We start from the raw sequence: 61,163 nt of genomic DNA, 5'->3' as shown, positions 1-61,163 counted from the left end.
ATAAGGTTCTGGCGTTTACTGTAATAAATCATTTGTGAAAATTTCGTGAACTTAGCTCAAGTAGTTTTTGAGTTATCGCTGAGACGGACGGGCAGACGGACGGACAAACAGACAAAGCTAAATCGACTCGGAATGCTACGCTGACCAAAAGCATAGCGAAAAGCGGTAAGCCAAATTTAGTACAGCCTTCGAACATACTTTATCGTACGGGTATAAAAATACTTTATTCTTACAAAATAACCGAAACTCAAACTTTTTTCGTTTGATGGTATAAGAGAAGTCATATTATCAGTTTTGGATGAACTTCTTTATTCTCAAAATAGATTTGCTTTTGCGTTAAGCAGCTTTTGAATAATATTAAAACACTTTCATTTTCATTTTATTCAAAATTTATTTCATATAATCATGAGAATTATAATTATTTACCAAAACGAAATTTAATATCATCGAGGCCATGAACATGTTTTTGTAAACTTTTATTGTCAGCCCATTTTGAATTCAAATAACTGTCATCCTCATCTAATTCCAATTTTTTTAATTGTTCTTGACGTCTAAAAGACTCAGCCATTAACATCTTTTTTGTTTCTTCGCTCATAAATGGTTCACGTCCTGGTGGACCATCACCTTTTTGATTTATTTTCATAATAATTTTCGATTTTTCATTTTTTCCACAATAATCTGAAAGTTGTTTCTCTTCCAGTACTTGTTTACCAGCAAACCAAAGTTGAGCTTTTGAAATATCAATAATTTCTTTAGATGCATATGTTCCTTCAAGATCTTCAGTATTTGTGAATTCAGCTCTTACTGGTTCATGTGGTGGTAATCCCATTGGATAAACTATAGTCATACAACCTTTTAAAATACTTTTTGCTTCTTCAATAATTTTTAAATTAAGTACTTTATCTGATCGTATCAATTTTTTACTGATTAATTGTTTTGCTTCATTAATTGTATTCTTTATAATTTTTTGCATATGTTCTTTTGGACGACGTCCATTTCGACGGCCTATCTTATCTGGATTAATGTCATAACCACCAGATGGAATATGTTTATCAGCCCATGGATCAGTTAATTTCAATTCTTTTACTTGTTCATCAGTTAAACCAATCATTTCTGGTGGTAATATAAGCCCGTGTTCTGCAATATCTTCCATTTCAGCACAAATCCGATATATTTTAAGGCGTCCATTATAAATTGCACAAATATTTTTAATTATATTTTCAATTTTTTCAGATCCAGATGCTTCATATAAAAACTGATCTTCATCTCCATGTTTAATCTGAATTCGTACCATATTTTTCAGAATTGTTTTAAATATTAAAATATTTAATATACAAAATTTTTCAATTTTTTTACTTCAATACTTTCAAAATGAAGCGAAGTTTACATAACTATATTGTACTTGTATATATGACAAAAATAAACAAAGGACTAGATTTTTCGATTTGTCTGTTACTAAGCAATCTAAATTTTGTTTATTTAAATAAATAAATTTTGTTTTGTTAAATTGTGATACAAAATTATTTTCAAAATTATTTTCCTAGAATGAAATTTCAATTATTTTTATTAAATTTTATTAAATTTCAGTTAGGCTACTTACTATAGAAAATATTTTTGTTATAAGAGCCTGCGAAATGCATACATACATACACAATACAACAGGCTCTTCAACATTAACCAAATGAAAAAGGGCTACTAAAATTGCTATTCAAAGTTTTCCTGAAGATAATAATACATACATACATACATACATTATTTTATTGATTCCTGTATGATTAACATACATATGTATATATGTATATATGTATGTACGCATAATCATATATTATGTAGATTTATGTATGTAATTATAATAAACACAAACGCCTGTGAGACGTTTTGATTATCTTTATTTTACATGTAACTTCAATAGATAAGTCAGTTTATCACAAAACCCCGGTTTTAGTGGATGCATAATGAGGAAATTTTTTACAACGGCTTTGTTTGAACCGACACACGAAATTTTTGCCGTCGAATAATGTAGGATTTAATGTAATTTTGCTCAGATTTCAAAGATTACATATTTATTCATTCTACAACTACGACAACTTCTAAATCAGAGCTTTTTCAGGATTCGTTAACAACAATGTAAAAAAGATTTTTATTGATGCTTATTAATACATACATAAATACAGATTTAGAAAAAATTAGTTCTTTACATTTAAGTTCTTAGTATAATTTTACATAACCTATTCATAAGTCCCAATATTTTACATTTTATCATTGTTATTATAGATTGTGGTAACTAAGTTTACATTATTCAACTTTTTCCAAACTAATGCAATAAATTTAAAACTGTTTAAATAAAGTTATGTAAGTATTCAACATAAAGTTTCTTTAATGTTGTGTCAAAAGCCCCATGATCATATTATAAAAATAAATGAATAAAATTTAAAAACGAAAAAACAAAAAATCAATATTGCAATTTCTGATTTTGAACTTTTTTCATTTTTTGATAAAAGAATTTATTAAAAACTTGCATCTGAACATTTTTTATAAATATAGATACTGTCGCTTTCATAAAGGATACATTTATAATATTGAGAAATTATAAATATTAAGCAAATAGTCGAAATAAAATTATTTTGATGAAATTGCATTAGAATCAGATGTGCTTAAGAAAGTTCCCTATACTCCTAAATTGAATTCAAATTTAAATTATAAATACGAGTACGTTCGTACGGGTATTACAATTAATATTGTTACAATAAATTCTAAACTTCACCATAAAAAATGTTCTATAGAAAAATTACTCTACAATCTATAAGAACTTAGGAGTTTAGAAATTAATTATTAATTAAGAAGTTATCGGAAATAATAATCGGAAAAGTTTGTTATTTCGTAAACTGTAGTACAGTGTGTTGAAAACTTTGTTGAATCATCCTCAGTTAAATTGAACGTACAAAAATATTGTAATAAAAACATATGTATTTTATTCGCATTTCCTTTTGCTTTGTATAACTTTGTGTTGAGATTTGGAACCTGATTGGAGCAAAGAAATTAAGAATTCTCTCAAATAGTCCCAGAGTTTCTTACAAGGGAAAACATATAGTTCTACTCTGTAAGTTTCGGAAAATGTTTCACAAAAAGGATATCGATTTTACGCTTATTGTTTCGTTATGAATGGCCTCCAATTTAATTTTGTGAACCTTTTTGCAATTTTTGATATTCGAAAAGAATTGTTTTGCTAATGTAGCCACAAAAAGACCGCCAAATAAAAATGAGCGTCAAAATTTTGCTTTTGTTTTCTTTAGTTTTTATTAATGTTTATGGATTTTACTGCTACAAATCTTATATTCTACGAGTAACTAGGTATGAAATCGTTTTTAACAGTTCTTTTTAAAGTTTTCTATTTTCGTGAAAAATTCTAATTATTAGGCGATGTAGCAATCTCATTTGTTCAGTTTTAAACTCTAGTACTCAGTTATATTGCCTAAAAGTCTCATTTGCTTTTAAAAATATTTTTTCCTTAAATATTTAATTGGATATTTTCTGAGTTAGTACAAAATAAACTATGATATTGCTGAATGCTTCAGTAGATGAATTATTATAGCATTTTCATTATACCTATGTACTATCTATATATATGTATTTTATTCGGAAACAAGTGTACAAAACCATAAGAAAAAAATATCATTTAAAATTATCTAAATATTAAAAAATTAGAAGGTCCTGCATATTTCTGTACAATCTACCTATACGAGTACAATGTTGATTTTAATAAAATCTTTTTCTATTAATATTTTTTGTTTGTACTTTATCAAATATTTTTAAATATGCAAGGATATTTTTGTTTTCTCTAAATTTGTTGAAAAAAAACTGATAAAATATTTTCTTAAAGAATTTTTCGTTTTGTCCAATTTTCCTTTTTTTTTATACAATTTGTAAATAATTTCTCTTTGAAATGAAAGAAGAGAAAATAATCTGAAAATAATGTTTTTTAAAGGTCATCATGGATTTAAGATAGTACGGCTTGTTTTTTTCTTGTATTTAATTTTGTTGTGGTCTTTATGAATTCTTATGAAGTATTATAAATTTTTCAATGGAATTATGTAATTGGATGTGTAATTAGGTATAATATCTACGAGTACATCAATATATATAAAATTATAGAATAATAACATTTACATAGATACACTTGTATTATGTGTATAAGGCCATACAACACGAACTTCCATTGCTGCTAACTTGAGCACTAAAATTTTTAGATTTAAAAAATTAAAATGAAATAGACAGTTAGTTACAATTATAGCCGCTCTAATTTGAAATTTTTTTTGTATCGAACTTTTGTTACCCTAGTTCAGTTGAATAATTAAATTTTACTAACGTTTGATCATATTGATCTCTGTAATTTGAACTGATTTTTTTTAATTGCATTCCACTTGTATATAGTACTCCACTAGCATATTTAGCACTCTAGGTCTGAAATCTTTTCACGAGAGACTTCAACTCGAGAAGTACTTAAGCACATTTATTTCAGTAAATTATTTTATATATTTATATTATCAAAACAAAGTCAATTAATTTCAATTTTGAAATATTTAGATGCTGTTAACATGATGGTTAAACCGATTATCGATATGAAAAATGGCTTTATAACAAAATTTTAAACTTTGATCTGTTACTAAAAGAAATTCAATTTACTATAGATTCAATATCTTTTTCAGATACACCTAAATACATATGCATCTACATAATGCAATTTTTTTGGGGTTCACTTAGACTCATTTGATTTTTCAATATATTCAATCAGCTATACTTCTTCAAAATTGAATATATATATATTAATTTCTATTCCTTTCATTACTAGAATTAAAATGATTGCTAAACAAATCAGACTTCCAAAAGAATTTCAAATTTCACCCAGAATTGTTTTTTACCACTTAACAAATATTATACGAACTATGCAATGGGTCTGCCATAAAATTTACACGTATTATGTAAAATGGATCGCGTTCAACTATTTGAAAACCACTGCAATTACATAAATTTTCTGAAAAATTTTATTATGTAAATATATTTCATAATTGATTTTTATAATAGTTATGCGGACAAAAAGTACAATAAAAATTTTTCTTTTAATAAAAGTAAAAATAAGATTTAATTTAATTTAAAAAAAAATTTAAAAAGTTTTAGAAATATTGAATAAAAACTAAAAATTTTGCTTTTCTACCTATTATGTATGGATGTAATTTGCTTGGAATTCGAAAAGACTATGTTGATTATAAAATAAAATTTCGGTTTATGAAACGTCTATACTATATATTTAAAAATTTTGAGGGGTCCATTCGAGGGGCTCTCTTCATTTGAAATCTCACTAATTAAAGGTTCAATTGGTTATTTTTCAAAACAGAAATAAATACCGGATCGGATCATCGATACAACCAGAAAATTCCACGCATATAAATAAAGTTCCACCCAGAAAGTTCCACGTATACCCACAAATAAAATATAGTCTAGAAGTTTAAAATCTCATGGTGTTGACCATACTAAATATTTCACGGATCCAAAACTTAATATTAATTGCTTGCTGCATGTTTTATTATTATTGTAAAATATTGGTGATTATGGGTTTTGTCCAGTATCTTCTTCCCTATGGTGACATTCATACTTTACTTCCGATAAAAACATATGAATCAAAATTTTCAATTCAAATACGTCCTTAGAGTTGTTCACTTGGCTATTTTAATAATATTCGGAATAAAAAATTTAGTTTGTTTTAAATTCAAGTTGAAAATGCTAGTGAAATTCATTGTTAATTCAATAATTTTTTTTTTGTTTGAATAACAGTAAAAGATCAATATTGTTCATTGAAATTATATGAATTCAAAAAGTACTGACGGTATATGGCGGACTATTTTTTCAATAGTGTACAGTATCATATATTGGAATCTCGTTCACTATATGTATATTGTATTGTATAGCATTTAAATAAAAGGATATTTTCATTTCAAAAGTTTAACTTTTTTACCATAAATTGAATGAATCATGAATTATTCCATTACATAAAATGTGTACATAAATGGTGATTGTTGTAACCTGAATGTAGGTTGTTCATAGTAATAGGTCCTTTATTTTAAATAAACTTTTATTTGTATTTTAGAATTTTTTCCCTATATTGAACAATATAAAATCAAATTAAAAATATAAATATGTATGTATGTATGTGAGCTACAAAATTCATACATTTATATGAAGTTTTATTTCAATTAAATTAAAATCAATACTAACAGGGTAAAAGTACATATATACATAAGTACATATGTATGTACACTTATACGATGATGACATATTATTTAAATCACACAATATTTTTAAAATATCTTTAAGATTTTCGAGTTCTGGTAAATTTAAAAATAAATTGTTGCTTTAAACAAGAATTATGTAAGTCTTCTTGTCCTCTTGCAATTTTGTGATCAGCTAAAATCCTGGAGGTGACACTGTGCAGCTTATATATATACATATATAGCAAAATTGTGACTTGTATTTTTGACTAAGGCTTGTATTTCAAATTAGCTTCTTTTCCTTGTGATCACAGTACATTGTCTATAGAACTAAAATAATTAAAATTGCCCTCTATAAAGTTTATTTATAATGTTTTATTAAATCTATCAGGCCACAATTCACCAAGCCGACATCATTTTCCGAATTATTGCAAAGTATAAAATTTTCAAAAACAATGCTTAATATTTTCTGTTCCAATGTACTCCGATTGAAATAATTTTGTTTAATTTCTTAGTAATCTCATTTTATTTAGTACATACATATGTATGTGTTTTTTATTTGACACAATTGATTGAAGTTGCTTTGGCTTTTTTTTCTAAATTTTCAACAAAAAATTTATTTCTGTAATTCGGTATACATACTTCTATTTGGAAGATAGGAAATTTTGGATGCAGTTAAAATTTTAGCGCAATTACAATCCACAAACCGATTCTTTTAAAATTCGAACGTCAAATATTTGAAAAATATGTAGAAATATTAGACAATTTCTTTCATACAAATAATTTCCAACACCTCTTTCCAATTTTTATAAAATTCGCATAAATAAAGCTCTTTTGAGTATATGTTATTGTATTATAAGTAAAGTACTGAAGAAAGAATCGTAAGTTCATGTTATTTTTAAGCGGAGTTTGCTCTGGTATAAGCTTAATCGGCCGACCCTTATATCTTAAATAATTTTAAAAATTCAAAATTTTTAAGATAAAACTGTTACATTCCTTTGCGCATGATTGAAATTTATTAAAAATATTGGTAATGCCTAGGCAACATTTTGTTGTGGTTCAGTTGTTTCTAACATTCCTATGTCAAGTTAGAATTTTATACAGCTTATTCAGTCTTTAATGACAATTTCAATAACACAACTGGAATATAAAATGTTTGAAATTTCAAGAAAAGGTGGAATCACAAAAACTATTTATTCATTGGCAAGCTTAGCTTCTTCTTCAAATATAGTTATTTAGTTTAAAAAATTATTTATGGTTTTTTAGATAAAAGAGAAACGATTTGAAGATGTAGTTGAAATTTTATCAAATTTTAAAGATATTCAAACATCAAGAGCTGGATTATCGATTTTAGCCCATTCCTATTATAATTTACAAAAATTTATTGATGCTGCCAATTGTTATGAGATACTTTGTGATTTAGCTCCCAAAGAAGAAAAATATAAGTAAGTAAAAATAAATTACAATTTTTAGCTTTAAAATTATTCTATTATTAAGTTAAATTTCTCTTAAAAGGTTCTATTATGCTCAATCATTATATCAGGCTGGAATTTTCGAAGAATCATTGAAAATATTAAAACAAATAACATCCGATGAATTAAAGCAACAAGTGCTACAATTACAAAGTACAATACAATATTCAGAAGAAGAATATTCAATGTGTCAGGCAACACTGGGCCAAAGACCACAAGATAGTTCTGATACAGCTAATGATGAGGGTTGCCTATTATATCAGGTATAAAATATAATTGGAGTTTTAAATTTAAGATTTAATAACCAAATCCCAGAGTTCGATCGTTGTGCACCTAAAACTTTATGGTCTTATTAGTTACCCAGAAATATAATTGCGCTAATTATTTGCAATGACTTTTTATTTATTCTATAGGCTGAAATATACGATGGTGCGTTAAAAAAATTTCATTCTGCTTTGCAAATGGGCGGTTTTAATCCCTTAATTGCTTATAATATTGCGCTATGTCACTACAGAATGAAACAGAAGGCCCAGTCAATGAATTATATTAGTAAGTAGAAATAACCTTTCCTTAACAATAATTAATATCCAATCGTCATGATTTGTATAAAATTTTAGGTGACATAATGGAAAGAGCTATAAGAAATTATCCGGAGCTTGGAATTGGATCGCAACATGTCTTAGAAACCAATGATACACGAGGAAATATTAATTTGACAACACTTTCATTATCTGCTCTAACACAAGCCCTAAATTTGAAAGCAGCCATTGAATATCAAGATGAGAATGGTTTGTAATAAAATAAAATAATTAAATTTTTTCGAATCTTCATCATTCTTCCTCATCAATCTTCATGTTTTCCTCTATATACTTATTTAGTTGAAGGTGCTAGAGAAGCACTTTTAGATATGCCACCTAGAATGGAAAGTGAACTTGATCCTATCACATTACATAATATGGCTTTAACTGATCCAGAAGGACCAGGAGCTGGATTAAAAAGATTAGCATTTCTATTAGAATTGGGACCATCGGTTTGCCCAAAAGAAGCTTTAGGAAATATTCTTTTATTATGTTGTAAACATGAAATGTATGATACAGCTGCTGATATTTTAGCTGAAAATGCTCATTTAACTTATAAATTTTTATCTCAAGTATATGAAAGTTTTCACAAAATTTTTCGAGAACAATTTTTAACTTGGAAATTATTCAATTTTATTTTAGTATTTATATGATTTGTTGGATGCATTAATAACAGCTCAAACATCAACAGAAAATGCTGAAAAGAAATTGGGAACGTTAGCATCAGGTTTAGCTGCTAAATTACGTACTCTGGCAGCACAAGTTCAAGAAGCACGCGGTAATACAGATCAAAATGTTTTAAGAAATGCATTAAAAGAATATGAAGAGATTTTAGAGAGAAAGTAAATGTTTTTTGAAATTTTGGAAAAAAAAGAATTCCTCCGTAAAAAATATTTGTCTCTTTTAAAGTTACTTACCTGTAGTATTGGCAAGAGCTTGGTTATATTGGCGTGAAGATGATTTTATTGGAGCTGAAAAAGAATTTAGAACTAGTGCTGAATTTTGTTCAGAAAATCAAATATGGAGATTACATGCTGCTCATGTATTATTTATGCAAGGTGATAAATACAAAGAGGCAGCAGCTTTTTATGAACCAATTGTTAGACAATATTCACACGAGGTAAGGAACAAAAACCAATATTTATTTGAAAATTTTCAAGATTTTTAAGTTAATGTTTAACATTCATCAGTTAACTTATTCCACCTATATAATTTTAGATTATTAATGTTTCTGCAGCAGTTTTAGCAAATTTATGTGTGTCGTATATTATGACATTTCAAAATGAAGAAGCTGAAGAATTAATGAGAAAAGTTGAAAAAGCTGAAGAAGCCAAGGGGAATGCAGAAAAACAATTATTACATCTTTGTATTGTAAATTTGGTTGTTGGGTAAAGGACAAATATACATAAAATCAATTTATATTTGGCTCTTTTTATTTAATTACAATTGATTTACTTTTAGTACTTTATATTGCTCAAAATCGAATTTTGAATTTGGTTTATCAAGAATTGCACATGCATTAGAAGGTGGTTCTGGACCAAGATTATGTGCTGATACATGGATACATGTAAAACGTTGTGTTTTGGGTTTATTAACAGGTATGGCAAAACAAATTATTGTTTTACCATATCCAGCAATACAAGAAATTTTAACATTCCTTCATTCATGTGAAAGTACATACAAAATTTTGTTTTATTTATATTGGGTTTGAAATAATGTTGGAAAAATTTGTTTTAGTTCAAGGATTGTTAACACCATCAAGTATTCCAATAATACCACATGATTTTGATAATGAAATACCAACAATTGGTATGGAAGCAAGAAAACTCCGTGTGATTTTAAAAAAGCTGGTAGAATATGAAAAATAATAATTTGGCTAAATGAAAATTTTGGAAAAAAGTTACTATTCAGATTTGTACCCTAATTTTATTAATATTTGAATTAAATTTAATTTGAAAGAATCTATGATTTTCATACTCACTAACAACCATTAGGTTCCTATGAATTCCGTTATATAAATATCCTCAATGAATAAGCTAATTATTCTGTATTGATATTACGGCATGTTCGAAAAAACTATACTACAACAGAACAAATTTGAAAAAGTAAACTAGTTATCTCGTGTAGATTTGCAATGATACCAAAAACGATTTTTATCATTTAAGTTAGAACTTTAATTTCATATCTGAATTACCGGCAATCCCAAATGTAATGCTGAACAAATATTTATTCAGAGAAAATCAATGACTACGTTTAATAGCGCTTTCGTGTATACAGAGTTTCGGTTTCTTAAAATATTCAATTTTATAAAATGAAGCAAAACGAATATTTCAAATTTAATTAAGAAAAATTACTTGAATATGATTAAAATTTGAGTAAGTGTCTACATATGAATCTATATAAGACTTCAGTAAGTATGCTCTAATAGAATCTCAGCAATTTTGTGTACTTTATGCATATTTGATGTTGCATTTTAGGTTATATTCTCATAGTATTCTATATACTATGCTATAAGTACAAGTATCTTACAACTTAATGTTTCTATTCGCAATGTTAATGTTTCTATTTTGTTGTAGATTAAAATTTCACATAGACACTATACAAATGTTGATATTTTGATAAAAGTAAACATATAATGTTATATATTTAAAAGTAATGATTGTCTATGTAGCGGATTAATGTGTGAAAATGTTGGATGATTACTTCGCAAATAATGAAAACCAAATTTACTTTTTCTGTAGAAAGTGAGAATTGAGTATCGTTGTAAATAAAAATTATTATATATTTCTGGCAATTCAAAAATCAGAAATGGTTCGTAAAATGGCACATGTTAAAATAACAATTTAAACTTATGATAAACCATTGCATTTGTTGAGATTCATAACAATCTTGAATACAAATAATTTTTATGAAATTATAGCAGACCACATTGCATATTATTAGGGAGGTATTTTTTTTATCCAAAAATTCCAGTGCCGGGTTTTTATCAGGAATACGTTTTTCATTTTTGCAAATACATGCACATACCATATACCATTAAGTAAAGAGGCTGTTAATTACTCTAAAATTTGTAAGTCGTTTCATACTTTCGTCCAACACTTCAATTAACCCAATGAGAAAAGATGTTCTGCTGCATACACAACACCCTCTATTTGTATAATTCCTTTTTGGCTCATTTGGAAATTGTCAACTGCTCAATTTGAATTTTAATGGAATCTTGATTTTACATATACATACCTAATATGTATATATAATTAGACAAACTTGTTTTTAATTCTATCATAAGCGCTAATTATTAAATTTCAATTAATAAAGTTTGTGTAGACAATTTATAAGTTCTGTAATAAGAAAAATCTTTAAAAAAAGTCTTACGATGTATACTAGACAACCTATATTAAATACACAAAATGCATGAATTTTTAAATTAATTTATGACTATTAGACACTGATTTATTTTAATTTTAAACTATTAGACAAATAGCAAAAGTAAGAGAACAAAATAGCAATATTGAGTGGAACGAATGGAGAATGTACAGACGACAGAATGGAATAAAGAAATGAATATGTACATACGAGTACAATTAAATTTTTTGTAAACCTGCCAAAATTTTTCGCATTGATACTACCTATAACCTCTAAATATAAAATTTGAGAAATTAAGTATCGAGCAAGTTAAAGTGGGATATTGTAATAAAAATTCGAAAACATTTTGGTATATACGTATAGCTTTTGTTGAACCATGACCGATTCAACTGCGAGAAATTTTTATATTTTTGGACTTTTATTAAATGCATGGATCCGTATGGATTTTATTATATATTGCAACCTTGAACGTTTTAAAATTAACATAGTAAAAATTGCAAAAATATAAACAGTTGAATCTTGATAAGTGGTACTTGATTAACAGGAAAGTTAATTGTTTAATATGTTTTCGAAATCTCTTGAAATTTTTAATGAAAATCCACAATTTTTTTGAATCTCGTATTACTTTCATGCCTGTCACTTTCAGTTAATCAGAGCATACGTCAGTTTTCTTTTGCTATAAGAAATACAGGATATTGGTAAAATGACAATTGAAGCAGATTAACGTTTGCCACGTAAACTAATATTGAAAAGCTTCTATAACTGAAACAATTATATTTGTCGCTTAAAATTTCCTTATTATGCAAGTTAAACTGTATTTGAGTGATATTTGCGTGAAATACACATATTTACATCTAATAGATATGAACATATGTGTATTTGAATTATAAAATTTACAAAGTTGTAGCGGAAATTCAATAAAGCCTTTTGTAATTACAAGTAAAGTGGATCTTTCAGTGTAAAGTTTTTTGTTTTATTTATTTTGGTCTCAAAAAACTGAAACAGTAATTTAGTAATAAAATTAATATTTCTTTCGGATATTGAATTTTTAATATACATCAATGAATAAAGAGCTTTAAGCATATTTTTACAAATTTATTTCAATGTTATGTGCTACTTTTTAAACAAGAAAATAGATACAGCGAACAAAAAAATAAGAATAATTTTTATGCTATCTAGAAGTAAACCATTGGATGGAAAAGGATGAAAAGATAGCACAAATAGAGGTCCAGGTGTAGTAGTTCTTAGAATTGTACTAGTTTCCTTTAAAAATATTCATTTTTTTTAAAGAAATAAGTTTTTTATTAAGAGATGTATGTATGTTAAACTTAAAAAACTTAAATTTTGTACTTGGTGTTACACAAGTATATTATAAGCTTTGTATATCGAATCTTACATCGATAAAACCGTATCAGATGGAGTTATAATTTGCATAATTCATGTGTTTCTTTGTGAAAAGAGAGTGTAACGCAAAACCTATTTTTGTGCAGGAAAAAGAGTCAACATTTTAATTAAAATTTATTAAATTTTTCATATCCAAAATGTATTCTCTCAAATAATGAGTAGAATAGCATGCTGTTGCTAAATGAATGTGAATTATTTTAAATACAAAGTATTTATGTATATTTACAAAAATAATCTGGCTTGAATTCTATTAAAAAAGTGTGGTAAAATTTAATATATACACTATAAGTTCAGTATTGGGAACACAAGGGTACCAGTACAGGAACTCTGTTCCACTGTTCCGTATTACTCGCTTACACAAAAAATATCATGCGACAAGTTGGTATGATTGTAGCAATAATTTTCTCTTATTTTCATAATATAAACAAAGCAGCACTTCAATGATTCTTATCGTATTTGATGGTATGACGTGCGTATCAAAAAAGTGGGAGAGATTTTTATATCATGTATATAATAAATAACAAAATGTTTTGTTGAAGAAAAATACACCCTTATTAATTAAAATACGTTTATTATTTTGGACTCTGACAAACTTACAATACATAAATGCCTATATTTCTTTATCGTATATTATATTGTTGATTTTATTTGGAAAATCTTCAATTTTTATATGTAAATTCGACATAAATACTTACATATTTTGAATTTGCTTTAATTTACTTAATTTGCTTACTTCGTGTTGAATTTGTAATAAAACCAATAACTTACACAGCAATCGATATTATTCTCTGATGAGCTTTTTCTTTTTATTTTCATTGATTATTTTTGTAAAAAGTCTATAAAAATTCTGTTTAAAAATTTTATTTTATTTTATATTGTAGAATATAATATCATTGAACTCAATTAAGATATTATGTATAAATAGTACAAAATTTTATTATATTATATATACATATATGTAAAATAATTATGTATGTACATATATACATATTTATATGTATTTGCCTACATAATAAGACGTTTATAGGCGACTGTATATAATTCTGAAGATCAAAATTCATGCGCAGTTTAATAAAAGCTTTAGATGATAATATACAGCTATCACTAGCAATAGTGTAGTGCAATGTCTTCTTTGAATAAAAATTTAAAATAGAAAACTAATAAATTATTTTATAAAATGTACTGTATACATACATATAGTATGTATGTATGTTTGTATGCATGTTTGTATGTTTGTATTTGTGTACAATGAAGATCCAATTCCCTGGATAATTAAAAATTTTATTAAATTAAAATATTATATGTAGTATGAAGAACAACTAACATTTATGTAAATATTATTTTATTTAATCTATATGTAAATAATAAAATAAGTAAATAATTGATGTCAAAATAATCATTACAGCGAAAACAAAAATACATTTGTAGGTACATACATACAAACATAATATGAACTGAAATAAAATGGCAAAAAACGTATGTATGAAAGAAAATTAATCTATCAATAACAAAATTTATATCTGCCCCTCATAATTTTTTTAGTAAATAAAAATTTTTTTAAAAAAATTATGAACTATATTTTAATTAAACATAAATTTATAGTTTTTACATAATCAATTACAATGTCCGATTTTGTATTATATGAGGTTTTTTATATATGTATTTTTCTTTTGAAATAAGGCAAGAAAAATTTAAATAAAGATCTACATTTTACACTATATACAAATAGTTTACAATAAATTATAGTGAAGGTTGGTTCATGGTTTTAGCTTAATTTATTATACATGTTACAAATTCAGAATATTTTGTTAAACAAATAGACTAATTAAAAAAAAACTTATCTTTTAGTAGAAGTAAATATTGATGGAGAAAATTCTTTATCTAACATAAGAAATTTATGGAAAAAATCTATACCAAATTCATATTGTTAGTATAATTGCACTGTTATATTTTGGTAAATTAAGTACTTTTCTTTTAACATACAGTCTACATATTTGTATTAAATAGAAATAAAATAGTATTTGGAGATTTTTGCAAAATAATTTCAAAATTTGGTCACTTAACGCTCAATGAATCGAAGCTCAAATGATATAATTTGTTCTAATAATTTTGTAACCTTTTTGTGTTTGAAATAACGTTTTAATTTAGCGAAACTCCCTATATGAACCCTATGCTATTGTTACCGCAAAAAAAAAATTGCTTACTCATTTAAACTCTTTTCATGTTAATAATACAAAAAAAAACAAAACTTTCTAGTAATAACAAATTTTTCCTTAAAAAAATTTCTATTAGATTTTGGGTAATTCCGGCATTCAAAAAGAATTAAAATTTTAAATAACCTTCTCATTGCGCTCAACGACTGTAAACAACGACGATTTCTCATTAGAAGGTTGCTTATAATTGAAAATTTTCTCTGTTTCTTTGTTAATCAAATTATTCAATTTAATTTCTCGAATATAAACATTTTAATATTTAAAAGCTCTATTTTCTAGAAGTTTGTCACATCATCAGTTATTATAATTAATTCTAATAATATTAAAGCGTCAAAAGACGTACTCAGTACGTCATAATAATAATCTTTTTGAATAAATTTTAATAAATACTATTATACTTACTTTTAATTTTATTTACTTAATTAATTATGTACAAAGTATTAACAAAATCTTTTTTTTTCTCTTTTGTTATCTCTTACTGTTGTATGGCATCCCAAAAAATTAAATTTAAGCATTGTATTAGTAAAAAATATATATGAAGTATGATAATTAAAATAAATAAACAGATAAAATAAAAATATTTACTAGAATTACATTTAAAATAATAAAAATAAATTTTTTTGTTTTAAATAACAAAGCATTAATGTTGTAGCTTTCATATTATGTACTTTTTGATCTTTTAAATTAATCAAGTCGAAAGTAAAATATTTATTAAATAATTAAAAGATTCATTTAAATGGAACGCATAAATTTCAAACTTTATACATGCATACAGATATCAAATAAAACAAATCAGGGAAAGAAACTATAAGTGTCTATATAACAAAATTTAAAATATTGTAGACTTTATCAAAATTTTATATTTACATTTGATTACAATTTTTATTATTTTCTTATCGATGTTGTTATAAAATGTATCAAATGCATATCAAAGAATTCCAAAATTTATGTGAAAGCAAAAATTAATAGCTGAAAAATATTTCAATATAATATTTAATATCCATTAATATATAATAATTATTTTAGTAACTATAAAATCTTTATTGAATTTTTTACTTAAATAATATTTTACTTATTTGAAATTTAATATATGCATATGGGTTTTATATTATGTAACCAAATTGAATAAAAAGTAACCTTCAATAAAAAATTAGGTGAGCTTTAAAGCATTCATACATACTTCAGATTTTTTAACATTAACTAGTAAGAAAAAATATTATCTACAATAGTTTTAGATAAGTACTATAGGTATTTAGAAAATTAATAGCAAAAATAATCTGATTAAATATTGCTTAACAACATTTTTTACTTGCTAGGTAGTATTCTCAATGTATAACAATATTATAATAGGAATTCAGCAAACACGTGTATACTATGCACGGATAACTTTTCAGTTTATTACAAAAAAGAAACATTCGAGAATGTATTTATATACATTTACATAAATTACATACATAGATATGTTAATATTAAAAATATAGCCCCTAAAACTTGGATAGCTTATTATAATATTCAATATTTTTAATATTATTTTAAAACTGTTTTAAATTTAACTTTTCAACTATTCATAATTCAATTAACACGCATGATTGTGATAAATTTTATCAAGTTGATAATTATTTCAAAAAAAATATAAGTAAATTTAACAAATTTTTTTCTAAAGTAGTTGTACGTTCTTAGGCCGTAATATATTTAAATTTTAATTTGAGACTATAAAAGTAACGTCAGACTGACGCAATGAAAATCTTTTCATTAAAATTTACTTATTATATTATTCTTTAAATAAAATATTGTTTACTTAATTATACATGCAAAATATCATTTCATGATAGAATTCTACACTTTGAATAGAAAGAAAGAAAAAAAAGAACCCAAAAACTATCGAGCAAAAATTATTTTAAGATTAGGAAGAACCTCAGTCCGAACACACGTAAAAAAGATTTTTCGAATTTTTTGAAATTACTTAATACACTGTCTAATAAATTAAAAAAAAAAACTATTTTAAATTGTTTAGTTTATTTTAAAGTATGTATGTAAATTCCATATTACATATATCGTGAGGTCATTTGTCTATTTAGAAATTGTAAATTAAATATTTGAATGAAAAACTATAATACATTATGTATTTACGTATATAAAATAATTAAACGATAAAAATATGTATGTTCTTTTCCAGAAAAAAGAGCTTTGGGCCTGGGTTTTTTAATATACACATATACCTATGTATGTATGTACATGCATAAGTCATAATGTTTGGAAAGAAAAATTCAATAAACATCTTTGTGTTTATTATAAAAATTAAACATTCATATAAATTTAGGTACATATATATGTACACATATATAATCTATAAAAATAAAATAATGTAAGATTCTTATTTCTAAATATTTTCCAATCATTTACTTTCATCCGAAGATGTGTTGTTTATTTAAAAAATAAATATTAAGTTATAAATATACAATGGACGTAAAAAATGTTAATAATCTCAATTATTAATTTTCAAATAGAAATTATTTTATGATTTTTACGAATGTTAGTCTTTATTACTTTTGCGAACAAAGAAACAGATGTTTATACTTGGACCTGTGATTTCATTGACAAATAAATTACATTCTAGGATGACTAACTTCATTGCCTTTGTATAGAATTTTCTATAATTTTTAAGATATCTAACATAGTAATAATATAAGCTAGTTATATTTTGGAATTCATCAAAATACAAAAAAAAAATTTTCTAAAATATTTATGTAAATAATGCATATTTGTAGTTTCTTTTAATATACATTTTAAATTTATTTAAAACATTTTCGAAATTCAAAACCCTTGGATAAAAATTTTGTCATATGTTTCTATATAGATCCTGTAATAACTTTTATAAATGTGTATTTGTAAGTACGTACAATTTAAGATAATCAATAATATATGAAGGAAAATAAAGAAAATCTTTACTTTGATATAAAAAACACATGCTTGCCTCTCTTTATTCATATTACAGGTGTTCACGGATTTTAACTCTGAAAAGTAAAAAATCTAAATATAGAAAAATCAGTTTTCATAAAATGTTATTCGTATACAATAAAAAAATAGAACAATGAATTATATTTATGAGAATTACATATCGTATGTATGGATATATATAATTAAATAAGCAATACTTATATTTCTTTTGTTTTAAATATTTTTGATTAAAAAGTTAAAATAATGAAATAGCAAAATATTGATGATTGACCAAAATATGATTTAAAAGTATATTCCCATAATTCAAAGAAAAAAGCAACAAAAAATAATCGCAATATTAATCAATTGTAGATTTTTAATAGGAAAATGTATAAAAAATTGGAATTATGAATGAATTTTCATTGTAGATTATAGTTAAACCAGGTTAAACTACCTATTTTTATTAAATTAGTTTAAATTAAATATAGCCTTATGATACTTATATATTATTTCATAAAATTAGGTATCAATTTCCCAATTTTAGTTTTGAAACAAAATTAAGAAACGTTTTTCCCTTGAAAAAAATTACCTGTTTTGATAATTTACGTTTTTAACTTATTTTCATGAGCAACAACTTGCAAATATGAAATTTAATATTCTATCATCTACCTAATATATTGTGTAAATTATATTATATGTATTTATAAAAGCGCTAATTAAGCATTTCTATAAAAATTTACTTTAACATGCGGTTTATTTTAGTAAAGAATAAGCTTTATTTGAAAATAAAATTAAAGTATACAAAATATTTTTACATTACAATATATGTAGGTTTGTGTTAGCTACAGAAAAAAAATTGAAATTAATGCAAAACAGAAAATACTATAATTAAATGATTTGATTTTTTTTTTGTTGAAAGTTTTATTAAATTTTTAATGAGTTGTTTTCAATTTGAACAAAATATGTCAACATATTATAAATACTTAAGTTGTAAAATAAACTTATAGCAAAGATATAGTTATTCTAAAAATGTTAAGTTTCCTTATTTTTTTACACTTTTATTTTTCAATTTTAATTCACTTTTTTTGGTATCTCGTTTTTAATATTTTATTGCTTTACAAAAAACGTTTACCTAAACAAAATTTAGGTATTTGGTTTCAACATGTTAAATTTATTCTCATAAAACTATTTCTTTTGAAATTTTTCAAATGAAAAAAAGACTGTGCTTATTAAAATGAAAAATAAAATTAGTATATACAAATATGCATATTATATATGCATATGTATAAATAACCAAAAAGTAAAATAAAAACAAAAAATACAAAGGTATATAAATTTTTAGTTTTACTTATCGACTTTCTACTTAAGTTGTGTATCTTGCTGCTTAAGCAGCAAACGTTCTATTTAGTTTGTTTTTCTTCCTTGTTTTTTTTTTAGATTTTTGTAAAGTTGTTTAAATTTTAATCGTAATTTCTTCTTTTCTTTTTGGGGTCATTATTATCGGTATCTGATTCTTCAAGTTCAGTTTTGTTACGTCGTTTTTCATATATTAAGATAATTGCACAAAGAACAAAAACTTCTGCACAAATACCCAAAAATGGCCATAATGCTGCTAATTTTCCTTTTACTCGTACCATTGATGTGTCAGTTGCTTCTCGTTTAATACCAGATTCTGTTGCAGCATTTTTAGCAATACATTTATATTCACCAGCATCTTCTAAACTAACGTTATCGATCATAAGTATAGCATTTTCTACGCCAGTTTCATCATCTTGTACAATGAATTTGTCTGTTGTATTTGTAATTGTTGAATTTCCATTTTGCCATACAATTTTAGCGTCGGTACCAACTGCTGTACAATGTATTGTTAATTTTTCACCTTCAACGACATTAACATTTGATGGAACACGTACAACAACATTAGCTACAACCGTTATATTTTTTCTTTCACCGTTTGCTGAACATGTGTATGTACCATTATCATTTTCATTTGTTCTTTCTATAATAAATTTATTTTCGGCTGCAATAATTCTAAAACGATCTTTTATACTATCAACTTTTGATACTTCAATACCATCTTTTTCCCATGTGAGGTCACTTGAATCACCATTTGTATTATTACAACTAAGAACGAGAGGAGATTTAATGTCATATACTTTCAGTTCTCTTTCCACATTATCGTAGTTTGGAACTAGTTCAGCATTAACAGTTACTATAAATAACAAAATTAATGAAATAAAATTTTCCTTCAAGGCCATTTTTGGTTGATTTTACGGAATCCTTAAACAAATAAAAAGAAATAATTGTATTTTAATCAGTATATGTATATTTAAATAAACATTTAAGTATTCGGGTTTATGTTAAAAAGCGCTACACTATTAAGTAGGTACATGTTGGTAGGTATATCCACAAAATCTGTTAGGTAGGTAAGTATACCTACATAACTAACAACTTACCTTCCAAAAGCAATTACGTTAGAAGGTGTTTCTATCCATATGTTTCAAAATTAAAAAGAGAAACACGTTTTGTATAAAAAGGCAATGCTAAACATGTGTGTAATTCGCGAAATCATAGCGGTAACATAATGTATGTATTGTTTGTTAATACTTTTTATTAATTTCCTTATCCTTACCTACCTATTTATATTTTTACACTATAAGTTAGTACACTAACTTTAATCAGTAAGTATAATGAAAATAAATATTAATGTTCTGGTTAAACTAAAAATTGAAGATTAATTGTTTAATGATTATTTAAAATTATTACAGGAAATCTGACCTCTGAATAAACGTTATTGTAACTTCTTTACTGCGCTATAAAATAGATTTTTCAGCATATTTTTTCATTTATTAATCTTATACTTATTATCACAAGATAACTAATACTAAAGGACATTTTTGATTATAAATTATGTCAAATAGTATAAATACTGCAGATATTTTTTTTTAGATAAGGCGTTGTTTCTATAATAGATAAGTAAATTTTATTATGTACAAGTAAAGATATAGAAATACCAACATCTTCAATGCGCGCTCATTTTAAAATATTTTTTAGCATGTGATTATAATTTTATAAATTAATATTATAGTCATTCACTAAATTTATAGCTTTTCCTTATGGTAAACATTGAATACAATAGCAGAAAGAAAACACAAAAACTAAAAGGCAATATCAGTTAATGAATTTTATATGACTCATCGCACAGTACATCTAAAAATATTTTTCATCGAAATCCACTAATATTAGCTTTGCAAGTTTTATTTTCCACCTTGTTTTTGCAAATAGTTTTTACAAAAATAACTAAAATTTGCTTCCAAATTTATAGGCGAGGGCGGTCTTTGTGACATTTGATTAATATTTGTAGTGCGCCCTTGATGTTTAATTTACTTATTTTAGGCAAAAAAAAAAAAATTAAAATATAAATTTTTTTACCTTTCTTGATGTATGCCTTCAACTAATTTTTTTTTCTGCACGATCCCGAAATTTTTGAAATTAAAAAAAAAACAAATGGCTATCTTTTGTGAATTATATCGTTCTATAAAACTATCATAATAATACTAGAATAACAATAACAATTTTGTTACTACAAAAATTATTTAATTCTAAAAGCAGATTATGCAAATTGCTAAGTATTTTTATATTTCACGAAATTTTCTCTACATAACGAAAAAGTCTGACATCAGTGTCAGGTGATTTGACAATGGAAGTCAAAAAATTAAAATTATTTTCGAGTATTGTGTTGCCATTGTGTAATTTTATTAAGAAAATTGAAATGAAGCTAGCTACGTATTAGACGTTAAATATAAACCTAGTGGTAGTTTTCCGAATTTACGTGAAATAAACAGATAGACTTTTGATACATTTCAAGACATAACTTTTTTTTTATTACATTGCAATAAATTTTGCTAATTTAATTTATTTTTAGATATAATCTGGAAGTTATGCATGTAAATTCGTGCATGTATTATTGCTTATTAAAGCATGTAATTCGAAATGTTTTCCTTTGAAAGAAATGTGTATATAGTGAATTATGTAGAAATTTTGACATTAAAATGTATATGAATTTTAATTATAATTTATGTTATTAGAAATTAGCTTGAAAGTCAATAGATGTCGGTTCGTGTCACTGAAAAATTGCTTATATTATTTATTTGTACAGGGTGATTTAGCCATTTTAACATGCTTTACGGAATTTTAGGCAGCTGCATAAGCTTTAATTTAAGTCATTAAACGTTAAAAAATATTTTATGGTATTTTCATTATTTTTAATTAATTGTTACTAATTTAGTAGTGGTAATAAAAAGTGAATATGGGAAGTGAAAGTTTCTTCGTTTTACCAAAATGTTAGAATACATCTTATATATGTCTATAGTGAGCATTGCGTAAAGGTACTTCTTTGCTTTTCTGTTCTTGTAATAGTAATGTCTTTTAATTTAATTTAACAAGAATTCAAAATTTCCCGCTACAAAAGTAGTTCTTTTTATTTGTTTTTTACCCTAATTTTTATAGCTAAATAACGAACGTTGTGGAAACACAATGTGACAAGCACAGTTTTTGAAAGGAGTTTATAAAGACGAAAATTAAAATTACATTTTACAAAAAATTTTAAAATTCCAAACGCTTGTAGTTTGAATCTCAAATCATCCGTGACTGCCGCGCACTACTGCTAAGTACATAATAATGACGTCATGTATGGAAATATTTTTTGTTCTTAAAAAGAAGTGTCTAAGAAGTGTTAGTGTTTGCACAATACATAAATTCTTAACCTCTGAGATTAAGATACTTATATTTTGACTTTTGAGATTTGATATTTTTTTAAATTCTACATACATACATATGTATGTATATACATACAATAAATACGATGAGAATAAGTTAATGGTACATTCAAGTTTTGAGAATGCGGTGCTTAAGATGTAAATAAAAAAAGCTGTACTATGTTAAGAAAAGGCTAGAATATATTTTTATACTCAAGCTCGTCTTTATATAAACTCATGTCCTACTGTCGCAAGAACCCATTTATTCAATGTAACTCGAATTCGAACAGTTGAAATGCAGTTTTCCTGCAATGTGAATAGTAGTTTTCTTTCTTAAATTACTATTTAGTTTTACGCAAAATTTTCTGTTCTAAACTTACTAATTAAACAGCGACTGTGAAATATTTCCTTAGCTGCACAATATATGTACTTGTAACAAAAAAAAACCCTGCAGTCTAAACATATACATATGTATAATCGAACAAGTAAAGAATTTTACATGGTAGTCGAACTTAAATATGTTATTCGTTGACAGTAAACTAGTCTGTTTCGTTGACGTATTTTTACCTGTAATAATTTTTCAAAATATTAAATTTTTGTGGAGAAATCATTTTTTTATACGAATTTTTTAATTTATAAACAAAAAAAAAATTTTTATACATACATAGTTAACTCCATTTTTTAAAGTAAACATTTTTAGGTGACCGAATTAATAGGACGCTGGATCGTACTTACTATGCGCATAGGCCTTTATATGCTTTATATATGGAGGTTTTTGTGATAGATTTTGTCTATTCGGATGCGTACTTTTGATTTTGAAGATATTTTGCAAAAATTTAAAAATCACTTAAAACTTAATAGAGATAAAATAATTTTGTAATACTTTATTTATCGATTATGTTAATTGGTAGAATTTGTTATACAAATTCAGTCTAAATGAAGTCCGTGTTCTATATAATAAATTAGTGATAAAAAGCCGTATATTAACAATAAAACTGATGTCCTTTTGAATATGAATATTAAAAATTATAATGGAAAATAGTCTTTTATTGAAAAACTAAACAAAAAAAAAAACATTTTTTTTAAACATAACAGTTTTTCTTTTTGTACATACACCTATATATATGCATATATGTATATAGATATATGTATATATCAATATATTCATATAAATATATAATATTATAATTATTTTTAAATAAAAAGAATATTTACGAAAGCAAATTATTATTTTATTTTTTTTTGTGTGCAAATTTTTGCAGCAAAAATTAATAAAAATAAAAATTTTTTTTTCATATTAAAAATATATTACGAGTATATGCATATATTTCTACATATGTACGTTACATACATAATCTATCAACATACGTATAAGTAATTTTTTCCTGATTGAAAAATTTCACTACATATAGCTAGTCAATAATAATTGAATGACCATGAGTTCATTTAAAATTTATTGATTTTATTGAAATACAATCATATTTGAGTTTATTCAATTTATTGAAATATTTGAATAAGAAATTTGATAATTTTCATATCCTATTATGTATAGTTTTGACCTTCAATTAAACTGATGTATTATTAATGAATTTTGAGTAAGGGAAAGACTTTATTTTTTTTAATTTTTATTAAATAAATTTGTACATTTAAAATTTTTTATATAAAATATAAAAGTTTTTATTGTATTTTATATGGAAATTATTAATATTAAAATATTCTTTTATTTTATATTTGCCTATTCAAAAATTTAATTGAAATATTTAATTTAATATATAGCATCTGATAATTTAATTTAGAAATTAAAAAAGAACGTTCAATATGAGTATGTTTATAATATTTTGTGTTCCTTATATAAGGTGATATTTTTTTTTGCAGAATATACCATAGGAGATAAACGACATACGAAAAACGTTAAATGTGTACATACAATTGGAGTGTACTTTATACAAGTAAATTATAAATGAAAACATATTTGAAAAGATTTTAGAAGACGAAAACATATAGCGAATATGCGACAGTCGGGGCAATACACATGGTTTGTATTATTTTTTATAGTTTTATGCGTGATTGCGGTTTTCCAAAAATGTTTTACCAAGAGCATTTTTTTTTTAAATTCATACCATTGCGGGTAGATATTGTTTGGTTTTAATTTAATAACCCGACTTCTTAGCTTTAGTCTGATACCATTTGCTTCTAACTTATAATTTGCTTACAATGCGTAAAATGCGTAAAAATTCTTTGCGTCTTAGTTGTTTTTTTAGTGACTTGGTTGCTGTAGACTTTCACTTTATCATGACAATTGTTCTCTATTTGCTTTTGATCAATCAACCTTTATTTTTGTAAGGTTAGAACTTAATAACTTTAATTGCTTAATTTGATTCATTTATTTATTAATTTAATTAATTGATCACTTTACTGCAATTGAAAGATTTGTGTAAATTGGTTTGAAACAACAGAACTAAGGAATATACTAAGGTTTAAAAGAATAAATTTTCTTCTTCTTATTGTACATAATTAAGAAGTGAAAAAAAAGCATTAACTTCATTTTTACGTACACAAAGATCTAACTTATCTTTTTTAAAATGCAAAATTCATGAATAAAGTTTGAGATTTAAATAAATAAATTAAAAATTTTTAAATTTGTAACATATTGCAAAACCTTTTCTTCTATTTAAATTTTACAAAAACTTCTTTTAAAATTTTCTTATTCTTTTTTTTTGGATAATGTTAAAGTTTTTACTTAAATATTTTTTAATATTGATATTGCGTTTATAATCACTGTACTTACAAATTACTGTATAGAGTGACTAAATTTCAAAAGGAAAAATATTCCAAATGAAATAATACAAAAAATTATATTTTTAATTTGAATGGCCTAATGGCATTGAATCCATCAAATTTACTGCCCAATTATTAAAAATTATAATTCCTTAAACGACGCTGTAAAAGCAAAATGTAAGAAAATTACTGAATAACAAATTCGGCAATAAAGTGTTAGTAATCATGAAAAAGCTTATTGGTTTCTGAATAGATAGTTCAATGTATATAGGATGTCCAGCCGAGCTTAAAAATAATATTTTATGATGATATAAGTAATACCAGAACTTGTACTAAGGTTCGCCCTCAAAGTAAATCTCTTATTTTTCCTTATAATAAATTGAGAAATAAGACAGATTAGAATCAATTTAGTGAACTAAATTTAAAGTTCATGGAATTCTTTTGATGAAAAATCGTTGGTGTAAATCATTTTTTTATTTTAATTTTGAAAAATATCCTTATTACTTTTGGATCGTCTTGCACGATTTTATCCTACTGTTTCGAAAATACCATTGACTTTCCAAAGAACTTGGATACACACAATTTTTTTCACCATGCTTTATTTTGGACAGATGATAATTTATGAGGATTTAATGACTCAAATGACTTTAAAAATGTTTCCATGTCGTCACTTTATTTTAGCACTATAGGTAACTAATATTATTTTTAAAATTAATGCAAACTTGCATTTAAGGATTTATTACTATATGATAAATTTACTTTAATTCAATTTTATGTGCAATTAATTTACTAAATAATTGAAGTTATTTCATACTAACTTGTATTACATAAGATTATTTTCATTGGACAAATTTCGACAGACTATATGTAATATAAAAATTTTCCATTTATTTTATAACCAAGTACTTAGCAAAAAAAAAAAAACAAAAAAGGATAATGCACATAAAATATTTAAAAAAAAATTGCCGATTTTTCTTTTTAAATTCAACATTAAATTCACACTAATGCTTAATTCATACCTTTGAGAACAATGACGTTAGTTTTATCTATTCGAAAAAGAGAAAAAGAAAAATTTTGTTTGTTCCTTTACTTTAAAGTGGAGAAACAAAAACTTGTTCTTCTCTCTTCTCGTTGATTTTTTTTATTGCATATACCAAAACCTAAAGTACACATAAAAATTTAGCATTCTTTTGATGTGAATTAAAGAAAATTCTTCTTTTTCTTAAAATGTCTTAAGTTTTTCATTTTTAAATATTGTAGGCACGTATACATCTATATATGTATGTAGTTTTATAATCCTTGATAATATATTCTTTTTAAAATAGTTTACATAACGTATAATATTGTGTAACAATAATAAAATATACAGACACATGTGTGTTTATGTACAAAAATTTTTAGGATAGCGTGTATCAGTGGAAGGAAAGAAATAACGAGAAAGAATTTATGATCAGGTCAAAAATAATTTTTTACGTGTCTGTGTTTTTTTTTTTATTATTTTATCCACTTATTTTGCTACTATACAAGAAAAATTTGTATTTTTTGGTATTTTTAAGGAAATTTTTTTCAAAATTTAATTTCAAAATTTTTTTATTACCTATATGCATACAAAACTTCTTCCATACCTATGTTTTGAAATTTTCGAGCTTTTGCCGTCTATTTTGTATATCACTCTTATGCAGATTTAAAAAAAAATTAGAAAGGTTTTGCATCTTAAACTTTGTCTATACCCATGCGTGAAATTTTTAAATTTTTTCTAGGAGGAACGTCATGTATACCATCCAGATTGTACCAGATGTCAAAAAGTATTTTATTTGATTAAAAGGAAATTTAGTTTTATCTCATCCCTTTTCCGAATTTCTATTAGTTAAAATTGGTGAAATATAATTTTTTTTAGTTTTTATTTCATATATTATGTTTTCTTAAAACTATGAATTTTTTCAAATAAAAGAGAAAATTAATCGTTTTCATTAATCCAATTATTGTTAAAGTTCTCCTAAACGTATGCAAGATTTTTATGGCTATAAAAGAATTATACAGCCATATAAAAATTAGAAAATTAGATTATGATTTTAAATTACTACTAAAATTAAAAGTATTAAAAGTAAAACATATATGATATTTTGACAAATCACAGAGACGAACTCTTTTATTTTTCCAATTGTCTAAGTAGGAATACTTGAACAAAAGTGCAAATCAACTCCATTGCACCTTCCCTTTTTCCGACACTAATGTTGATTTTCGATATGTATATGTATTTGTCAGATACGATCATACGTCATATACTGTTTGGAAATAAAAAAAGAAACAAAATCATTAAAAAATGATAAAAAAACAAAAAAGAATTTGGATTGCATCCTATGAGAATTGTAATAAAGTTTTCATATAATATTGTAGGTTTCATTTACAGAAGTACTTATATTAGTATTTAATTTTGCTCAAAGGTAAAATGTGGTTTAATGGTAAGGACAGTCTATATAAATATGTAACGTATTCCTTCACTACATATTACAATGTAAAGTATTAAAACGGTGGAAACCTTGTAGAAGTTTTTGTAATTTTTGGTTTTCTATGTTTGTACAAAAGTTTTATTATTTTTTCTTATTTTTTGTTTGGAAATTTTCAATAGACCGAAAGGTAACATTTGTAAATATCTAAGGATAATATACTTGTATGCTATTTACCTTAAAAGACCAATAATAGTTTTCTCGAAATTAAAGGAAATATTAAAAAGAAAAAAATGAAAGATTTTGAATTTTTATTTGTTCTTCTTTTTGTTTCTGAAATATTTGAAATAATTTCATTTATCTGCTGTTGAAGCAACTCTTCAACTTTTTCAAATTTAAAAAACTAATAAAAAAGGAACTTGAAAAAGATAAAAAAAAAATTTGGAAAATTTATTTAAGAAGGTTGAAAATTGCTGTACTTGAAAATAATCAGTTTTTTTTTTGTTTACCTATGCTGCTTTAAAATTTTCACACATATGCTTTTTTTCTTCCCCCACTGATGCTATTAGTTGAATGCTTAAAAAGCGATTTTAAAACTTATTTAATGGAAAATTGTAATTGAAAGAATTAAAAGAAAAAAGGAAAGTGTAAAAATTTTTTATTTAAAAAATGAGAAAAAAAAAAAATTTTTTTTTTTTTGATTCAAAATCCTGGTACTAATAAAATCTTTAAATCTGATAATAATTGAGTGTTATAATTGTGGTGTTGGTAAAGGAATGTGTGTATATAGAAAATAATATTGAGATATGTTTTTAATTACGTCACAAATATTTTATTTATTCCTATAATAAAGTAAAAAATTTTAAAATTCTTAATAAAAAATGGAAAAAAATCTAAGGATTTGCTGAATTTTGTACCTACATAATGCGCATAAAAACTTTTTTGATTAAATGCAAGTATTCCACAATTATAAAATTTAACTGAATGGAATTTAACTGAATAGATTCGAATAGAGATTCAATGTATCGAATTTCCTTGTTGATTTTTTCAGAGGACTTATGGCTGAGGGATTATTTATTAATAAACAAGAATAGCTCAATAATTCTTGAAAAAAATTCGCTATGTTAAACATAAAAGAAATGCGTTGCTTGTAGAAAAATCATTTCGGAATTTAATATTATGGCTAAGAGCAAATGAAAAGCTTCTATAACAAAGGATCTATGACAGAAGATAAATTTAAACATCATAATTATTTCTGTAATTATGCCATAAGATTTGAAATGACTCTTTGAATTTTTTTGTTTTACCTTTAACAAAAAGATTTGTTTTGGGTATTGTACGAAAGGTTCAAGATAATGTTGTACAAGCAAAACCTCAAATTTTTGTTAAGAAACATGATAAAAAAATTAATAAATATGTTCATGGTGTAAATTACTGAGAAGTCTTATACATATGTTATGTGATTTTTATAGGCAGGCTTTAAAAATAGTTCTATGAGATTACATGTCCTGCGTTTATGTATTTTCGTAAACTTGCCAATTGAAGCCGCCAATTGAAAGCAAAGCGTATACAATATTATTAATCTTCACAACATTTTTAATATTCCTTGATGTTTGATCTAGTACCTAAGGCACTTTATATAGGTGTGTATGCGTGTTTTTGAGATTTAAGAAGAACAATTTATAATGTACTCGTACATATACATGCATATTTATTCACATATGTGGGTCACTTTTATTTACATATCTGGGCCACATATACATATTTATACATTTATTTTGAATGTATAAATATGTATATAATGTAAATTGCACTATATTAAATTTTACACATAGTCTGCCGATTTGATATGGTTAAACAATGATAAAATGTAAAATGAATTTCCATTTAATTTTTCATGTTTTTAATTATTGAAACCAATATCTACTAGTAAACCAAAAACACCTAACCAAAATGTAATGGTGTATGATTTAATCTTTTGTATATCAACAGATAAATTAGGCATTACAATTCTACTTTTTAATAATGATTTATTTTTACATTCAATTGTGTTTCTATACAATAGAAGAATATCCTTTGTAATCTGTAGTGGCCATTTCTATACATACCAATATATAATTATATCTATACATTGAGTGCGTATTTATATAGTGTGTATATGCATATGCAAACTAGCTGTACGTTTAAATTTTTTCCTCTATTAAAGTGATTGTATTAGAAGTTTTTTGTTCTTAAAAAATTGCTATGCCGGTAATTAAAATCACCTGCTGGTACAACAAAACAATCGTTTCTCTTCTTTGTAAATGTCTAAAGAGAAGGCTTTTTTTTTACAAAAAATCCAGTTATACAAAGCATTTTTTACCATATTCAATATAAAAAGAAAGTCATGTAAAGCTTACACAATTTTATGGGAGTTATTGTTATAAGATGTGCATGTATGCGAAAATAGCTAATTATGAATAGTAAGAAATAGTATAGGTCAGGATATGTGTGAATAATTAAGGTATGATAAATCTATGCAAGCTAACAAACATAAAGAAAGTACAAGCTTACATTAAATCTGGTATGAACAAATGGCGATGACAGGAGCATTGTGTATAGTTTTGAATGAAAATATTAAAAAAAGGCTTTCGCACTATAATTGAATCTACCCGTAACACAACTGAGATATAAAACTTCAAGAATAATCTTTTATTATTCTTTCACATTTATGGTGAAGATTTGCTTGTTAAGATCCAATTCATATTCCAAAATTTATAATATAGTTTTTTTATGAAAATTTTATTATGGATATTTTGTATAAAAAGGATTTTGTGCAATAATGTACTCGTATAAAAAATATTATTTGTATTGGAAGCATCAATACTTTCAGTAATGCAATGTTTATTTATGTTTAATCCATCCCGCTAGCCCCACCTCCAATAACCAAACTGCAATAAAGACTTGTAATTCTTTCAATGAAAGCTTACAGTCTTTTTACTTCTTTTCTTAAACTTATTAGATTAGAATTGAAATCTGAGCTTAAATGTAAGTAGGTATAATTTTAAAAAAAAAATTTTTCCTACATTCAAAAATAAAACCTTACGAAAGTCAATAAAGATTAAGTATAATTTGTTTAATTCACGAAAATTTTGAAGATAATTTCAAGTCACTTCTAATTTAAAAAAAACACGTGCATAAAATAATTTATTGAAGGTGTTTTAAAATATTTTGAAACGTAGAAATCGGATTCTTGCCATACAATAAGTTTTAATTGTCAATAAATTTAAAATTATTCTAGATAAGTTTGTATATAAAAAGGCTCGCACTTACTGTAGAAATAGACAAGAAGCCTCATAAAATCAATATTTTGAGTATTAATTATTTTAAATTAAATTTTCAATGATTTCCTTTTATTATTTTCTTGTTAATTAGAAAATTCTTTTTTTTTTTGAAAAAAAAATTTTCTACAAAAATTCAAAGCTGTTAAAATTAAAGAGTAACAATTCAGGATTTTTCTTTAATAATTTAAAAAATCCTTATTTCTTTAATAATACAAGTCCTTTGTATAGAAGAATACTTTAAGAAATTTTAATTTAATTTAATTTTTTATTTTAAAATAATTAAAGATAAATAGTATAATACACGTATATAAAGTTAAAAATAAAAGAAATTGAAATAGAAAAATCTAGAATTTGAAGGGCGCGCTTTCAACAAGAATTTTTTTTTCTTTTGAGATGAAAATAATGACCGAAGAAAAAGAGAAAATTTTTTTTTGAGAATTCCATTTTTTTTCTACTATATTTTTGTTTTTTTTTTATTATTTTTGAAAATGTCCACCATTTCTTTTAATTTTTAAAATAGGAGAGAACAAAAACAATATGTGTTTTCTCTAAAAAAAACTTTAACATATTTTTTTATATCGTCTTAAGAGAATTGCATGTAGTGTACGTTGTTGAAATAAAAGAAAAAAAATTTTTGTTTTGAAATGCAATACACTTTACAATTACTTATATTAACACTCTCTTTATTCGATTATTGTAATAAAAGAAAAAAACAAAAACAAAATGAAAAGCCGCGCTAAATGGGATTAAAGTGAATACAAGAAAAAAAAATGGAAATAAAAAAACACAAAAATCTAAAAAAATTACATGTAATGTAGGAAATCCCACAAGAATAAATCCTTTTTGACCAAAAAGAATGACAATTTTTTTTTTCATTTCACATTTCTATTTTTTTATTTCTATTTCTTCCTTAATTGAATTGGCTCATATCCAATGAAATCTAAAAAAAAAAAAAAATATTTCTCTAATATTAAATAAATATAGAAAGGAAACAATGTAAGTAATAGAAAATGTAAAATTCAAAAATGAAATCATAAGATTATTAAGTTGAAAATTACAAGGTACTTACATATGTAATTTCAATATTAAATGCATGGGGCATGTTATAAGGGCATAACAATTACATATCTAAATACATATTTAAAATTTATACAAAAATGAATAATGTTCGTTGTGTAGAGTAGAGTATGTATTGTAGGCTAAGTGTGATTTAATCATTAATCATGATTATCGATAATGCAAGTATAATAGTAAATGTCATGGCCAGACTGCTAATTAAAAATTAGTCATATGCATTGTGTATGTATATAAAATTTAGGTAAATTTTTAATATAATTTAAGAATTTTTGTATAATTGAATGCGTCTCAAATATACAAATTTTTTTTTCAGGGTCCTTCGTATTTTTAAAAGGAATCTGTTTCATTTTTATATATAATAAAATTTTGAAGATGTAATGTAACTGATTTAACGAAATGTTTTGATGTATTTAAAGAAACAAAATCTGAAAAATAGGCTGAGTCCCATTTTAACACAGACATAAAAAGGACATAAGAAATTTAAAAGAAAAAAAAATGTGAGAATTGAGTATTAATTGAAATATTTTAATTAATAATAATTATTTATTTCTATTTATAATTTCGATTTTCTACAATTTTAATTCTAATTTATGAAATTTTCAAAAAATACCTATAAATTACATTCATTTTATAATATTATGATCTTAAAATTGGAATACTTTGTTGCAAAAGTCTTAAAATTTGAAAGTTTTGTTAATGTACTCTGTTAGATAATTTAATTTGATTTTATACAAAAGATAAAGTTTGGAAGTGTATAAGTATACCTTTTAGTACTTGTTAACTGCAAGTACCTGTGGACGCATTCCGTTGAAATTTTATTGGATTTAACATATTATTATAATATAATATTTTTAATCTTATTAACTGTATTAACTAAAGTTAGGTAAGTAACATGTAATACCTACCTATTACATGATTTACTAACCTACGCCTTAATTTTGTTCATTTTATGAAAATAATTCATACACATGTGCAAAACTCATAGTATCCATTAGTATGTTTTTGAAGTATATTATAATTAGAAATTTAAAAATATTGTCGAGAAAAAAAATATCCTTGATTAAAATACGCAAAATGGCTCTAAGCAATGGAATCGGTAGGTTAAAAACTACTAAAAGGTGGTTACTGTGTGGATGTAACAAACTGGATAAAAATTTTTCCACAATATTTTTATTGTTGAAAAATAAGAGTTATACGAGTATTCTTAAGTTCGTGTTGACATGTGTACGTATCTATAACAATAAACATTCAATAATATTGTGATTTTGTTCAAAAACTTTCATTCAATTTAGAATTACAATATTATTTTCGTTTAATTTATAATGAAGTATTGAGTTGTAATACAAATATATAAAAGTGCTTTACAAATTGCCATTTGAATATTATGAAAATAACTTGACAAAATTAAACAAATTTTGTAAATTAATTGCAAATTTTATTTATAATACGAAAGCAATATTTAAAACACTTGTTTTTTCTGTTTTCTGATGAGATTTAACTGAAAATTATAATTAATTTAAAAATAAGAAAAATTGTTTCATATCTGTATTAAATATTGGGATTTCCCACCTATGGATTTTTGCTATTTTGGATAATTCGGCCGTTTTCATTAAACGATAATACACGGAGCGTATCTTTACAAAGTATAAATTGCAAAAATTCATATTAAAATCTTCTTTCAATTTTTAGGGAGGTCAATTCTTGGCTAAGCTTTTAATTAAATATGTAAAGTTCTATTCTATATCAAGAAAATTATTACAGGAGAATAAGACGATAACTTTCCTGTAAATTTATTTTTGGATCAAATGTTTTATACAAAGGAAATAAAGTTTTTATATTTAACAAAAATTATTAATATAGATATTTATATTGGGTAAAAGAGATTGTTTTTATGATAATACAATTACACGGGGTGATAATTTTTAAAAATGATTAAATTTTTTTTAAAAAATGACCAAACTCTAATTGAACATTGCGGGAGTAAGGTTCTTGTTAAGGTAATCACAAGTATTCGTTGTTCGTAAGAGCGGATAGATTGTACATATAATTTTTTAGCAGAAATTAAAAGAAATCCATATTAGAAAGAGAGGGAAACGTTATTCAATAAATTTGACCAAGTTATTTTTAAGGAAAGCCTTCTATAATTAAAAAGTATTTGTTAAGCTTATAAAAATATTAAAATTAAAGGTAATCGTAATAAGTTCTAAACTATTCGGTTTACTCTTTCAGTTGGTTCAATTAGGGTTTTCAAAATTACTTTAAATCTTTTAATTTTAATATCAGAAGCTTTTTATTTTAACTTAAACAGCTTAACTTCATTAGCAAAAGTTTGGTATATTAAATTTAGTAAACAGCATATTTTTTAAAATTTTGATTATCTACATGAGCGTAAGAATAAATGAAATGCTTGTTTTCTCTAAAATTTTCTATGTACGTAGTCCATGAATTTTCTATGAATTTAGTTTGAAAAAATCACCCTATTTATTATCGATAAAATCATGCATATAAAAACATAGTTTAAAATTGGGAATTTTACTTTTTTCAAGTATGTATATTATGTTGGCGTTTAAATATATATTTATATGTAGGTGCATACACTTCTGCATAAATAATGTGGATCAAATAAATGCAAAATAATAATCTTTATCATTGGTCCTTATAGAAAAAATGGAACTTTGAAATTAATAAACTTCATAATAACAATCATCAATAAAGAACCGATATTATTGAAAAATTTTTAATTTAAATTGTCAAAATTGTGTTAAGTTGGAAAATAGCTAAATTCATAATTTTTCATACTTAAGTTAAAAACAAGTAAAAACGTTTCAGTCGGTATGAACCGATTGAATTATACCCTGCACCTTTCATTGTTGTATAGCAATTACTCAAACCTGTGAAACTATTCTATAGAAACTTCACGGATATGTCTGATCTATAACTGAACACACAACTACCAAGTTTCGTGAATCTGACTTTATTATTTTTCCAAATATTTAAAATTAGCTTTTGGAGTTGTACGGCAGGTACCCGAACCTGCCAAGCAATTCCACTAAAACTTCGCTAATATATCTGATCTATAATTGGACACACAACTGCCAAGTTTCATGAATCTAACTTTATTACTTTTCCAAATATTTAAAATAAGCTTTTGGACTTGTATGGGAGCCACTCGAACCTGTCAAGCAATTCCACCAACACTTCAGAAATATCTTTGACCTATAATTGGACACACAACTGCCAAGTTTCATGAATCTGTCTTTATTACTTTTCCAAATATTTAAAATAAGCTTTTGGATTTGTATGGGAGCCACTCGAACCTGTCAAGCAATTCCACCAAAACTTCAGAAATATTTTTGACCTATAATTGGACACACAACTGCCAAGTTTCATGAATCTGTCTTTATTACTTTTCCAAATATTTAAAATAAGCTTTTGAACTTGTATGGGAGCCACTCGAACCTGTCAAACAATTTGACCAAAACTTCAGAAATATCTTTGACCTATAATTGGACACACAACTGCCAAGTTTCATTAATCTGACTTTATTATTCTTCCAAATATTTAAAATAAGCTTTTAGACTTGTATGGGAGCTACTCGAACCTGTCAAGCAATTCCATCAAAACTTCAGAAATATATTTGACCTATAATTGGACACACGACTGCCAAGTTTCATGAATCTGACTTTATTATTTTGCCGAATATTTAAAATTAGCTTCTGGAGTTGTATGGCAGGTACCCGAACCTGTCAAGCAATTCCATCAAAACTTCAGAAATATATTTGACCTATAATTGGACACACGACTGCCAAGTTTCATGAATCTGACTTTATTATTTTGCCGAATATAAAAAATTTGCTTTTGGAGTTGTATGGCAGCCACCCGAACCGGTGCAGCTATCTCATTAAAATTTTTAGAGCATATGTAGAATATAATTGGACACATGTATACAAAATTTTATATTTGTACCTTTATTAGTTTTTGAAATAATTAAAATAAACTATTTGAGTTGTATGGCAGCTACCCGAACCCGTTGTCCGAATTGGTCCAATAACAATAGGGTTCGTCCTTGGCACAAAAGAAGCAACTTGTGAAAGTTTGGTGTCGATTGCATTATTCGTTTTTGAGTTATCGTGCGATCGGACGGACGGACGGACGGACGGACGGACGGACGGACGGACGGACGGACGGACGGACGGACGGACGGACGGACATGTCTAAATCAACGCAGAATTTTACGCTGAGCAAGAATATATATATATGTCCATACCCCAGATGACTCCTTCAAGTAGTTACAAACTCCATACCAAAGTTAATATACCCTTCACGAAGTGCAGGGTATAATAACGCGGTAGCTCTACTATATGAGAGTTGTGAAAAAATCATTATGATATGGTGAAAATTTCATACCGTAACCAATAATCGTTAATATTTTAAAAGGATTAATGATTTTAGGTGCTAGTCCGTTACCAACAGTTGGGATTTTTTGGCTATTTGCATTCAGAATCAGGCGTTTTTAATGAAATCCAGATCACATAATGCTATAAATTTTAATTTTGTTAGGAGTGTACTTTTACTCGTAATTAGTTTTTTATTTTAAATAAAAATATAAAACTTAACAACCAATATCAATTTGAAAGGAATCATGATATTAAACTTACATAACCTATTTTTTCATATGTATACAATTATACTCAATTGTAATATTATAATTATTTTTATAATAGTGAACTTTTTAATAAATCTCAATTGAAATTAATTGTGAATGTTTTCAAAATTAGGACGACAAACATATTTTTTATTCAATTTCATTACAATATTCAATTAATGCTACAAATAAATTAATTTTAAAACTTTACCGTTATAATTTAAAATGCCTTCAGAAAAAAGTAATGTTGAAATTATAAATTTTAATAATAAGTTCAAATTGGACCTTTCGTTTGTGATGAAGCACATTTCTTTTTCTACTTGAATTATTACTCTTAACAATATTATACAAATTTATTGCATGTATTAAAAAAATCCTTGCATAGTTCTAGGACTAGAAGAAAAATTAATAGAATATTTAACATATTTAATGTAGGATTTGGCCAGACTTAGTTTTTCGTTTTCAAAAACTAAGGTACCGAAAATTGATCTTTATAATGTTTGCCTACGCTGTCCCAAGTGTAGAAAAATCAAATCGCTATTTTTATTCATTTTAAAAAATATTTGAGAATTTGTTTGAAAGAATATTTTAAGGGATCATAGCTTTTAAAGAGAAGAGTGTAGGAATAAGATTAATTCTAGAGAAATAAGTTTCTCAGCAAGATTAATTTGTGTATCGAAATTTCAGTTTTTTATGTTTGCATTGAGGGACAGACAGAGTTTAACTAACAATTATAGTTTTTTTCAATTTTGTAGAAAATGTGAGAAAAGTTATTTGGAGTATAGAAATTTTTATGTAATATGCAGTAAGTGCTTGTATATGGAAAAGTTAGCTCTTACTAATATTTTTAAGTAAAGTTTTTGTACCTATACGTATAATAATAAATATTTAGTAAAATATGGCAAAAATCAATGATTTTAGAGAGCTTAATATTTTATGAATTGACGGCCATTACACATTTTTGAATTTTAAAGTTTTTCCAAATTGTTTGATTTGAATTTTATTAATTGCAATTTTAGACAATAAAGATGTTTAGAGGATATCTTACCCCTCTCATATACACATTATTCGTTCATTTCAATTCCAGTCAACTAATTCTTAAACGTTTTTATGAAATTTTATGTTTTATATTATATTTTTAAGGGAAGGCAAAATGAAGATTATATTGAAACCCAGAATATTTTTAACTTCTGAACTGCGGCTACAAAAATCTTTCAATCTCATGTTGCCGTATACGAATTTACTTCTTGTATACTTTAATTACAATGCCAAATTTTTGGATCAAATATAAACTCTAAATAATTTTAATAATTTCGTTGTTGCTATAAATTTTATTAGAAATAAAGTGACAAAAATTATTTTCATGGAAAAAAGACCATTCAAAACACTAGAACTTGTGGTTTCTCAAATAAACAAAATTTTCTTTTTATACTCTCCCCTATTCATATTATAGATCGCATTCTGCCGTGAATATACACATATATAGTATATACATATTTATGTACTAAATGGTATGTATAAAATTATCGTTTTTAATAATTTATCCTTAATGGCTAAAGTGAGTTTGAAACTTTTTTTATTGTGGTCTTCTATATTTAATTTTTTATTTTTATTTTTATTATGTACAAATAAGTAAGAGTGCATAAACATAATTTAATTTCTCATTTTTTCGACATTTGCAATTAACTGCAGAAAAATTATCATTATAAAAATTTTCTATTTGCAATTTTTTGATATTTTTAGTAAAAGTGTATAGAGGCAAAATATCCTTGATAATATTTTTAATATAAAAGATGAAAAATATATTTATAATATACAATTCTAGGGTATCTTCTATATAAGTAGTTAAAATTTAATAATCGGATAAAATATGTAAAACAAGTTACTCTTCGTTTTGAAATTTACTTAATTTCGATGGTAAAATTTTACTCTCATTAATCTTACACAAATGTCATTTTATTTGTTAATTAATTTTATTTGCTCTTAAATTTTTATTTATCATATTACTTGCTTATTTGAAAAACTAAATACAACTATTTTATGTTAGATAATTAACAAAGTAGCAAATTTGTGTATATACAATAGTTACCTTTGTTAGTAATAATTTTGTACCGCATAATATAAGATGAGAGGAGGAAATAAATAACATTTATTTAGTGAGGAAGATTGATTTTTAAGCCGAAATTTGCCTAAAAATTTAAAGTTTTTTTTACTCTAAAATGAGTTTGAAAAATTAGAAATTTGGCAGGATATATAGCTGTCCAGACTGTGCAAATATAACAAATTCTATGCAAACAAATGGAAATTAGAACTATTTTAGACTTTAAGAGAGTCCGTAATTAAACGAGGAGATTCGAGTTATTTATTGTTCTGTATTTTCTTACTCTGAACTTATTTGTGTTATCTTACTTATAGGATTTTACTTTATTTGTGAAAATAAAAAAATATTCTGCATTTTAACATACCAAATATTTCGTCGTGTTATGGACACGAAACAAAAAAAGTTGTCTCTATTGCATACTTTCATTAAAAATTTTAAATATGCATACTTCTAGGCATTTAAAAAATCTTTTAATCTATGTTCATTCATCAAGTATGCTACGTGTATGTTCTACGTGTATAATTTTTTTTTTGTCTCAAGTTTTTACTCTACAATTAGTTATTCGGATATAATTAAGTCACAGAAAATATAAAATTTTTAAAAGGGAAATGATGAAGAAAAAGCATAAATAGTAATAATAATAGTAGAAAACTACTAAATTTATAATGAAAGCAGGAAGAAACGAAAAAAAAATATTTATATAATATGTACTTATGTATTAACACTATATATTCGAATATATATCTATGTATATGCATAAAAATAAAAAGGATCGAAACGAGACCATTCAAAGTTTAAATTTCTTTTTTAGAATTCGCGTATTTCTGTAATGCGCCATATACATTTGAGAAGAAAATGCACAGGAGGTGAATTAAAAAAAAATTTCACGTTAAAATTAACGGGACGTTGATTATTTGCTCTTCTAATTATACGTATTAGCTTTTGTATTTTGTATAACTGTGTTATGTGTGTGTGTATATGATTTTATATATGTATATAGTTGCCTATGTGTATATATAGAAAAATTCATTCTTATAGTGTTATTTAATTTTCCTTACTGCTTATTTTTCTACATGCATTCATTTAATTTTTTTTAATATTAAATTTTAGGTGAAAATTATTGTAACACTTTCTCAGTATATGTAGGTGAAGGTGAAAATGAAAGAAAAAAATTTTCTTTCTATTATTTTTGTATTTATTTCTTTTTTTGATTTTTATATGTTATTATGAATTTAGTTGTTTATTTGACCTTTAATAATCAAGAGAGAAAGGTTGTACTTTAAATTTAAAAAAAATATATACATAATATTTTTTTTTGCATAAAATTTAAGGACATTGTTCAATGAATATATTTCAAGAAATGTTTGGAATTGGTGTACACTTATGAAAACTGAAGATATAGAAGATTTTGATAAAAAATTATTTGGAATTTTTTGCATTTGTGTATTGGTACTTATGGAAAAAACATAAGAAAATAAGTATAGAGTAAAAGAAATATTTTGTTTAAGGAAAAAATTTAAAGAATGTTTTTGGAAAGCATGGAAAAGGCACATTTAATTGTCTTTGTTTACATGCAGAAAAACCTAAAAGAGTAACGATTGAGTAAATTTTTAATAAGTGGATTATATTATGTGACTAAAAGCTATGAGTCTCAGTTTATAGTAGAAAACTGCATACCTTATGCATATATTTCTGATGTGTTGTTCGTTGGCATGTTCTTTTGCATTATTTTTAATTGTACTGAAATTTCTGTAATAAGCCAATTTTAAATTTTGATTAATTTTAGCACCGTGTGATATTAATTAGGTAAATTAAATCAAGCCTATTATCTTAATAATTTAATACAATTATAATAAATTCCAATTTAAAATCATTACATACTAGTATAGTATCCTTTTACTAAAAAATCCTTTTTATTTAAAAACAGGCTTAATAGGTACAATATTTAAATTGTAGAACTTAAAACTTTTCAGATAAGTACAATAAATAACTATAGTAAGTAAATTGCAACACAAATTTTTGTAATTTCAAAACTTTTAAAAAATACAAAATATTAAAAATGTTCTTTATAAATCTGAAAAATTTTTTAAAAGAAAGATGACAATGTCTCTTACTTTTTATGTATGTAAATCGATTTATTTACAATTTTTATTTATTTATTTAAATGCACTTATAGGCAGTGCTCATAAGTATGTCTTTTGCTTTTGGGTAAAAATTTTTAAAAGTTCAACACGACAAAGTTTTTAATTTTTTTATAATATTAAGAAACCAAACCCAAAACAATTTTCAACACAAATATTTCAAAACTTCTTGAAAATATTTTTTTGGTTGTTTATGAAAACATTCGTAAAGAATATCGTCTGTATTGAATGAAAGTAAAAAATTTTTTTTTTTAGTTTGACAATTTCTTTAATTTTTTGTTGTAAGATTTAAAGTAAGATCTTCAAAATTTTTTAAAGAATGTTTGCAAGAAAAATTTTTGTTTTTTTCTGATTTACAAATAATATTATTTTTTTGCAAATTATAAACAATAATTTTCGTGTAATTCTAAAAAGTTGAGGAGCTCATATGATAGGCTTAAAGTATAAAATTTTATGAATAAAATCGAATTTTCATTACTGAAGTTAATAAAAAGGTGATTGTAGTTATGTTGTCAGTCTTCTTTTTGATTTGAATGTTGTCTAAACAAGTCATTAGTTAATAAAAATAAATTAATATGAAATTTTTGGTTTCAACACATATATTATGGATGCGAAATATGCAGCAACAGATACGACATATGCATATTAAATTTTCAAACAACGTTAATACATAATAATTATGTATGTAAGCCAGCTGTATTGCATACAATATTTTTTTTAAATTGGAAACAATAAAAAATAAAGCAATAGTGAATTTCAGCCCGCGCCGGAATTTTTAAATGTCAAGTAAGAATCATTTTTTCTAAAGATAATTATACAGTACCATGAAGAAGTCGTTGATTTAATAATTAACGAAAAGTTCATTGCTTATATGGGGGATTAGAATGCAATATTCTTGCAGTTTAATTTTGCCAAATTAACTCTTAATTTAAGTGTTATATAACTTATGTACCAGTTAATGATAAAAAGTTAAATTTTAATAATTTCTCATTAAATCTCAACTCCTGGGGTCTGAAATTTCTTAATTTTATTTTTAAAAATTTTTTTCTATTCACAATAAATTTAATATGCTATTTAATAGTATATTTTTACCTTTTATGGAATCTTTGACTGGTAATATGGTACATAGATATTAATTTTATGAAATAAATAGAACTTGACTCAGCACACTTTTGTAATTTTAATTCTGAATGAAAATAGTATTTAATTGTTCACAGTATTTAATCGTGCATTCGATAAACCATAGCTTGAATCTTACTTGGAATTATTGTGGAAGATCCCTTCATATTACTCTATCATATCCCTATAGCACACATATTACTCTATATCTAAGCAGTACACTTGGATCTAGGTCTACAAAAATTTTAATTGGTATTGCAAAATATTAAGCAGTAATTAAGATAAAATAAGCACAGCTTTTTTTAAGATTTAATACATAAGTAATTGAATACTTTTTATTTAAATGCGATTATCAGTTTCGGCAATTGAAATTACATGAGTTACGCATGTATGTATGTATTAAAGGTAGGATCTCAATCAATTATTAAATACTAAAAACGTAATTGGTGAATTTAATAAATTTTTGTATTTCTAAAGTTGTGGTGTTAACAACAGTATAATTTCATAGTAATCCACATTTAATGAAATTGCAAATTTTAAACTTTTACTTAAGTATTCCATAATGGTTTGAATTAACAATTTTTCATAGAATTACATAAAAAAATTGTTGCACTCTCTAATTAACGTTTTAGCACATAAAAAGGCAAACTTTAATTTTTAAAGTTAAATTTTCATTCTAAAGTAAATTTTATTAAGTAAAGTTTGTTTAGCTGGAATTTCCTTAATTCTTTAATTCTTTTTAGTTTTCTATTAAAATTTCTTAGTTTGTCTACTTCCAGTTCCCACTAAAATTACATAATGTGTATAGTTCTTTAATATTTGGAAGACATAGTAAGAGATGTTGTTTTTTGTCTATCTTTTACATTACATTTTGCTGATATAAAAATAATAATAAATCAAAATTGAAATTGGAGACTGGTTGAAATTTTGTCAACTGTTCTCTTTTGATAAGTTCTTATATATTTTTTGTTACTCTTATAGCCAAAATTCCCAGTATTATACGTGAGTGTATGAGATTATTTGGTGTTTTTTTACCAAATGCTAAAATATATTAAGTTGATTTTTTTTATTTTCTGTATGTAAATAAAAAAGAAAAATATTTAATATTTATTTTTGCTATTATCAAAAATAATAAAAAAAAAAACAGAAAAAAAAATGAAAACTAAATGGAAAACCAATATGAAAATCGCGAAAAAAAATGAATTCAAAAAGAAATAAAGGACATAAAAGAAAAGGACGAAAAAAAAAGAAAAAACAAATAAAATCTGCGAATTTTTTGTACACGCAAAGTCATAGAGTTTTCATAAATCATTTTTATTCTTTATTTTATATACAGAAAATACAAAAAAAAAAGAAGAAAAACAGAAAATCAAGTAACCTAAGAGAATTAAAAACAAGAAAAAAAAAGTATGAGAGCCTACGTATAAGGTGGTTGGTCCACTCAACCATGAAAATATTAAACTATTAATGGTGCATAATTGTATTTCAAACTTCTTTTGAAGCTTTTAGGTGAAAAGTATTACCTCCAATACTTTTATATACCGATCATTCATCAAACATTCTGCTTCCAGTTTGAATCTAGGATAGTTAAGTTACTCTATTAGAAAGAGCAATTCTATTAAGTAAATTACAAATTATAGAGTTCGAACAATTCGAAATATACAAAATATGATGGTTATTATCAAAATTAGATTTTAATAACTTTCTTGAAAATTCTGTCCGAAAAAATTGATCTTCATTTTTGATCTACTACAAAATTTTATAGATTTGATCATTATCAAATCCCATTTATCTCATTTTCTTAAAATTCTATGAATAAATTGTTTGTACGTGAATTAACATTTTTTTGGCCAAATATATATTAATCTTTGTCTCGTACAGGGCGTCACAAAAGCATTGTAGTTACAATACAGTTTTCTTTGGTGTAAGAGTGATAGTAATTTAATTTCAATGTTTTCTTATTCAATTGATTTTTGATATTGTAGAAACAAATTTTAAACTTTCGAAAAATTCTAAAATTTTCATTGTCACATGTCGTAACAATATAGATTATCATACTTAAATCAGTATATTGAATAATATTTTGAAATTTCGAGCAATTGTCGCTATTACAGCTCACTAGAGTTTGCTATCATCTTTGTTTATAATATTATAGAACGTCACTAATAATTCTCTCTTAAATTTGATAAAATCTCTTTGTTTATAAATTAGTATAACTATAAAAAACTAACATCAAAACGATTCTATCATTTCTAAAGCTGTTATAAACGGAAATAAAATATTTTTACGTTTCACATAAACTATATATAACATTTTTGAATATAGTGGATAGAGAAAAGGGTATATCACATAGAGAGAGGATAAAAGAAAATTTGTAAAAAATGACTATAATGTCGTTTAACATAACAAAAATTTGGTAGCATATTTTATGTTATTTAATAAAAATATTTTATTTATTTATTTATTTTTTCTTTTTTTTTTGGATAATGGGACAAAATCTGGGTCTCAATTCAGACTCTTAAAATTTTTATTTGAAAACGGAAATTTCAATTCAATATTTATTAATTTGATTTTAAGTTTAATTTAGTTTTTTTTTTAAGTTCTCATGTTTTTGAATAAATTCGAATTATTTGCAAACAAGTTTTCGTTTGGAATATGACAGCATATTTTTTTTTTTGAAATGCAGTTTTTTATATCTTGTATATTAAATATTACATTTGTTTGTGTATATTTTCCATCTCGAGTACTTGTGAATGTACTATGGGAATACTATATTGCTTTTATTTCATTGCTGAAGAGTTGAGAGCTCTTCTATAAGAAATCTTGATTAAATTCAGTTTGAATTAAAATATTGTGGTTAAAAGTTGCTGATTTTTAATTATGAAATTAACAGTCAATTTCAAATTGAGTCAATAAGGATGAGGCATGACAATAAAAAAAAATTATTAAAAAATTTTGTAGATGAAATACATAGAGATCAATTTCAAATTTAAAATACCTTAGTTCGATTACTCATATGTGAACTACCTGGATTTTTTACACAGAAATCGTTCTGAAAAGCAATTATTATTTTTGGTATAAATAAATTTTTTTAAGTGCCTATACATACATATATACATACATCCAATGCCGTATCAAAAATTCATTGCATCGTAATTTTTTGTAGTAAGTGCTTTGTAGTATAAAGTTATATAAAGAATTTGAGGATAAAAAGAAAAATAAACTACAAAATTCTTCATGTTTCAGTAATTTTTTTTTGAAAAATTTATTTAAATAATCCTCAATATTGGTTTGGACTTTTTTTTTGCTTTTTTTAAAACCAATATTTTATAATAGTTTTTTATTTATTCTTAAATTTATAGACCGTTCATCATAATGTGTACATACTTAACCGTATACCACTATATACTCCATTATACTTAATTTTTATTATTTGGGACAAGGTTAAAAAAATATTGTCCTTTATAATATTTAGTGTTTAATTAAATATTTATTTAAAAAGTGAAATTTTCTATTTTATAAATTTTGAAAATTTGTCGCACATTTCAACAATAGATTTCCTGTATTCCTGTATTAAAGCTGGTGTAGTGTGCTAATTTGAAAACACTGTATGGCTTCTTAATATGAAATATTTCAGAAATGAAAATTTTGGTAACAAAAATTGAAATTCAATTTTTCATTAACTTTATTTTTAGGTAATTATGATGATTTTGTGGATTTCACCAAAACAATTTGCCCAAACTTTTATGTATGGAATTTTTAAAATATTTTATTCGAAAATTACAACGTTTTATGATACATATTTGATTAACATTCTTAAAACTGTGTATTTTATTATCAATTAATAGCTTCACTTGCAAATATCACAGATTTTTAATATTATGAAAATATTGATATTTTTTTAACGAAAGTATTAATATATTTTCGATATTTTGCCTTGGCATTCTACAAATTTTTGCTTTAAGTGCAATTAATAGTTGCTAAAAGTTATTGAATAAAAATATGGGATAAAAGTAAGGATAAAAATTGAACAGATTACAAATAATTCTTAATTTTACTTTTATAATATGCTCTCGCTTTATCAACTTATATTTTGAACATATTGAAAAGTGATAAAATGATGTGAAATCAATGTTTCTATTGATCTACAAATGGATTGTAGATGGTTTCGTATGATTCTGATGCAAAAGAATTAATTTAAACATCTGAAAATATTTCTGAATCAATCTAATGACTTAAGTTCTATACTAAAATAAAAACCGGTTTTCCATTAACATATTCACTTAGAAAAATCTTTTAATTTAAATATAGCTAATAATTTTATGAGTGAGTGTATCAAAAACTAAGTCAAATACTTACGATTAATCAAAAAATTTCATTCAATTCACAAATTTTTTACTCCTGCTCATTTTCTTTTATTCTTCATTAAAAACTTAAACATTTCCTTTTATTCTATTTAAAGTTTAATAGTTCAAATTTTCAAATTAAGCAAAAACAAACGTTCTTAAAATAGTTATTTCTTTCCTCTGCATTGCGTTCATAAGGTGTAAATTATTAATTATATTAATGAAAACTTCCAGGCGCGCCTAATATACAACAGATGAATTTTCCTAATATATATACAACACGTATATATAACAATATTTTATTAATTATTCAACTACTTTTACACTTATTTTAGTATTTATGAAAAAAATTAACAAAATTTTTTAATCACTTACTTCAATCACCTTCAATGTTTTAATTTTTTTTTCAAAATAAAACACAATGTTAAAAAACACTGACTCATAAATCTAAAATACAGCAAAAAAATGGGAGAACATCTGGAAATTTGCAGTATAATAGCGGATATTATTTACAAAAAAACATTTAAACAAACATTTATATAATCATATACATATTTCTCTATATATTACTTGTAGTAGTATATTACTAGTTATTTAGTATCGTACCCAATATTAAAACGAAATTGAACGAAGGAAAAGGGAAAATTTTGGTCGTGACATTAAAATTTTCCAAACATTTGCTTATTTTATCATTATTGTTTTGATGGTACGTGTTTTCTTTTTAAATTTTTGTTTTTTTTAGTTTTGTATCCACTATATTACACCATATTTATAAATTAAGTAGTTACCATTTATCAAAAGAGATCGCCATATAATATTAAATATATATCATTCTTGGGCTAAAAACTCTTGAGCCGACCGTTTCTCAAATACAATATTATACAACAATAATTTAACAAATATATTATATTTGAGTTTTTTAATGTAGATGGGAATTTTCGTTTCTGGATTGAACAGAGATCTCATGTATGTTTAAGAAATAAGTATAGTAATAATTTATTCTCTTAAGAAAATGATTTAGTTTTCCTCCTTTCTTTTGAGACTTCTGTTTTCTTATATTAAATAATATGTTTGTACTTATATATACTTGCACTGTACATAGTCAAAATAAAAAACTTTTATTTTATTCTTTTTCTTCCCCAAATGAATTCGGTTTTACAAGAGAAAAGTAAAAATAAACCGAAAAAAAAAATATTGTAAAAACTTTTTAAATTGAAAATTTCTTCAAATTAAATGTAAGTAAGTGTAAAAAATGAAATAAAATAAAAATTTTTATTTAAAAGCATTCTACTTTAACCCCGTTGTTTTTCATTATATAACAATATAAGAAAAAATATTTTAATTGCAAATTATATAGAAAAATTTTAATTGTTTTACGCATATTTAAACTTTCATTAATTTTAAAATTTCCAATTTTTTCTGAATAGAAGCAAAAATTGATAAGGTTGAATTTGTTTAAAAAATTTCATCAAACTCCGATGCTCTGAACAAAAGTAAAAATAAGCTACACAGCTAGCTGGTTGTGTATAATTTTTTTCAGATCGCACACAATAAGACAGGTTTCGTGATAGCACCGAATTTTGGATGTCAGAGAATTCAAATGGCACAAAGCGAAACACTACTTAGAGCCAAATGTACATTTTTCAAGAAATGTTAACTAAAAGCTTGCTCTTGTTCTTACAATTGTAAAGAAGTGTTTAGAACGCATTTACTGCATTTTCATAATCTTCTGTAACACTTTCATTAAACTAGAAAATATTATATTGCGGTCGGTTATTCGGTTATGTGCTGACATTATCGGATTTTTTTTAATTAAATTTTTATCATAAATTTTTGGTTTTGTTTTATATTAGTAAATTAAGTTGAACAATTTAAAGATTTCAAAATATAAAACTTTATACAGAAATTGTAGCTTTGTATATTTATGGGGGCTGCGAGAGAATAATATTATGTTCATTTGCGTTTCAAGAATAGCTATAAGTAAGATTTTTGGAAATTTTTATCTATTTTTATGTTTTATATTTCCTCTATTCTATTTCTAAAAAACTTCTTCTTTCGAAATCAGGTCTTTTTTCAGCTTTCAATTTGTAGAACTTCAATCTTAATGGAATTGATTAGATTTATTAAATTTATTTTATTTTATAGTTATAATTATTGCGAAATTTTGCAAAATTTTTAAATAATCTGTACTCTGTATTCCCTCCTCTAATGTCTAAAACTACGACAGTTAAGAAATTTTTTAATATACCATATTGTTTGCTTCATATTATAATTCTAATTTAGTGTCGCTAGAAAAGTTTCCTTAATCGTAATTATTAGTTAATCTTTATTAAACGAAATTTGCAATAATTATTCAAATTACCTAAAAAATTAATGAGTTGTTTTTCGATTGCAATCTACGCTCTCATATACCAATTACCTAATTATTTCAATAATAATGTTCGACAGGCATATTAAAATAATAATTAGTTCTAAATTTTTTAATAATTGGCATGTTTTCAATAATTTTTCAATAGTACATTTATAAATATAAAGTAATTTGTTTTGCAATTATTTTATAAATTAAATTTAATATAAAAACTTGGAAAAGAAAACAAATTTTTTTTTTCTGAATATTATTTTATATTTTGCCAGTGCAAATATCTTTTTAATAAACTCATCATAAGTCGATGTCAATTGTCAGTTCTAAAATAAAATGAATGCTTTTTTTTATTTTATTTATTAAGGGAATTTTTTTTCTGTTATTTCATTTACATTTTCAAAGCGTATAAGTCATTCGGTTGAATTCAAATTCTTCTTTGTGACTTTTTTCTATTTTTTTTTTACTAATTATTCCCAAAAGGATATCATTGAAGAATATAAATGTATTTATATGTGAACGTATATATTTTATATATAAAATTTATTTTCAGAATTTTTATTTTTTGAGTATATTGGACGATCCTCGGAAAATTAATTTTGTTTTATAGATTATTCGACTATAATATGCAAGAGAATATAAACTGAATGAAAATTGTATGTAAAATTGTTTTTGTTCAAAATATTTGTTAAACTTTTTATTTAGTGTTTTTATCGATGTTGACAGTTGTGAGTTTTTGAATTAATTGTCTTTTAAGAAGTAAAACAAAAATGATTAAAACGCAAAATAACTGACTAAACAAAACCATATCAATAGAGCAAGTGCAATAAATTTGAACATTTTCCCTAAAAGTATGCAATGTTAATGGAAGTTAATACTATAATAATGATTACAATAAGAGATTACAATAAAAAATTAAAACCATGTATAAACGTAATTCTGTTTCAAAAATATTGAAATAATTTAAAAGAAACTCAACGGGACAATTGAAAAGCAGGAGTTACGAGGGACGAAATAATTGGCACAAGAAACTTTAACAGAATCGAAAATCATTTTTATTGTGAAAAGATATTTAAAAATATTTAAAGCACATGGTTTTTTTATACTTTTTTAAAATAATTTAACTTTAACGCAAGTTTACATTCTAAGGCTTACGATAAAAATTTTGTTAATACATATACAAGTTAAACATAAAATACTCTACCCTGAACGGAACCATAATATTGTTCCGAAAACACAGACATTTCCAATTCAATTATTATTTTTAGTTGTCTAGTATTAACATTACCATTTCCATGTTGTAAAAAAAAAAACAATTTTTTATTTACTCAAAATATATCTTATAAAAAATCTGAATACATAAAGGATCTTTCAAAAAACAAAACTGTTCAAACGGTTTAACACAATTATTTAAAGATAAACATTTATAAGATCCCTGAACTTCAATTCAACTTAATTCAATAGCCTTTATCAAAAACATTTTAAATAACGCAAAGTATACAGAGATCACAAGAGAAAAATGCCAAACAGTTCACTCAATAATCATTTTTATTTTGGAAATAAAAAAAGAAACAAAACAAAAAAAAAATAAGAAAGGATGAAAATTTGGAATTAAAAGGATTCTCCATAAATTCAGAAGAATTTCAATTCATTAAATACAAATTGAGAAGGATCGCTCTAAATAATGTGAATACAACAGATTTTTTTTCTCCTCTCACTTTTTTAACATTTTTGTTCTTCTCTTTTCTGTTTTTTTTTCTATTTGTATTTTATTACTTAACATTTAATACCAGCGTTATTCCAAGAAAGATAAATGGCAGCAGCTTTGATGTTATTTAAGATGGCAATGAATGTTTAAAGGACAGTAAAAAAAATAATAAAACAAAAATATTATTTTCTATTAGAAAAATAAAAAAAAAAACAAAAAAGCAAAAATTTAAAAAAATTCATGCAAAAGTAAAAATACAAAAAAAAAATGAATAAAATGGTTTGGTTTGAAAAAGGAAAGTATAAAATAGAAAAAGACGCTAGAAAGAAGAGAAAAATGAAAGGAAACAAAAAAATAAAAAACCAAAAACAAGAATACCCTTAAGATGAAGAAGAATTCATCATCGGATTCGGTTTTCTTCTTTTCCATCATCATCTTTAGTTTTTTCTGCTTCTGCTTTTACTTTTACTTGTGTCATTTTCAAAGAAAAGTGGAAAAGAAATGAAAATCCACTTGAGTTGGTTAAAGGACGAAAAAGTACAAAAAAAAAGAAGCGAAAAAAAATATTGAAAGAAATGAACAGGAATGCCATAGAAGAAGAAGAAAAAATAGAATCCTTCGCATTTTCTTGAAATAAAGTGAAAATGTGGAAAGAAAAAAAAAACAAAAATTAAATGAAAATTCAAATTTCGGTTTTAGTTTTCCTTCTTCTTTTTTCTTGATTTTTGTTTTGTTTTTCCCTATTTTTTATTATAACTTTTCTAAAATAAAATACGAAAAATAGAAAAAGCCAAAAAATTCAAAGTAAATTTTTTAACATTTTATTTTGTTGCGTTCGGTTAATATCTTGAGATTTTTTCGTTGATAACTTGATTCATTTAGTTTTACAGCTACTTTTCAAGGATATTATATAGGATGAACTTTCTAATTTATAGCAATTTTATTAAATTCTATTTCGTTTTTGTTTTATTATTCTTTTTATTTTTGGTTTTGGCTTCTTTTTTAATAATTTTCGTTTTCGTTTTTCTTTTTTCCTATTTTTCTCTTATTTCTTATTTTATTTTTTTTTTGTTATCTTCGTTTATGTTCGTTTTCTGCTCAATTTTTGTGTTCAAAATTTGCTTGCTTTTTTAGTTAGTTAGTTAATTTAATGTCCTTGGAAATGGTTATTTAAAAAAATATAAATATAAAATAATTTTTAAATTCAGATTTAGGGGAAGTGAAATAGGGAAAGGGGAAATACAAGAAATTCATAAAATTAATTTCTCGTTTGTTTTGTTTTTCTACGAAGTTTTTTTTTTTTGCTATTTTCCTATTAGGTAATTATGCTTTCTTTTTTATTTTGCCATATTTTTAAAACAATAAAATGATAAGGGAATGATTTTTTTTTTTAATTAAATACCAGTCTGTCCATTTAAAATAATTTCTTTTAGAAGTTTTGAGCTTCAAAATAAGTTGATTAATTAGATTATTAAGATTGAGCGTTATATGAATTGTTGAGAATTTTTAAAAACTTAGACAAATTATTTTCGAACTAGTTTCGGATCTTGTTGAACTGAAACTTTGAAAATAATTATATTATACTATGTATAGTTGAATGGAAAAAGATTATTATAACTAGATTATTGTATTACGGACACGATTTAGAAGATATTTTACATGTTTTGTGCCATTGTATGTAAAATTTAAGGTAAAATGTGACTAAAACAACACTTAAATAAATTAAAATTTCTCAAAATGTGTGACGCATCAACAATTTTTATATACAGGATGAACCTGTATCACGGTATAATCACTCAGAGCCAGAATAATTATAGAAGTTAGAGCCATTTAAATGAATACACTTTTTTGTCGAAAACAAAAATTTTCTACTGGGGATTTTCGGGTTAAATATTCATATGCCCCCCCCCCCCCTCCAAGAACGATTTTTTTTATAAAATTGTCCCAAATTTCTGTCCCTAGAGAAATTATACCACGTTACAGGTTTTTGACAATTAGATTTTGCAATCAATGATCTAAATTTTGTACAATTATTTTTGATTTCAATTACTTTTGTAATTCGATTTGATCCCCCTTTCTCTATAAGCTGTAGTGAAATTTATTTACTTTCTTAGTATTTTACAGAGGCTAGTGGAATGGATTACTCCCAAGAATAAAAAATTGAAATTAAACTCAAAATAATTTAACAAAAGAAAAAAATTTATGATTAACTTTTTAAAGACGAAATAGTGCTTATTTCAGAACATTTATTCTAATATTAACTTGTTTTCTTTTTTCTGAAGAAAAAAATATAATTTTGTTGGAAAAATATTGTTTTTTATAATTTCAGGAAGAGTAAAAATTAGTTTCAACAATAATTTGCTCATAAAAGTTTTCAAAAATTTTACACAATTTAAAATGTCCTTTCTATTGTTTTCTTTTGTTATTATTGCTTTTGTTTCTGTGCACTATGTAGAAAAACTATAAAGAAAATTATTGAAAATTATTAAATTTTCTTGTTCAAATATTCAGTCTTTTCAAATTTTATTTCCATTTTAATAACTTTGTTGTTGAATTTCTTAAATTATTTTGAGAAAATAAAAACTAGATTGTTTATGATTTTATAAATTTGAAACTTTTTTTTTTTAAATTATTTTGGTTTATCATTTGCTTTTTCATTGTATATTTTTAAAAGGGGGGTGAATATTGGCCAGATATTGGAGATGATTTAAAATGATTTAACACTTCTTTTAGTTAATCACAAAGCAATATATCATAATATATTTGTTAAGGTATGTTGAAAATTATTTAATTAGAACGATCTAATTTGATTTTTTGTGGAAATCCCCCAAGAATTAAGATTTGTAAAAGTTTACTTAAGTCTACTTATTTATGAAGATTCAGACTGGAGGCTCGGAAATATGCAAGTATGTCTAGTAAGTGACTAGCAATCATATTCAAACAAATCATGATAATCAAAAAATTACATTAAATCACCCACTTTTGGACATTCCTTGGGAATTTCGTCTAAACCAAAATTTTATAAAATACTATAGAAATGCTGCTACGTAATTATTATTGAAATTTATGTGATGTTATTTAAAGATTTTAGAAAATTTTGAAATTTTAATCAGCCTCTCGGACCTAAGTACAAACAACTAATTCTTTTCCATTTGAAGTATATACAACGATATATGATATAGTGTGGAAATGAAAGCCATTTTGCAATTTATTAAGATATTGGAAATTTGTTTTTTTCAAAAGTTTCATTAAGAATTATACTAGGTAAAGTTGAGATACATCTATCTTTTATTCTAATGAATATTAGTTCTGAAGATATGTACGCCAACATTAAATAAATAAGTGTACATTATGATGTACATATATCATTAGCGTAATTTGAAGATTTATTACATTTGGATAGAATTTTATTAATAGTATACAAAATCCATTAAATTTATTAAATTTATATTTAAATATTACTTTTGAAAATTATAATAAAATTAATTTTCAAAAAATTTTAATAAAAGTATAATTTTTTTTTCATTTCTTTATATACATATTTTTAGTCCAAAAAAAAGATATACTTTACATTTGTGGAAGGCTGCCTTTGCAATAATTGTTAAATCTGATTAATGTTGTGTTCATATTAGCACTGTTCATTTATATTCTAAAATGGAACACTTTAAAATTAATGATCGTCTATGTCTATCGCAATAAATTTTAACATTTAGGCATAAGATTTTATTTTAAAAATAAATCTTTTGTTTTTTTTTTTGGTTTTATTTAATGCTTAACTTATTAATATTCTACCACATCTATTATAATAATGAATATTTTAATTTTAATATTATAATTGAAATACTTATACAGACGCAATAGATTTTGTATACAAAATGTTTATTTCACTGTCAGTGTTTAAAATTTATTGTAAAATTTGAATGTTAAGTCCGGTCTCGGTCTTCAGTATTCGCTTATAAATAATATAATACTACTAAGAAAAAATTTTTGCGTCCCATAAAGTACTTATAATATTTTCCAAAATTCAATTTTAAATCGGTTTGGCCAAATTTACTAATCAGTTTTTCTGACAGTTGGTGAAATGAAATATTTTCGAAAATATACATTTAGCTCGCAAAGTTTTTCATGAGGCTATGTATAATGTATAATGTATGTATGTACACAAAATATGAATCGAATTAATCTCGGCCTTATAAACAATTAACGGACAATTAAATTCCAAGTAAGAGCTAAGAAGGTGACATTATTTGCTTTCTCTAAATAAAGTGTATGTAATAAGCTAAGCTGATAATAAGGTTGAATTTCAAGGATTTGGAATCATTTAAATGCTTTCACTTACATCAACTTTTTTTAACTATATTTGTTTTTTTGCATACTTTTTGTTGCATATATTTAAATAATCTTACTTTAAAAATTAATGATGATTACAGAACGAAATATAAATTAAGATATTAATCAAATCATGCACGTAAAAAACTGAATCGTTATAAAACAAAAAATAGTTTCGAAACAAACGATTGTGTTAAATTATTTCAAAGATACAAAAAGAAAAATATTTAATTCAAGTTTTTAATATAATTTAGTTCCTGATATGATTAATGTGAAGAAAGAGGTTGCAAAAAAAAAAAAAATTATAACAGAATATGAAAAACTAAATCGGAATTACATTAAGAGCAAAATCATCAACAATTTAATATAAAAGGCAAAATCGTGATTTTACAGAAATGATGCCAAAATGTTCATTAAGAACAAAATATCAACGATTGATTGTAGGTGCACATATATAGGAATTTCTAATTGTGAAAAAGATATAAAATAAATTTTTTTATAACACTAAAAATAAATTGCATGTATAAAGGATAATCCTTAATTGTCACTTTGAGATTTGTGTAGGAGAACTCAATTTAAACTCAAGAAAATTATTAAAATCTTTCTTTTAATTAATAAAGTAAATTGAATAAAATTTTTGATTTTTGAATGAGATTTTTGTTACGATATTCTGTAGTTTATGGGCAAAATAGTTAATAGACTTGTTAATTAAAATGAGAGTTTCTCATTTACTTTAGAATTGCAAATGTAGCTGATTGTTGACATATTTTTTGCTTCATTCATTTCATTACTTAATCAAATTGAATTAGCTATGCATATTGAATGAAAGTTGTATTATGCAAAATTTATAAGTAGGAATTGTAAAGTTTTTCAAAGCTTTGTTAGAAACCTTTTCAAAGAATTATTTGAATTTGAAACCGTAAGTTAATTTAGATTACCAAATAAGGGGTAAAACTTATTAGGAATAAAGTTTCCAATTCATTTTTCAACTCTCTAATAAAATAGTTTTAATATAAAATAATTTTATCATTCGCTTGTAAAGGTGCCTTTGGAAATTGCAAAGTAGAAGGTTTGAAGATGATTGTGTTCTCTCTATTTACATTATATTTTTGTATCTGAATTCAGGACAGATATACTTCCACAAGGCTAACTTCTTCTCCATTTCAATCGACCTAACAGTTGAAGTATTACAAATAAAGATGAAGGAAAGGTAAAGGTATATTCTATAAGTTTTTATATAAATTAGTTGAAAGATTTTTATTCGATGAATTTGTGATGCCTAAACACATAAATTTTATTATACAGGAAAGCCCATGAAGATCTTTCAAGTTCAATTATTGTTAAAGATATTATTATGAAATTTTACATCGTATTTGTATTGCAGATTTACAAATTTTGTTCTTATTATTTTAAAATTTAATTATAAAAATTTTGATTAAAGAAAATTATATCAAGGCCGCGTGCTATTATTATTTTGCTTCATGCTATCTATACAACAATATAAGATGATGTTGATATTAAGATAAATAATTTGACTTAATGTGATTTAAAATTCAAATTAAGACAGATATATAGATATGGTAAAATGAGTTGACTTACCTATATTTTACTATTATTTTTTATATTGCCAATGTAAAACATATTTTTTATTGGAGTAGGAAGCTGTGTATTTTTCAAGTCGAATTTGAATTTTGTTTTCTGAGGGTATTTACCATATGTCAATTTTAATATTATAATTGTATAGAATATTTTGACTTTTTATACTTTGTTTTTCAGAGTTAATATTTTTCAAAGTACCCTGAAATTGTGGCGGCTAGATACCAAAGTATGCCTATACAACTTTTAAAAAAAATTGGATGACTGTAGATTCTGAAAGTTAATTTCGGTGTCTTTATTTCGCCTTAGGTACGGAAACTATAATGTTATTGCAAACTCTTAAAATTTTAATCTAAAAAGTAGATAGTTATATATGGTTATGAAATGCTTTTCTTGTTTTATTCAAAATGACTTCGGTGTGAACAGTTTTAAATTATTAAACTTGTGTTTTTGATTATAATTATGCAATTTCATAAAAAATTACATAATTTAATTTGTAATATCTATTTAATTTTCTCTCTACAACAAGCCTCTTTCTTGAAGGTCCACAAGCTAATAACTTGCATAACTAAATTTTGTTACCAAACTAAATTTCTTAATTTCGATTTTGGTAGCCTTTTAAAATATCATTTTAAATGTGGGAAAAAAAATTCTCTTAAATGAATAAAAAATGCTTTTAAAACTCATAGTCAAATTTCCTTTTTCTTTTTTAATCTCTTTTATTGGCCTTAAGAATATTTTAACTTATTTGACATGATTTTCTTATTTTTTTTTTATTATCTTTTTCTGCTACTACTCTTTTTTTTTTTGAAAATTTCAATGAAAATTTTTTTAATTAGTATTTTTTTTTCCTTAAATTCGTAAATTTCAATTATCATAGAAAACTTTTCAATTAATTTTCTTTGAAATTTAAATTTTCATTTTATCCTATAGGCTACCTTAATATATGCCTTTATGTATATGCATAATATATGGATTCAGTGCGAGGAAAAAATTTCCATTCTTATTGTTGTAAAAGAATTTTAAATGTTTTCAGTTAAAATATGTGAACTAATTTGAAAAGTTTTGTCTATCTATTTGAATTGTTTAGAAAAATCATTGATGTTGCGTCATTAAAAAGTTAAAAAATGTTTGGAATGTGGTGAACGTGTGCAAGTATCGTGAAGTTTTTAGTATTGTGTTTTCTTAAAGTACTGCACAATTGCTTGAATACAAAAAGAAGTTATTTTGCATGTTATGCAAAAGTTCACATATTTTCTTAATAGTATTTTAATAAAATGATAGCTATTTATTCTATAGTCGGCAGATTTAGAACCTGATTGTATGTCTCGCTATTTTTCTCGCCAAGTTAGAAGTAAGTGAGTAATTATTTTAAATTTGTATAATGTAATTTTCAAGTGAGAAGATTTTTTTCCGTATTACAAGTATATGAAAATTATTGTATACAAAATGTACTCAGTTTGTTTTTGAAGGTGAGACGTTCAGTCAATAATTTGAAGCAGTATTTCATTGAAAGTATCATTTCTATTGTAACTTTCGGCAGAAGTTTGCAATATTATATTAACCATGAAGACAATTTAGTTCATTCCAAAAATTTAATTAAAAATCTTACATGGATTGGTGAAAATGCTGTAACTTATATACCAAACAACGCATATCAGAGTTTTTTTTTGAGGCATATGCCGTAAGGTAAAGTGTAAACTATCGCAAAGTAGTTTAAACTAAAGTAAGACTCGCTGTAAAAAATTGCATTATATACTAAATCAAGTTTATAAATCTTAAAAAACATTATATTTTATATAATGTTGTTTTCTATGGTTGCCAAGGTCTTATAAAGGATTAAAATTTAATTACTGTTTATTATGCATTTATAAATTCAAAAAGTTGACAATTTTTATCGAAAATTCAATTAATTTAATTGAATTTACTGAATTATTTCTCAAATCATTTTCATATATTTTTAATGCACAAATATTATTAATTCGGAAAAATTATGATAAAAATTACATTTTCATATGACGTAAGAAATTAGTTTCATAATTTAAATTAATTGAAAATTTTATTTCATAAATTAATTGTTATTACAAATGAGTAATTTTTAATTTCAATAAATTATGGAATAGTTAAACAATTAATTTTATTCAGGTTAATTTTTGATATTAAAAAAATATTTTGCAATTTGTTCTGTACTCATAAATGGTGTTGGACGGATTGAGTCAGAAGTACATTTTTTTTTAATGGTACAGAAATTTCATGTGATTTTACATTGGTAATTAAAATGACGGTGGTATAATTTAAAGATATTCTGTATATAAAAATTATTGATTTGCCTACTGGAAATCGCTGCAAGTGATGATCAAAAGTTTATTTTAATGCATTATTTAAAATTAATGGAAAATAATTAGAAAAAAAACAATTACTTTTCCTAGTTTTTTTTCTGTTTTGTTTTTGTTAAAATAAAATTTAATTTCAATTTAGAATTGAGTGAGTAAAAGTTTTTACTTGAAAGTTTTTAATTTAAATGAGACTAATTGCGTTGTTGTATAACAGTTTTCTGATGGAAATTTTGAAATCTAATAAATGTCAAATAAAATACATTTTATATAATATTTATTTTTAAAGTGCATTTTCGTAATTGATTTTTTGATTTTCGTTTTAAATAATAAATATTGTTGGAAAATTTTAAAGTTTCTAGCTAATTGATCAAAAGTGTTGTTCAATGTTATAAAACTCTTTATAAATAAGAATTTTAACAACAAAATTCAATTATATTTTAAAGTTTTAAGGTATATATATATATTCGTAGTGTTAAAATGGGAAAACTCTGAAAAAAGAGGAAAAACTTTGAAAGAATTCAAATTTTATTTATAGTAGAAAAGCGTAGGCGTCAACTTGCATTAAAATTAAAAATTTAGAGTTGGCATTGCCATGGAATAATGTTCTTTAAAAATAGTTAATTTTCAAATACGTATTTGAAAATTTTCTAAATTCTTTCTTTCTAAGAAATATAAAAAAAAACAGTTCAATATTAATCTAATTTTTTTTCATTAATCTATATCATTGCAATAATATTTCTCGAGGGAACTCAGGAAGAGGAAAGTCACACTAAGGGCTGGGTATTTTTATTGTATTTAATAACTAGATTTAAGTATAAGTATTTAAAGACACAAATTTGAGAACCAATTTGTTGAACCATCAAAAAATAAAAACAAGATAATTTTAATTTTTGAGTTTAAAATCGAACAAAAAGCGAGGCACAAAATTTTAGTTGATTGCCTTATTTAAAAAAATATGTTCAAAAATATGGGATATTTTTACTATAGTAAAAATTTGTATAGGTTGTGAATATTACACAAAATATACTTTAAAAATTTTTCATTATGTCAAGCCATTCCACCAAAATTTCGGAGTTACATCAGACCTAAAATTGGACACAAGACTGCCGAGTGTCACGATTTTAGCTTTATTATTTTTCCAAATATTTAAAATTAGTCTTTGGAGTTGTATGGCAGCTATCCGAATCAATGTATCCATTTCATTAAATTTTTTAGAATATATGTAAAACGTAATTGAACACAACTTTACTAAAATTGATGTCAACATCTTTATTAGATTTTTAAATATTTAAAAAAACCTCTTTCATTGTAGGCAGCTACCCAAACCCGCTGTCCGAATCGATTTAATTACAATAGCAGCCGTTCTTGGCATAAAAGAAACAACTTGTGTATAGGCTGTGAATATTATACTAAGTATGCTTTAAGAATTTTTCAATATGTCATATACATATATAAAAAGCTAAGTATAGTATAAGTTGGCATGCGAGTTCTTTTCCGTCCAACTGGGAATCCTATTTCCAAACGCAAACATACAAAATGACAGACCTTTATTTCCTACACTTCTTAACATAAATTTATTTGAAATTAATTGAAAATTCGACTATAAAATTTTATCACAAAACCCACTTCTATATCAATTTTTAATATAAGCAAATATTTTGAAAAACATTTAAGTTCCAATTTTTAATATTACCTTAAAATAAATCCGCATTTCATTACTTAATTTGCATATTATATAAAAACTTCTCCACTTGTCCTATTATATGAATAATATTCATTGCAGATAAAACTAATATTAACCTAGTTATATAGTTTCTTATTCCAATATTAAATTAACCAATATTTTAAATCCAATAATAATGTATAATCTT

General features: G+C 24.3%; 3 protein-coding genes across 3 annotated transcripts; 1 reads left to right on the top strand and 2 right to left on the bottom strand.

The window, feature by feature from the left end:
• Positions 1-418: 418 nt before the first annotated feature.
• LOC129619139 (cilia- and flagella-associated protein 298) lies at positions 419-1,294 on the bottom strand. The gene has a single exon (XM_055534233.1). The coding sequence runs from the start codon at positions 1,292-1,294 to the stop codon at positions 419-421; it is 876 nt and encodes a 291-aa protein (XP_055390208.1).
• A 6,121-nt stretch (positions 1,295-7,415) lies between these two features.
• Positions 7,416-10,181, top strand: LOC129618910 (tetratricopeptide repeat protein 30 homolog). The gene is made up of 11 exons (XM_055533939.1): positions 7,416-7,466; positions 7,530-7,708; positions 7,779-7,998; positions 8,149-8,284; positions 8,353-8,523; positions 8,614-8,885; positions 8,956-9,155; positions 9,223-9,433; positions 9,532-9,701; positions 9,775-9,986; positions 10,051-10,181. Exons 1-11 carry the CDS (start codon positions 7,416-7,418, stop codon positions 10,179-10,181), a joined length of 1,953 nt encoding a protein of 650 aa, XP_055389914.1.
• Positions 10,182-19,152: 8,971 nt separating this feature from the next.
• On the bottom strand, positions 19,153-21,923 carry LOC129618778 (neuroplastin). Its single transcript, XM_055533769.1, has 2 exons — positions 21,663-21,923; positions 19,153-20,510 (listed from the first exon to the last, which is right to left on the bottom strand). The coding sequence occupies exon 2, from the start codon at positions 20,486-20,488 to the stop codon at positions 19,691-19,693; it is 798 nt and encodes a 265-aa protein (XP_055389744.1). The 5' UTR covers positions 20,489-20,510; positions 21,663-21,923; the 3' UTR covers positions 19,153-19,690.
• Between the last annotated feature and the right edge of the window lie 39,240 nt (positions 21,924-61,163).

This window comes from Condylostylus longicornis, unplaced genomic scaffold (assembly GCF_029603195.1).
Source record: "Condylostylus longicornis isolate FDR11 unplaced genomic scaffold, ASM2960319v2 ptg000010l, whole genome shotgun sequence".
Taxonomy (NCBI): Eukaryota; Metazoa; Arthropoda; class Insecta; order Diptera; family Dolichopodidae; genus Condylostylus; species Condylostylus longicornis.
The sequence above is the reverse complement of the archived record's forward strand: the minus strand, read 5'-3'. Positions and strand labels throughout refer to the sequence as shown.

Coding starts and splice junctions, on each gene's coding strand:
- LOC129619139 (XM_055534233.1), bottom strand. CDS start 1,294: ATGGTACGAATTCAGATTAAACATGGAGATGAAGATCAGTTTTTATAT.
- LOC129618910 (XM_055533939.1), top strand. CDS start 7,416: ATGTTTGAAATTTCAAGAAAAGGTGGAATCACAAAAACTATTTATTCA. Junction 8,524..8,613: donor TGAATATCAAGATGAGAATG/GTTTGTAATAAA, acceptor ATACTTATTTAG/TTGAAGGTGCTAGAGAAGCA. Junction 9,156..9,222: donor GAAGAGATTTTAGAGAGAAA/GTAAATGTTTTT, acceptor TCTCTTTTAAAG/TTACTTACCTGTAGTATTGG.
- LOC129618778 (XM_055533769.1), bottom strand. CDS start 20,488: ATGGCCTTGAAGGAAAATTTTATTTCATTAATTTTGTTATTTATAGTA.